The sequence below is a fragment of the Astatotilapia calliptera genome, unplaced genomic scaffold, assembly GCF_900246225.1.
Source record: "Astatotilapia calliptera unplaced genomic scaffold, fAstCal1.2 U_scaffold_12, whole genome shotgun sequence".
Lineage (NCBI taxonomy): Eukaryota > Metazoa > Chordata > Actinopteri > Cichliformes > Cichlidae > Astatotilapia > Astatotilapia calliptera.
Window position 1 is genome coordinate 229,582 of NW_020535641.1, and position 72,089 is coordinate 301,670.

A 72,089-nucleotide genomic window follows, 5' to 3' on the forward strand; every position below is an offset into this window, starting at 1 on the left:
TTCACCTCATAGCTGCTCACAGACTGTATTTACAAGTGACCAACTACAACATCTAACGCATAAGTACATCGAAAGTATGTATCAAATATTTTCTGTATTCAAATATATTCAGAGATATTTGAAAGCCTTTCCAGGTGAGTTGATCGAGGAGGGTCGGAAGCCAGTGTCAGACAGAGACTTTACAGTCAAGGAGTCAAGGAGGCCATTTACATGAAAGGGGAAAGACCATCTCTCATCGAGGAGGGGCCTAAGGGTACATCTGTCACCATCTTACATGCTGTGATTGCAGCCATTCCCCAACTCTCTGTGAATGGGACTCATGGACATTGGTCAGTGGGCTTTGATCAGTGGTTGTTGATCAATGGTCATTTGAATTTGCATATTATGATCAACAAACTGAACTCCCAGCCCATTGTTCCTTCAGTGATGTTGGTTTCAGTCATTATGCAAATGTTCTGTTGATAAGGTTAGGAAACCTGCAGTCAGCTGAGACTGAAGAAGTCGCTTGAATTAGTGGCTGCCTTCTGTCTGTGCTGGTGCCCCATCTATACTTTGTTCATTGTTTTATGTTGTTCCTCCGTATTATCGTGAAGCACTTGGGTTTTTAAATGAGCAAAATAAATAAAACTCTATTGTATTGTACTTGGATGAGTGATGAAACATTTCTCCCACTGAAAACACTATGTCCAGGTGATCAGAATCAACTTTTTCCCAGACTCTGATCACACTAACAGAACTATAGAGCAGCAGATTTCAGCTGCACACAGCTGATGTTAGGCAGGACAACTTTACACACTGACTTTAATGGAGAGACCGGAAATACAAACACACACAGTTTGTTGTGTGAAGAAATCAAACATGAGCTGAACAAACAGTAAAGTTCCTAAAGACAAATTGTTATGGTGATGAGTCTGCATACCGGCAGGAAGTTGAGCGGCTGGTACTCTGGTGCAGTCAGCACAATCTGGAGCTGAACACTCTTAAAACTGATGACGGTGGACTTCAGGAGGCATCCCTCAACTCTGCTCCCCCTCACCATATCAGACAGCCCTGTGTCGACTGTGAAGACCTTCAAGTTCCTGGGTACCACCATCTCCCAGGACCTGAAGTGGGAGACCAACATCAACTCCATCCTCAAAAAGACCCAGCAGAGGATGTACTTCCTGAGACAACTGGGGAAGTACAGTCTTCCACAGGAGCTGCTGATCCAGTTCTACACTGCGGTCATTGAGTCTGTCCTGTGCTCCTCCATCACAGTCTGGTATGGAGCAGCCACTAAACAGGACAGGAGCAGCCTGCAGCGGACTGTACGGACAGCAGAAAGGATCATCGGCGCCCCCCTGCCCTCCATCCAGGACCTGTACCTCTCAAGAACCAGGAAACGGGCAGGGAAAATCATCACAGACCCCTCACACCCTGCACACAGACTTTTTGATCTGCTGCCCTCTGGCAGACGGTACAGAAGCCTGCAGACCAGGACCACCCGACACAGGAACAGTTTCTTTCCCCTCGCCATCTCCCTTCTTAACAGTTGACCTGTCACACTGCTCCCACTGCCAGACTGCAGCTGCACCTTATGTACATTCTGTAGTATTCATTCCACCTCATTCATTTCTGTATTTATGTATATAAGTTTAGATTCGTTATTTATAGTTGGTTTACACAGCTTTGTGTATGTATGTGTAATGTGTATATATAGACACACTGTGTGTGTGTGTGTGTGTGTGTGTGTGTGTGTGTGTGTGTGTGTGTGTGTGTGTGATTTACATTGCTGTGCTTGAGAGCCACCATCTACCGGAACCAAATTCCCTGTATGTGTCTGCACATATACTTGGCCAATAAACACGATTCTGATTAAAGGAGGAAACAAAGCAAATTTACAGTTTCTTCACACACACACACACACACACACACACACACACACACACACACACACACACACACACACACACACACACACACAAACAACAAGTGCCCCTCAACACCTGGACACTAAACACGGACACACAGGTGAGTTGCTTCCTGGAAGGAGGCGGGACTCTACCTGAAGCAGGACAGGTGGGAGGGGCAGTGAAGTTCATTTAACTCTACACTGGAAAATTTCTCGCCTTTCTTTCCTATTTCATTGCATAGAATTTGCATTTGATTTCTCTGCGTGTGTTTCTGTGTTCAGATGTAACAAACATCAACCAATTGATTAATTTTTTAATTCATAATCAGACTTCCTCCAATGACACCAATTTTATCAAAAGATAAACAAGAAAAAACTTTAATAAAGACAAATCAAATTAGTCCATCATTTTTTAATGGATCCTGATCATTTTACTGTCTTTGTGCTTGTTCTTTACTGTTTATCTAACTGCAGCTTCCTTCATTCCATCACTGTGTATATTTGCCTTCAAACTGGTCAGACTGGTCATAGTTCACTGTTGAAATGAAACCTTGTTGTAGCTGCCAGTGTGAACACACTGATCCCTGCTCAGCTCTCACACTCACTGTTTGCTTTCTTTGGAATATGACCGATGCAAATATTGAAAGCCAGGGAGTTTCTCTGTTTACAGTCTAGTCTAGTCTAGATCCTGTTCAACTTCCTATGTTCACCACATCCACAAAGTCATTTATGTATCGGGGATATTTTTCCACTTCCCAAAACACTGGTAATGACAATAAACTTTCTCTATAATAAATATTCTCGTTTGGCTCTCGGCGAAGGCGGTCGCACTTTTTCTCCTCTCCTCTCCCTTATCTTCCCTGCTTAGCCGCTTATGTCCGTGTCTTGTGTTTTTACTTTTCCCTGGAACACTCTCTCACAGTCTGCTCTCTAAAACCTAAAAGAGGAATTATGGATTGGATCAACTGGTCCCTAAATGCAATTGACACCCTTTAACGAGAAGTTTGGGCTCGGGTGAGCCTGAGTGCTGAAGATATCGACCTATTCGGAACCATGGTAACAGCGTTTTGGCTGATCGGAGCTGGCTTGAAATTCATATGAGCTGTTCGCATTAAAGTAAAAAGCACCATCACTTCATGCGGATACCCCTTTGGCGCCAGCGGCGGTCTCGAGGCTGGAGCCGAACAACAACACCCTGATAACGGCTGTGTTTAGTCTGTTCCTTCCCATTCCCTGCAAGGCCACCTGGGTTGGCTGGAAGACTGTTTACTTAGCCTGGCAGGGCGAAGGACACTGTCTCAGCTGAACTATGGACACGCACACACACACACTTATATTGATAAGCACACACTCATCCCCCCTCGCTTTCCAAACGCCTTCGATGCTTGTTTCCTGCGGGGGAACACGGCGGGTCAAGGTTCAAGGGTCAAGGTTCAAGGTTCTTTATTTGTCACATGCATAGTTATACAAGTATAACACACAGTGAAATGTGGCCTTGCACGCTCCTCGACATGTGCAAAAATTGGGGGGGGGGGGGGGGGGTGTAGAGGAAGAACATTATATATATATATATATATATGTAGTATATACACTGGGTGAATGTGCAGTAGTAGCAGCAAGCAGGTGAATTCTGTACATTAATATGAATAGACCTCTGACTATTTTAGAGGATAGACAATATAAACATATTTAAAATTAAAGGAATTTGGAGTGTACATTGTGCCTTCGTTTAGAGTGTCTGGAAGAGAGTCCTGTCTCAGTCAATTATAGATGATGTGAGAGGGCGGGTGTGTGTGTTTAGGGCACGGATGGCTTGGGGATAGAAGCTCCTCTTGAGTCTCTCTGTCCTTGCCCGGATGATGCTGAACCTTCTACCAGATTGCAGAAGTTGGAACAGTTTGTTGCCAGGATGGGACGGGTCCTTCAGTATCTGCTGTTAAGTCTAATTGTTGAATGTTGCCATTGTGTTTCTTAAATTTGTACAGTCTTAGTTTAAGCAGTAGGATCAAAGCCATCCCTTTGATCCTGACCACCTCTCCAGCCACTCTGTGCTGGGGGAGGTTTTATTGTAGATACATCCTATCTGAAAGATCTGTTTCTTTTGATGTAAGCTTCCTGGGTTTATGACCCTTTTGGTCAGCAGGAGGTCTCAAACACACACACACACACACACACACACACACACACACACACACACACACACACACACACACATATACATTTACATACAGTGCCGTGTCTTTGTAACCAAAGGGGGTTGCAAGGGGAGGTGTTTTGTAAACGATTGTTTGAAGTTTGTCAATAAAAGGCAGCGAGAGGAGGCCACCATTGTGGTCATTTCGACGTGCTGGTCACAGATGAAGGGCCTCCCTTGCGCAAGAAATCGATCGAACACTGTTGCCTTGCTTTTCTTTCATGGGAATAAGTCCTGGATACAGCGGGGTCTGAGTTTAGACCCAACATCTGTGCTGCTCTAGTCCGGCATCTCCTGGTGTAGGTGTCCTGAAGCGGGGGGAGAGCAATCCTGCAGCAGCGTTCTGCTGTACGGATCACTCTCTGGAGAGCTTTTTGGTCCTTCACACAGCTGTTCCCAAACCACGATGTCATGTTCTGTGTGAGGATGCTCTCCACAGCGCCTGTATAGAAAGTCCTGAGGATCTTTGGAGAGACCCTGAACTTCCTCAGTTGTCGTAGGTGATACAGGCACTGCCTAGCCTTTTTGGTCTGGACCTGAATGTGGGCAGCCCATGTCAGGTCTGAGGAGATGTGGACACCAAGATATTTGAAGGACTGCACCCTCTCCACTGGAGCTCCATTGATGATAATGGGCTTGTAGTCTCTGTGCTGACCCCTTCTGAAGTCCACCACCAGCTCCTTGGTCTTGCTGACATTCAGCTGGAGGTGGTTGTCCTGGCACCACGATGCCAGATTCTTCACTTCATCCATGTAGGCCGCCTCATCGTTGTTGGAGATGGCACCCAACACCACTGTGTCGTCAGCAAACTTCACAATGGTGTTGGAGCCATGTGTGGCCACACAGTCTGAAGTGTAGAGGGAGTAGAGCAGTGGCGAGAGGACACATCCCTGAGGTGCTCCTGTGTTGATGGTGATGCTGTTGGAGAAGCACCTGCCCACCCTCACCACCTGAGTTCTGCCAGTGAGGAAGTCCAACACCCATGCACACAGACGGCTGTTAAGTCCCAGATCCCTCAGCTTTGTGAACAGTCTGCAGGGCACTATTGTGTTAAACGCTGAACTGTAATCAACAAACAGCATTCGCACATAGTTACCCTGTTTCTTGTCCACGTGGCTGAGAGTGGTGTGTAGGACGTGGGCGATGGCATCCTCTGTGGATCTGTTGGATCTGTAGGCGAACTGCAGCGGATCTGTGGTGTCTGGGATGGAGGAGGAGATGATGTTCTTCAGCAGCCTCTCAAACACCTTCATTACTACTGAGGTCAGTGCAACTGGCCGGTAATCGTTCAGGGATGAGGGTTTGCTGTTCTTGGGCAAAGGGATGATGGTGGATCTTTTGAAGCATGTGTGGACCACAGACTTCGCCAGGGACTCGTTGAAGATGTAAGTGAACACACCTGCTAGCTGGTCAGCACAGCAGCGCAGCAGACGGCCGGTGATGCCGTCTGGCCCCGCCGCTTTCCTTGTGTTCACTCTCCTCAGTGCCGCTCGGACGTCATGCTCCGCGATGCTGGTCACCGGTCTCTCGCTGATGACGTCACTGTCCTCGGTAGTCAGGCGGTAGATAGCATTAGCCGCCTGGCTAACCTCGAAACGGGCGTAGAACCGATTAAGCTCGTTGGTGAATGCAGAGTCGGCGTTGATCGGCGCAGTGTCCCTGGCTTTGTAGTCCGTAATGGTGCGTAGTCCGTGCCACATACTCCGTGTGTCGCCCTGGTGGAAGCGGGACTCCACACGTTCCCGGTACCTGCGTTTGGCATCTCTCACCGCGCGCCGCACGCCGTATGAGGCCGCTTTGTAGGCGCTCATATCGCCAGTGGCGAGACCCGCGTTGTAGGAGGCGGTCCTGGCTTTTACTGCAGTGCGGATCGATCTGTCCATCCACGGTTTCTGGTTTGGGAATGTGGTGACTCTCGCAGTGGGGATAATCTCCTCCGCTAGCATATTGACGAAGCATACTGCTACTTCCGTAAACTCGTTGATGTCGACTGCGCATGCTCTGAACATGTCCCAGTCGACGTCGTTGAGTGCGTCCTGAGTGCGTTGAGTGGGTCTGAGCCCGCGCTGGAATGGTAGCGCTGTGCAGGGCAGCTGCTGTGTTCGCTTCGCATTACTCCTCCCCCCCACCCAATCCTGTGGCTTGTCATGTCTTTCAAAGTTGTGCTGTGGACATTATGTGCTTTTTGTGCAGAGGAGTTTCTTTGTTTCCTGTTCTCATGCTGTCCTACCATGGAAGCACAGCATGAGTAGAGGTCTCTTTTTTCCTCTTGTACTTTCCCATTGTAGTGTATATTTCAGTGTTTTTCTGTAACGCTACCGATCTGCGACTTGTATCCCCATGTGATGTCTGTGTTGTGTGTGTGTAAGGTCGGGGGGGGGGGGGGGGTGTCCCATTTCACTGCAGGGCAACCTGCATGTGGCGAATAAGGCTTTGATTGATTGATTGAACGGTCAAACAAAACTAAGTTTCAACCCATTAAGTTAATCCAGGGGGTGTTTCATAATCTTCTCATCTTCTGCAACAGAAAATTATTCCTATGAGTGACACCAGTCCAGAAACCATGCAACGGCAAATTATTTGATAATCTGCTGTTTCATTCAATTCAGTTCAGTTTTATTTCGATGGCATGAAATCACATCAACATTTGTGTCGAGGAGATCCTACAATAATAAGATGACCCCTTATTAGCAAGTATTTGGGCAACAGGGGGGGGGAAGAAATTCATTTCTAACAGGAAGAAACCTCCAGCTTAGTTGTGCTTCCGCTGTGGCGTTCAGGTTTATTTGTGTCAACTGTGTTCCCCAGGTGTTCTCATTTCCCTCATTACCCTCCACCCTTTATTTAGTGTCAGGTCGTCTGTTTATCTTGCCACATATCTGGATTTCTCATATCTTCCCGCCCCTGCTCACGTTTAGGTTCATGTATTTGTCATAGTTTGCATGTTTAGCTCTAGCTTTTCCCAGTTTAGTTTAGCTGTTGGTCTTTTCCTTAGTTTGACATCCTTAGTTTGACATCTGGCCTGGCCCCCACCAAGGTGTGGGGCCACCTTATCATAAGGTGGGGCCAGGTTTGACAATGAACTCACCCGAAACTCTGGCTGATTGGGACCCACACCCAGTTTCACACCTTGGCTCAGGAGATTAGAGGATCATCAAGGGGTTCTTTTGTCCCTCTGTGGGGGGTCACTCCCACTAGGTTTATATCTGGGACTCCCCACCATTTGACCTTAGAACTGAAGAAGCTTCTTGGATGAGAGGTGAAACATCTTCAAGTAACTAAAAGAAGTCCAGACGCTTTTCTTTGTAAGCTCCTTTGACATATAGGCAATCCAGACTTCTTTCTCTGTTTGGAACAAACCTTTTTATACTACAAATATTCACATGAGCTTCTGTTTCGAGTCTACAGATCCAGCCACACTTTCTGTCTTCACTTGTACATGAAGAAGGATGAGCAGAAACCAGGTGTGCTGATGTAGGACGGGTCAGGTGATTGGAAACAGTGGGAACACACTGAGGCCACCTACAGGGCAGATGGGGAACAGCAGGGATCTGAAATCAAATGCAATCACTGAATGTTTCTTCAAAGCTCATTTCAACCTGTTGAAGTCATGACTGAAAGTGCAGACTGAGAGTGGATCACATGATGTCTAAGGTGTGTCATGTGACATGTTCAGTATTGTCACACATGTCTAGATTGTCCCTGATATCATAGCTGCTCAAACACTGATGATTAAATTTGAATAATTATTCCTGATGGCAGCAAAGTTTGAATGGAGCTCTCTGTCTGTGCTGATTTGTCGCCCTCTGGAGGTCAAAGCACAAACTGCATGATGTCACTGTAACCACCACAGTGACAGGAAGTGTTTTTAAATGATGAAACATGTCAGTGATGCTGATAGTGTGTTCATCACAGACGCTCAGGAATCAAAGTGAAAGCAGAGAAACTGGAATGAATCAGGTGATGTAGAAGATGGAGAAACAGGGTGGAGAGAGGATGCTGCTCCTTCTTTGAGATCAAACATGTCGTGTTGTTCACGTGCTGTCAGCGTGACGCAAAGAAACCATGGAAACAAAGTGTGAGTGAGATCAGTCCAAAGTAACAGAGTGAAGCGCCGCAGATGAAGCACTTAGGACACAAAAAGGAAGGAAAGAAGGAGACAAGGTCCATCTGTGTCCTTTCAAACAAGCATCAACGTCCAGGACTGAAACATGAGTCCACATATTTATACACATATTTATTTAATGAGAATAAAACCAGAATATTTATAACACATCAGCAATAATCAGGCCTGGGATCCTCCTGGTTACAAACAGGGTCCAGGACTGGGATCCTCAGGTGGATCCTGCAGGGTCTGGTTCAGGAAAAGAAGTCAGAGGTAAAGTCCACAAACAGCATTCTCACGTACGTGTTTCCTACTGTCCAGATGTGTGAGGGTTGTGTGAAGAGCTGTAATTATGGCGTCCTCTGTCCACCTGTTGGCCTTCTACAGACTGTAGCAGGTTGAAGTTGGTGGTGAAAACCTCTGCTAGTTGGTCTGCACATGCTTTAAGCTCTCCACCGGCTGCACCGTCAGCACCAGCTGCTTTCCTCGCATAGACTCTGCACAGTGTGGCTCTGACCTGATGCTGCTCCAGCTGGATGGGGGCGTCGTCCCTCTCTGTAACGCAGGATAGGTGTTGGTGTCACTGTTTTGTTGGTCATGAAGAACTGCTTTATGGTGTCAGGTGAGGTGATGTGCGGGGAGTTTGTTTGTGTGCGATTGTCCTGCGATTGTGTGCCACATGTTTCTGGAGTGGTTTGTGTTAAAGTGTTCCTCAATGCGCTGTTTGAATCTGCGTTTGGATTCTTTGATGCCTTTAGATTAGACGCCTCTTTGTAGGTTTGTTGGTCTCCTGATCTGAAGGCGCTGCTCTCAGTAGAGCTTGCACCTCACTGTTGAGCCATGGCTTCTGCTTTGGGAACACTTTCACAGTCTTTGTTGTTGCTACACTCTCAGTGCAGATGTATGAGGGTACAGATGTGTGGCCCTCCAAGTCTCCATCTCATTTATTTCCCTTTCCTTGTACAACTGTTAGTTCATGCTGGTTTAAATGAGTCCTAAACTTCATTGTATGTGACATTAAACATCTTAAATGTAACTTTCTGTAGCAAAGAAAGCTGCAGGAGCCCAGGTTTCATCTTCACACACATCAGGAGCAGCTGCTCCATCACAAACACCACAGAAGAAGAACAACACTGGATCAGATTTAATGTAACCGGCTGTTTTTATCTGGATTTATCTGACAGGGACAGAGTTCATGTTCATGGACATCAGGATAAAAACAGAAGATGGAAACCTGCAGATTTGAGCTGCTCATGTGTCGTCCCTGGGCAGGTCACATGACTCCATCCAACATACAAAGACACACAGACACACAAGAAAAGCCAGACAAACAAAGACAAATCCAAACAATCCATCATACTGAGTCAAAGTGATCACAGGTCTGCTTTGTTGGAGCCTTCAAATCTGTTCCTTTATTACTACCACTGAAGGCCACGCCCCTCTGGTCATGTGATCATGTGGTTTGTAGGAATGCTCCTCTTCCTCAGAGGATCCACCTGTGCTTCCTCTCCTCTCTCCTCCACCTGTTACAGTGAGGGAACGTCCTCCATGATGGAGGAGCTGCTGGAAAGTGCTGAGAGTTTCCTCCAGAGTGAGACCTCTGTCACAGTTCAGAGGATCTACGGCAGCAGAGACCTTCATGAGACTAAAAGTCTCAAACACACAACAACAACATCACACTGACTCCAGTCTGACATCACTGATCAATAATCAGACAGATCAAACTGATTGATAAGCTATCACAACCACGACAACTGTGAAAATAGTTGGATGGACGTTGCTGCTCAGTCACAGCTGCCTGGTCAATGTTTTTCATTAGCAATTTAGCAAAGTTGATGATGGTGATGAGTGTCTGTGTGAGTGAAAGAGACAGATTTTGTGTTATAACCAGAGATGGGCAGTAACGCGTTACTGTAATCCGATTACTTTTTTCAAGTAAAGAGTAAAGTAAGGGATTACTATCGCAAAAACGGTAATTAGATTACCGTTACTTTCCCGTAGGAACGCTGCGTTACTGTGTTACTAAAACCGTGATTTTTTGCGAGAATGTCTCATGACGTAAGCGAGTGCGACGTTCGTGACAACAGCTGTGTGCAGATCAACAGTGGATCATATATGGAGTGCAGAGAGAGTATGAGCGTGCAGCGTTTACAGCGTGGAAGTACTGACCTTACTTTGAGTTTGATTCCATAAAAAGTGACAAAAACATTAGTGTCCGCTGTGCGTGGGAAGAAAACTTCTTTTTACAGCGAAAAAAACCCCTAAACTTCCAAACAAGCACCGAGTAGCTACGACGTAATGGGAAACTCACAGAGAAACTCGTGGATTCTTCCACTGACCGCGGCACACCTGCACCAGGGTAAACCTCCGCCTACCCCGCTCCTGCTTTACAGGTGAAAATAGAGCAACAGGACCGCTGAGTCTTTGACTTTATTTATTTTCTGCTGTGTTTTACTTGCATCTATTTGAAAGACTGAGTGTAAACACAAAAAATATTTTATTTTATGTGCTGGAATGTGTAGAAAATAGGTTTAAATGTTAAACTAATTTCTTCCAGTCAGAGAATGTTGCAGATAATTAAATTTTTGCTTGATGCATAAAGTTAAAAGATTAAAACTAATAAAACAAGTTAAAAAGAGACTTTTCCATTTGATTACATTTGTATGATGGATTATGTAGAAAAAGTAGAATTGGGCTGAAAGTTTAGTTACTGATTACTTTTTTCAAGTAACTTGACCAACACTGGTTATAACCTTCATGTTATGGACGCACAGTGTGAGCACTCAGGTCGCATCAGAGCATCGGGCCGTATAGTGTGAGAACCTGCATCGTGACCTACAAACTTCTAACCTATGAACTTCTAACGAGATTCAGTCGTACAGTTTGAGACAGCTCAGACCTGCTCTGCACAATAACAATGTTTTATTTATGTAGTGATATTTGTTATATGCTGTTACATAAGTACAGGTATCTTTGTGAAATACAGGTATATTAATAAAGAAAAAGCAATAACTCAAAGGGTTTTTTTTATAAATGAGAATTTATATTTTTTAATAACTGGATAAAATATGAAAGTATACTTGATATTCCCTCATGTCCACAACAACAACCACATGGTGTACATCTGAACATGTAGCATGAAGCAGTATCAGGAAAAAAAAAAGCAATCTACACAGCTGCCTGATGCTTCTTTACATGTTTCACTTATACCAGAGGGAGGGTCTCCCAATGTTTTTGCTAGCTGATGTTGTTTGACCAAGTTTGTACCTCTGTGCTTCTTTGGTTCCTCCATCCTCTCTCCTCATCTCCTCCAGTTTCTGGACCTTGTCCATGTCTCCTTCCTCCTTCATCTTCTCAATCAGGAAGTCCAAGTGGGCAACAGTGGATGCTGAATCAGCTTTCAGAGCGATTTCCTCCAGTCTGACAACATGCTGGTAGGAGTCACTTAGCCACTTTTCCTTTTCTGCTGTCAGCACTTTCATTTCCTTTTCAAGATTTTCCAAAAGACTCAATATTTTCTCAATTTCTATTTTATTTCTGTGATTTGTCTGCTTCAGAGCTTCTCGGATCTGTCTGATTTCTGTCTGTTTCAGGTCAGCCAGCTCGAATCTGTCTTCCAGGTTTTGGATGCAGGCTTTCAGTCTGATTCGTTCATTTAACACTTCGGCTGTTTTCATCAGTTTCTGAGGATTCGATTTTCCCAACAAGTCTGTCAAATGATCCATGTTTGTCTGTGTAAGTTCCCATGAATTTCTAAAAATTGTGTTTTCCTCCATTCGCTCTTCATGCTGGCAGTTATTAAACAGGAAGTGGACTGGCTGACTGTCCTCATTTTTGGCACATTTAATGTTTGCAGCTTCAAGAGCTTGAAGAGGGTTTTTAGGCCTGCTTCCATCTGAGTGTGTGATCAGAGCTATGATGTTTTTCTCCACATCTTTTCCAAACAGAGACATCACTGAATCAAAGACGTACCTCAATGGCTCACTCAGTCGATTCACACTCGCCTTCATCACCAGACCCACTGCATGAACTTCATGGACCCCATCCTCTGATTGAAACAGGTCCAATAATCTGTGACTGATGATGTCATCATGTTCGATCCCTCTGGTGTCTCCATATCCAGGAGTGTTGATGATGGTCAGAGAGTAGGGCAGAGTTTCATCTTCAAAACCAAAGATCTCGTACACCATCACATCTGATGTCTGACTTCTTCTCTCCTCCTCTGCGATCATAAACCAGACTTCATCCTCCCACTTCACTCCCATGGTGTAGTTGAGCAGAGCGTTGATCAGAGTAGATTTTCCTGCTCCTGTTTCTCCCACCAGTAAGATGGTTCTGTTTGTCTTGTTTGGACGTTTTTCTCCAACAGTCATTCTTGTCAGAGTTCCAGTCTTCTGTTTCTTTGCTCTCAGCTGGTAGACAGCAGGAGGTCCTGACCTGATGAGAAAACTGTCTGAGATGATGTCTTCATGTGGTGATGAGATCAAACTGATCCTGCACAGAAAAGCATAGAAAGTCTTCAGTACACATGCAAACATTATGAACAGGTTCCTATTGTTTAACATTGAAAACTGAGCTGAGGCTTTTCTGCTCAGAATCTAAGGTCACATAAAATTAAACCTTTTTTTATTTTGTCCAAATAGATTCTTTTTTTTTGTCTGCTCTACCAAAGCATTAGTGGTCACACTGCTACTTTTTAATTATACTTTTATTTTCCCTCAACCTTTGATTGGGTTGGCATGACATCATCTGGGTGAGCCACAGCTGTTGCTGCCCTGGATTCATACAGTTTTAATTTCATTTTTAGTTTTTATTGTAAGTATTAGAATATTGGGGTGATTTTCTATGCAGATTTAAACATCTGGCATCAAAGTAGAGAAAGTGAAACTTTATATTTATTTATTTTATTTTTATTTACCGTATTTTCTATACTATAAGGAGCAGTTAAAATCCTTTAATTTCTCAAAAATCATCAGTGCGCCTTATGTATGAATTCTGGTTGTGTTTACTGACCTTGAACCAATTTTATGTGGTACATGGCCCTCAAAAATCTGTCAAAAAGTGTTTAAGTACGACTTTGGTAAGGTACAAAGCTGCACTGCTTGATGGATTGTTGGAGCGTTACGGATACCGTTGTCAGGAGCGTCGCGGAGTAATCTGGGTCCTAAACTCCGTCTCTTCAGGTCTGAAAGTCAAACAAACACTGCAGCATCACTGAGAGTTAAAACTGTCTAAATTCTTTCATCTTTAATAAAATGATCAGCGTTGCTGCTTTACCAGGTGTAACAAATAAGTTTAACATCCAGGCATCCACGAAAACAGAATTTATTAAAGCTAACTGAGTTAGAAGCTAGCAAGAAGTTAGCTCACTAGTTTCCACCTAAACATGATATACGATGTTCTCACTGAGAGATTTCTGAAAACATTAAAACATAAAGCTCTGCTATTGTGACAGGTTGAAAGACTACTGAAAGTAAAAGGGTTATACAGTTAATACTAATTCATCTTAGTTGATATAAGGATAAAAATAATGTAAATACAGTAAAGAAATTGTTGACAAGTTTTTTCATGTTACACCAATGGTTCTCATTTTATTCAAGAGAGATGCCATCTGCACATCACTGATCGGCTAGTAAGCCTTTTCTGGGATTGATTGGTAGTGTCTCCATTCTGACAAGGGGGCTTTCGTGCGCTTTCCTCATTGCAATAAACAACTGCATGAGTGAAGCAAGTCTAAATGATCAAAAATCTCGTGATTCTTTTCCCCTTGTTTTCAGGTAAAAGTGTTTAAAAGTTGATAAATTTACAATCTGTACATTGTTAATATATTTAATAGGTAGCCCTTCTATGTCTTGTAAGCTTTAGAAGCATTATATTACAGTTGTTTTGTGCACATAGATACAAAACAACCTCAGTTGTTTGAGCCCCAGTGTTATACTGTATAATGTCCAATAAGCTAACGGCAGGAGAGGTAGAGTATTACTTCCTGTTCCTGTTCCAACACACAGTAGCTTATCTGCAGACAAGTTTAAATAAAAACTTTTAGATAAGTCTGTGAAGATTCTCAGTCATCCAGGTCATCATAGTCAAAGGAGTTTGCAAAGAAAAGCGTCTGGACTTCTTTAAGTTACTTGAAGACATTTCACCTCTCATCTGAGAAGCTTCTTCAGTTCTAAGGGTCAATGGTGAAGAGTCCCAGATTTAGAGAGTCCCAGTCCCTCCTGCACTTTCTTGCTCATTGTGTCAGATGTTTAGTTACTCCTCAGCCTCCTTTAGCAGTAATGATACCTGTAACAAATGTAGCATATTTGCAGCTCTGGAGGCCAGGATTACAGATATGGAGACTCGGCTTCGCACCCTTCATTCACCCGTAGCTAGCCAGGCCACTGTAGCTGGTGCAGCCGAAGATAGCGTAGGCCCCGCTAGCTGTTCCCAAGCAGCTGGGGAAAGAGGGCGGCTGGGTGACCGTGAGGAGGAAGCATAGTCCTAAACAGAAGCCCCAGGTACACCACCGTTCATGTGTCTAACCGTTTTTCCCCACTCGGCGACACACCCGCCGGGGGTCAAACTCTGGTAATTGGTGATTCTCTTCTCAGACATGTGATGCTAGAGACACCAGCAACCATAGTCAGTTGTCTTCCAGGGGCCAGAGCAGGTGACATTGAATGAAATTTAAAACTGCTGGCTAAGGGTAAACGTAAATTCAGTAAAATTATAATTCACGTCGGCAGTAATGACACCCGGTTACGTCAATTGGAGGTCACTAAAATCAATATTGAATCGGTGTGTAACCCAATCAGACCCAATCAGGAGTGACATGTTTAGCCGCATGTTCTCCTTAAATTGCTGGCTGTCTGAGTGGTGTCCCAGAAACGATGTGGGCTTCTTGTTAGGAGAGACGGCATCCATCCCACTTTGGATGGAGCAGCTCTCATTTCTAGAAATATCGACAGACTTATTAACCCCCCGAAAAAAAAAATGACTATGGAGAGTTGGGACCAGGAAGCAGAGTTGCAGTCTTACGGTGCATTCACACCGAACGCAATAGACGCGACAAACGCGAATTGGTCATACTTCAAAATGTCCTGTTACCTTATTTAGAGCCCCGCATTTTCCGACCGAGAGAAACCATACCATTGTTTTCGGCCGTGATGCACTGAGATCGGTGAGCACATGTTGTATGTCTAGTTAGTTCACGTCTGTTTCACATTTTATCGTTGAGAAACTGAATTAATGTCAATTGTTTGATTAATAATTGTCGCATATGCACTGACTTTACTTGGTTTAATGCATAGTTTGTGTAAGAGAGATGTTTTATTTTTGCAAATTTGAGTGTTTTAATTGCAAATTGATGTTGAATGTGATTTCAACAAAATCCTAAGTTGTGAATTATACCTAGAACAGCATACCGTACTTTCTGGACTATAAGCCGCTACTTTTTTCCTAGGTTTTGAGCCATGAGGCTTATACAAAGGTGCGGCTATTCTGTGGATTTTTCTTCCACCACTAGGGGGACTCTAACCAGAATTAGAATAAAAAACAAGATAGATGAAAAATCAATGCAAAGAAGAATACACTACTTTTTCTTTAGCAGACAGAACACGCACAACAAATTACCAACTGGTAATTATTTTCAATACCTCGCCCCTTCATCATGGAAACCACACGAAGAAGTTCGTATGATGCAAGTTTTAAGTTGAAGGCCATCGATCTTGCTATCCAGGAGGGAAACCGCGCTGCTGCACGCAAGCTTAGCGTCAATGAGTCTATGGTGAGATGTTGGAGGCGACAGCGGGAAGAGCTCATGCAATGCCAAAAGTCGAGAAAAGCTTTCAGAGGACATAAAAGCAGGTGGCCTGAACTTGAAAATGTCCTGGAGGAATGGGTGAACACACAGAGAGCGGGTGGCCGAGGTGTAGCCACTGTACAGATCCGACTGAAAGCCAAAACAATCGCCCGCGAAGTAAATATTAAAGATTTCAAAGGTGGGCCGTCATGGTGTTTCAGATTTATGAAACGTAAAAACCTGTCCATCGGACCACTCTCTGTCAGCAACTCCCCCCTGACTATCAGGAAAAAGTTGAAAACTTCCACAAATTCGTTGAAAAAAAGATACAAGAAAACTCCATCGGACCAGACGACATAATCAATATGGATGAAGTACCTTTAACATTTGATCTGCCTCTGACCAGGACCGTTAACAAGACAGGTGCATCATCCATGTTGTTGAAAACAACAGGCCATGAGAGGACGCACTTCACCTGCGTTCTGGCATCCACGGCATCTGGACAAAAACTTCCACCAATGGTGATTTTTAAGCGCATAACTATGCCGAAAGAACAACTCCCGAAAAGCATAGTGGTCAAAGTTAACACCAAAGGGTGGATGATAGAAGGTCTAATGAAGGAATGGTTAACGGAGTGCTATGGGAAGCGCCCGGGAGGATTTTTTCACTGGAAAAAAGCACTGCTTGTTTTGGATAGCATGAGGGCCCACATCACAGATTCTGTGAAAGCAGCGATCAAGAAAACAAACTCCATTCCAGCTGTGATTCCTGGAGGTACAACAAAGTTTTTGCAGCCACTTGACATCAGTGTAAATCGGGCATTTAAAGCTGCACTACGGGTTGAGTGGGAGACTTGGATGACAAGCGGTGAAAAGTCATTCACAAAAACTGGCCGCATGCGAAAAGCATCCTTTTCTGATGTCTGTCAGTGGATCCTAACAGCGTGGAGTGCTGTGAAAGAATCCACCATCACCAATGGGTTCCGAAAGGCTGGACTGCTGCGCGAACAGAGCGGCGCACCTTCAGAGCCAACTTCACCGGAGGATGACAGTGACACGGAGAGCGAGACTGATGGAGACAGATGTGATGAAGCGCTTCTGAGCCTGTTCAACTCCGACACTGAAGAAGACGACTTCATGGGTTTCAGCGAAGATGATTAAAGTGACTTGTGGTTTCAAATACAGGAAAAATGGAGGTAAATAAATAGCGGTTATTTTCTCTTGGTTCTGTTTTAATCAGCAAAGTTGCTGCCATGTTAAAAGGCATTGTTCGGAAAGAATCTGTTCAGGTACATACATGTACATTTGCAGTGCAAGATTGTTCTGTACATGCAGTAAATATCTATTTTTTAATCATAGATATCTGCGGCTTATAGCCGGGTGCGGCTTGTATATCTTTTTTTTTTTTAATTTTTAAAAATAGAGCTGATGCGGCTTACATACTGGTGCGCTCTATTGTCCAGAAAGTACGGTAATTAATATTTGAATTGCTCTTCTGACCCTGTCTGTTGACAGGTCAGGGTTTTTTTTGTATGCTGAATTGTTCCTGAGGTGGATTCCTCCGGTGAAATAGATGGCGAGCCTTCCCACCTGGACTTAGACAGACTGAGATTCGCTTCTTTTCCACTTGATGATCTGCTGCACCTTGCGGTGTGGTAGGACTGTATCACTCACACTTTCACACACAGCTGGTTATACATGAGACCACTGACTGACGTTCTCTCACCCCTATTTTCTTTCAAACCCTGGGAATTTTTTGGACTTTACCCCTTGGACATTTTTTATTTGGGACTTTAAATAATGAGCTGTTGTGTAGAACAATTCTCCACATGTGAAAAGAGTGTGAGATTTTCATTTGAATGTACATTGGATTTGTGTAATCTGTTTGTATAAGAGTTAAGGAGTCAGGTTACTAGGGTGCACCCAAGCATTGAAACCCATACATTGAAACCCGAACATTGAAACCCAACACTGAAAACCAAAAGTAACACTTGGCCAAGTCATTGCTTAGTAGTTTATGTGTTTTACTCTTCTTTTAATTTTTGTAAGTTTCCTTTCTACCATTGTAAAGTGTCTTTAACCTGTGCTTGTCAACCTTATGGTTTATTTCACTACAGTCGTCTGGTTCTTTTGAGTTAAAATCTTGTCTCTGTGTCTCATTTAAACACACCCCTGTGCTCCTATAGTCGAGCCTATTGGCCCATTGATGTATTCTTTTCAACAATTCCCCTTACTGTGTTACATTATTTTTTAGCTTTTCCTTCTACCACGTGCCATTAAGCAGTACAGAATGTGAAACATTTATGTTCATTTTGATTGCAATAAACGACTGCATGAGAGAAGCAAGTCAAAATCACTCCCTGTTTTCAGGGGTGTAACACTATCACTTCCAGCATAAATGAAGACAGAAAACTAAACACTTTCTGTGACATTTGTAGGGTTACTGAAGTTAGGCTAGCTGGTACATAAATTTATGTGCTACGTGATCGCTAGCGACACAGCTATGTTAGCATAACATTAGCACAGTGGCGCTGGAGGATGAACGCTAACTTTTTTCCACTCGATAAAGGTTAAGGGGATGCTGTAAACGGACCAAACTTCAGTCAGGAGAACAACTGAGATAATCCATCCACAATATGAGGTTAGTCATTAATACACTGCAACAACATGGGAATAGAGCAGCTGCCAGAGAATTCAACATTAATGAATCAATGGTACAGAAGTGGAGGAAGCAAGAAGAATGAGTTGAGGTAAGTTTGACTTATCTGACCGTTTTGTTTTGCTTAATGCACCTTATAATCTGGTGTGCCTTATGGTCCAAAAAATATGGTATTTATATTTTACATTTATGTTTATAATTGGACTCTATATAAAATTATTTTAAATATCTTTCCATTAACTAAAATAGTCCATGACTGAACAATAACCTCCAGCTGTAACCCTCTGTCTGTAGTGAAGGGGCTGGGATAAGAGCAGCACCTCCAAGTCTGAGGCCATGGTTCCCAGCTGGAAAAGTTTGAAGTGCCCATCAAAGTTTGGGGATGAGATGCTGGACTAAAGATTTTTTGCACATCATTGTAGTTTTACCTCAGTATAAGACGTTTTGTGTAATTCTCCATCCTTTAAACCAGATGTCAATTTCTCTATATTGTATTTGTTTTCATGTTCTCACACAAAACACTGATTGATTTCAGTTTCTTTATGATAAAAGACACATTTCCATAGCTAACATTCAAATCCAGCCATGAGAATCAGTTTTTTTTTCTCCTCCTCTTCATTGATTACAGAAATGTAGTTTATTATGACTGTGTCACGCTGAGCAGAGAAACTGTTTGAACACTAAGAGTGAAATAAACCCAGGATAAACTATCACTGATGTGTTTCAGCAGTGATATTGATCTGTACACTTTTCTCTGATAATTAAACACCTAGTTTATACTTAGTAATTATAAACTCCAGTCACTGTTCTGTGAGTGTCAGTTTGACATACCTTAGAGCTCCTCTAATTCCTTCATCCTCTCTCCTTCTCATCTCCTCCAGTTTCTGGACCTTCTCTGTGTCTCCTCTCTCCTTCATCTTCTCAATCAGGAAGTCCAAGTGGACAATAGTGGACGCTGAATCAGCTTTCAGAGCGATCTGCTCCAGTCTGACTACATGCTGGTAGGACTCATCCAGGAACTGGGACTTCTCTGCTGTCAGCAGTTTCATTTCCTTTTCAAAAACATCAACGTCCTTCTTTTTTGTTCGTGTTTTGTTCTTCTGACCGCTCCTTATCCTGGTCACATATCTCCACTTTTCTTTCACATGATCTGATGCAGGACACTTGTTGGTACATGACGTGCAGAGACCATCTCTAAAGACCTCACAGTGATTTAAGGGCACCAGGATGCATCCAGGATAGTGACAGTTCTCCTCACAGACTGTGCAGCTGACAGCTGCTTTCAAACCCGGCCCACACATCTCTGATCTGATAGGTTCTTTATGTTTAAAAACAACACATGGAGTGACCACTTCATTCTTCTGCAGAGCTTCCCGAGTCTGTTTCACCTCTCTCTGTTTAACTTCAGTGAATCTGATTCTTTCTTGCAGGTTTTGGATGCAGGCTGTCAGTCTGATTCTTTCCTTTAACACTTCAGGAGTTGCCTCTGGCTGCACAGGTGTACTTTCTTTCAGGAAGGCTGTGAACCCTCTCACTCCTCTCTCTGAGCTTTCAAAGTTTAGTTTCAGGTATTTTTCTGCCTCGTCTTCAAGCTGGCAGTTGTTAAACAAGAAGTAAACAGACTGATTCTTCTTATTTTTGGCACATTTAATTTTTGCATCTTCAAGAGCTTTAAAAGCATTTTTAGGTTTTCTTCCATCTGAGTGTGTGATCAGAGCTATGATGTTTTGCTCCACATCTTTTCCAAACAGAGACATCACTGAATCAAAGACGTACATCAGTCGATCACTCAGTCGATTCTCTGTTGCCTTCATCACCAGACCCACTGCATGAATTTCATGGACTCCATCCAGCAAGTTCAATAATCTGTGACTGAAGATGCCACCGTGTTCAATGTCTCCATATCCAGGAGTATCGATGATGGTCAGAGAGTAGGGCAGAGTTTCATCTTCAAACCCAAAGATCTCGTACACCATCACATCTGATGTCTGACTTTTCTTCTCCTCCTCTACAATCGTAAACCAGACTCTATCCTCCCACTTCACTCCCATGGTGTAGTTGAGCAGAGCGTTGATCAGAGTAGATTTTCCTGCTCCTGTTTCTCCCACAAGTAAGATGGTTCTGTCTGTCTTGTCTTGTCTTTTTTCTCCAACAGTCATTCTTGTTCCAAACTTCTGTTTCTTTGCTCTCAGCTGGTAGACAGCAGGAGGTCCTGAACTGATCAGATCACTTCTGGAGATGATGTCCTTGTATTTTGAGACGTTACTCGTCCTGCACCAAAGCAGAGTTTCAATCAGAGGGCAGAGTGAATGCAGAAGTCTTTATGAGTACTGCTGTCTGTGATTATCATGTTATCTGTACTGATGCAGCTGCTGTACAGCTCAGACTTTACTTTTACAAACACTATGACGTTTAAATGAGATAAAACCTGAAGACACAAACATGTATGGTGACAAAACTCAACATTTATGTGATCAAAATACAGAAATCAGATGAAGCCAGACGTCTTACTAAGTTTAATAATAATAATAATAATAATAATGTATATAATTCATGTGAGAAGGAATATAAATGAACAGGTATATCACAGGGAAGCTTCAATAATAAAATTGAATAAAATACGAAAACATGGTTGACCTTCAAATAAACAGATAAAAAAATAAATCAAAACTCCTCTGCGTCTGTTAGGAATCAATCAATAAATAATCAATTTAAGGTCACAGGAACTGAGTTAGAGATCAGTCATCTTCTACTCTCAAAAAGAAACTGATATTCAAATATGGATTTATCACCCGTAGATTGATTCTGTTCATCTGGACAGAAACGTTTCGTCACTCGTCCAAGTGACTTCTTCAGTCTCAGCTGACTGAAGCTTTCCCCAAATCTTATAAACAGTACATTTGCATAATGACTGAAACCAGCACTGCTGAAGAAACAATGGGCTGGGAGGTCAGTTTATGATTGCCATGACCATTGATTATTGTCCATGAGTACCATTCACAGAAAGTTGGGCAATTACAGCAGGTCTAACTCAGGCAAGCTGAAAGCCTGTGTAAAAATTATTTGAGAGTGACTTTGAGCGTGTGTGTGTGAATGAGATCAGGAGATCTCTGAATGTGCAACATTTAAAGTGTGTGATTTAGTAAAAAAGGGGCCTGTATTGAACGTATTGAGTTTTAAAGAGAAAAGTATTTGGATTAAAAGGACTCATGTTAATGTGCTAATGAAATGTGAGCTGAATAACCTTTGCCTTAGAGATGGAGAGGATAATAAGGACGGGCTAAAGGTCAGTAAATCTTATTTAAACACCTGATTGTTTGACTAGATATAAGAGAGAGGGAGGTGCGGGGAGTTGAAAGTTAAAAAGTAAATTGGGATGTCTGGAGGCATTCTGGGTCAGTCTCCAGTGTCCTGCGAGAAGGGCAGTTCAAAGGATTCCAGAAGTTCACTGTTGGAAATTTCAGCAGCAGCACCGGAAATCGTCCATGTTGGACTTGGATTTGACTCTATTCCTCCTCCTCATCATGATTTTAATTGATGTGTTGGATTATAATTCTGAGAAGGATTTGGACTTCCAAAAGCATCCTCGGGCAAGATGCTGAACCGCAGGTTGCTCTTCGATGTTACAATCAGAGTGAGCTCTTAGGTAGCAAAAACAACAAAGCTTAAATGGGTGAAAGAGGAACGTTGTATAAAGCACTTAGAGTGGTCAAGTAGTAAAGCGCTGTATAAGAACCAGTCCATAAACCTGACCACCCTCTGCACTATTTAATAACCAGCCAGCGGAGCTCCTTCTCTAACAGACAAACACAAGAATTCTCTACAGTCCCTTTATTATGTAATACCTCTTTATGGTGAAAGGACTGAAAGCACTTTTCTACTCTCCCGGAGTACTCAAAGTGCTCTATACAACATGCCACATTCACCCAATCACAGCCATTCTCACAAGCACTGTCTTAGAGCTTCCTACACATCTTACTCTGATGGATGCATCGGAGTGCAATTTGAGGTTTGTATCTTGCCCAAGGATACTAGACATGCAGACTAGAGGAGCCAGGGATTGAACCACTAACCTTCTGATCAGTAGATGACCTGCTTTACCTCCTGAGCTACAGCCACCCCATGTATAATACTTATAAAGTTTACTACTGATTTTTCAGATATGAGATAAACTATTCTTTATTTTTATGAAATAAACAAAAGTTCATGTACAAAAAGGGGTGTCGAGATGAAGGGACTGACTGATTTTGATTGAGTGACCTCACTGTGTTTCGAGGAGAACCCGTATCTGGATCAAGTCATCAAAACATTCAGATCATACCTCTGTTGTTTCCCACCTCTGAAGTTGATATTATAGAGCGTGCTGACTTCTTCTCTGACTTTTGTCTCCAGCTCGGCCAGGGTCTCCTGAATCATAAACTGGTCACTGGTTACAGTCACAGCAGACCAGTCCTGCAGCTGGGGCTTATTGTAGGTAAGAGGGAGGACGTTCTCCAGGAAGCTGAAGGGGTCTCTGATGAGCGAAGCTTCATGACACTGCAGCTTCTTCTTCTTCATGTGTGTAATCTCTGCCTGCAGCTCATCAATAAAGCTTTCTGCCTCTGTCTCATTTATTTCCTGCTTCGTCTCGATCGCCTCAGACAGTCTGGTGAACTCTGTCTTTATGTGCTGCACCAAAGCGGTCATCACCTTCCTGCTGTACGATAACGCCTCCTCAGCTTTACTTCTGCTGGTCTTCACTGACTGTTGAAGCTCCTGGATTTTCTGCTCACGCTCCTGGATCATCTGATCCATGCTGTTATTTTCTAATCTCAGCTGGGATTTCCTCATCTCAGCCTCGTCCTCCAGACTCACTGTTTCATGTGTTTTATGGTCACTGCATTTACAGGACCGACACAGAAACCTTTGATCCAGTCTGCAGATCAGCTCCAAAGGCTCACCGTGATCCCGACATATTCTGCTCTCCAGGTCCTGAACTGGATCGATCAGCTTGTGTTTCTTCAAAGCTGAAATCCTCTGATGAGGCTCCAGATGTGTTTGACAGTAGGACAGTAAGCACATTAAACAGGACTTCTGGGCGCTGACCTTGGACCCTGCACAGATGCTGCAGAAAACGTCTTCATGTCCTGCTTGTTCAGCTGAACTCAACAACATTTCTTGAGCAGATTTTTTAACCTTTTCTGCCATTTCAGCAATGACAGGGTTAACCCGAAGCAACGGCCTGGTGTAAAACGTCTCTTTGCACAGTGGACATTGGAGTACAGACAGGGTGCTCCAGTAGTCTGTGATACAGTTCATACAGAAGTTGTGTCCACAGGGAATCGACACAGGTTTAGTGAACACACTCAGACAGACGGGACAAAGAAGACTGTCCTCAGACACCAGAGCCAACGCCGCAGCCATGACTGCAACATACAAGCAGAGCTAATATTAGCACAGTGTAAAGTTACTATAATCCTCATTTATCATCATCAGAGTTCAATATACAAAAAAGCAAAAATGAAACTGAAAAGAAAATGCAACTGTACCTTCTCTATGAAGACTGAGCGGTGTAAATCAAAGAAACAGGCTCTTCTTCTTTTTAGTTTCTACTGACACACTGACCACCTCGTCTCCTCCCACTTCCTCATTTGAGTAGAACGAATGAACTCTTTAGAAAACAGACCATGAAGCCCCTCACAGGTTAAAAAGGTTCACTGGGAAGCTGATGAGCATGACAACTACAGCAGCTCAGAATGAACTCCTGGATTCAAACCTCCACCTTCAAGAAAAACAAAGTGGATAGAAGTTTGAACGTGCTCAGAGGAACGAGTTAAGACGAATGAACAATGGGGAGTTCTGACTCCGCCCACTGAGACTTGCAGTTTGTTCCTGCATCTGTGATCTTTATCTCTGGCTCTGGGCTCAGGAACAGAAGTGAGTACACTTCTGTACTGATATCAGCTACATGTCAAATCCTTCACAACATCACAGTAATTTCATCATCACTGAGTTCACAGCTTGAGGCTTTTTTTCTCATGAACATTCAAGAACAGCTTAACACGGCCTATATTGAAAAGAAAAGTAGAAACACAAAATGAAACTAAACTGGGTACTCCTGTGTTAGCCTGATATCATGAGCACAGTCCAAAATAAACACTAGACACTCATACTGAAATTCAGGGCTTTGTCTGCATTAGTGAGTCACATGAAAAAAAATTAAGAGAAAAATTAAAACGTCAGACTGTGACATGATGGAAAATCTGACCAAATAAAAGCAGCTGCATCAGAAATCAGAGTCGTGGTGATATTTTAACATGAATCCACACACAACAGGGATCCAGACCATCCAGGGGCTGTCAGTGAAAATGAACGTCCCTCAGAGTGAAGGACAGTGTCCACGAAATAAAAACGTTGTTTGCTCTTTAGGACAAAAATGCAGACTGAAACATTCCTAAAGAAGTCTGATGAATAACTGGAGCAAACTGGAGTCCAAATTTGATAGTCTTAGAAAAGTTCCAGCATAATAGCATAATAAAATTGAACCTGTCCGAGAGTGTCACATGCAGAATCCTGACGGAGAAGCAGGGTGTGATGATTTGGGACTGCATGAGTCTGAGAGATGGAACCATGCATTCGTGCAAAAAACCCAAAAAACATGTGACAGGGTGAATCTCAGCCTAAGGCTGCCTGGCAGAGGAGGAATATTCCAACTAAAGCTAAAAACTAAACTGGAAATCAGGAAACACTGCAACTGTTCAGTTTATATGACATGTTCTGTGATTAAGACCCTTTTTGAAAGTGGTCGGGGTGTTGAACTGCATAAGAAGGGTCTCTCACAGTGCGACATCTTTGCTGAGGTGGGACGCAGTAAGACGGTCATCTGAAATTTCTTAAATGATCCTGAGAGTTGTGGAACAAAAAAGCCAAGTGGAAAACCCAAGAAAAAAGTCACCAGCTCTGAGCTGGAGGATCCAGTTAGATCTCCATCAAGACACTGGACGATCCTTGACCCAACAACTTAAGGCCATTACTGTTGCTGACTGCAGCTCCATACCCATCAGACAGCACCTGAGACTGTATGTATGTATTGGTTTGAAAATGATCGTCACTAAATTGAAATTGAATTTTATATATTGAAAATCAATTCATTTTCTTTGAAACTGTATTTTATCCTCTACAAAAGGATTTTAACAACAATTTAGTTTCAGTTTTAGAATTCAACTTCTGTTCCAAAATTCAGCTTTTTGGGACTCACATCCGGTTCCGGTTCAAGAGTAATCGAGCGCAGATTAATAGAACTAGATTTTACTAGCAGACCAAAAGTGTTACTGACGGGACTCTACAGCATCCTGAGCTGGAGTTGGATTAAGACTTTAGAAGTCATTCGTCATGTCGAATGACCAGCGGATAAACTCTAATGTTGGTAATAAATGTATTACATGTATAAGAACATGAACTAGAAGCTAGCAAACAGAAGCATTCTAGCTTTTTAAATGGCGACCTACAACACATACATTAAACCTAACAATAACAGTCACAGTGATGCTAATAAAGCCTGAATGATGTCCTGCTAAAGGATGATTCACCTTCCCTCACTGCAAGTGCTGCAGAAGGTGAGCTCGGGTCTCCACGTCTCCTGCAGAGTGAACACAGAGGCCAGCAGAGCTGTAGCTGATGCTCAGGTCACTGAGAGACTCCTTGAGACAAGCCAGGCTCTGGATCATCACAGGATCCTTAAAAGATCACAACAAAGAACTTTAATGGACAAACAGAAATCTTCTTTCATTAAACCCAGTGTGAGAACAAAAGCAGGCAGAGTTCCTGATTCAGTCACTCAAATAACAAAAACAAAACTCCAAAACACAAACTTAACAATGTGGTGTTTGCTGTACAGTGCAGCGAGGAATGCCCAGACCTCTACATTGGAGAGACCAAACAGCCACTTCACAAGCGCACAACATAGAAGAGCCACCTCCACAGGACAAGACTCAGCAGTTCATCTCCATCTAAAGGTCAAATGTCACTCTTTGAGGATGCCAATGTTCACATTTTGGACAGAGAGAACAGATGTTTGGAAAGAGGAGTGAAAGAAGCATCTATGTCCACTGTGAGCGACCATCTTTGAACAGAGGCGGGGGTTTACGACACCAACTCTCTGCCATCTATAATCCAGTTTTGAGATCCCTTCCCAGACGCCTTAACGCCACACCTGTTTTCAGACCTTGGCTTGTGATTAGGTAGAGGATCATCAGGGGGTCCTTTGTCCCTCTTTGGGGGGAAACTCCCACAGAGCTTAAACCTGGGACTCCCCACCATTTGACCCTTAGAACTGAAGAAGCTCCACACCTGCTTCACGCCCTGGAGGACGGGGCTGTGGCCCCCCCACACCCTCTAGCAGATTATTACATGAAGGAACCTTTTAAAAAAACAAAAAACAAGCGCGTCCATGCTCACAGGTGTACACACGGGTGATCACGCCCACAAACTACACCCTTTTTGGCTCCTACCTCAAAGCACACTGTGTTCTGTTGATCTTATGTGCTGCACAATAATGTTTAACATTTAGTATTTACTGTCATATTATCATAGATCATTGTGATGTTGTTTATTCTATTACTCTTGTTCTCTTCTGCTTGCTTTCTTTTTTCTTTCTCAGCAGGTGACCCAGGTGATCCATAGATGCATTTTCTTTTTCTGCCCATTCTGTTGTTTTTTGCCCTTCTCCCCCGTCCCTCTTCTCAGCTGTTTCTCTTTCCCTCTTTCTTTCTCCCCTTCTTTCCCCCAGTCAAGTCTGTGCCGTATTCAGTAAGTGAAAATAAAATAAACAATAAAAGGTGAATCAAATGGACCATTACGGCAAGGCTGGGACGGTCAGTTTGGTAAAGTAAATCCGTTGGGCATCTTTCTTTGCCTTTAGACAACAATTCTGATGCAAAAGAGCCAAACAGGACAGGCCAAAAAAAAAAAAAAAAAAAAAAAAAGAACTGAAGAAGCTTCTGGGATGAGAGGTGAAACGTCTTCAAGCAACTTAAAGAAGTCCAGACACTTTTCTTTCCAAGCTCCTTTGACTACGATGACCTGGATGACTAAGAACCTTCACAGACACATGCTAACAAAGTTCTGCTTACTAGTTACTATTTGTGGACCAAGATGCGCCACTTTCAGATAACGTTCTGGTCTCTTTACAGTGTAAATGCATATTTACAATGACTCCACAGTTTTCAGTATTAGGAGTTTTGAATTCATTTGTTGTTTTCTCTGAAGTTGATGAGGAGCTCCTCCTGTGCTGATGTGTGCTTTGTGTCATGTAGGAGGTCGGGGAGCAGACCTGTGGAGCTGTGGAGGTGACGGCTGTCTGAGACGGAGCGTCTGCCTCTGCTGTGAGTCTCCTTCATGTTTCTCCACATGTATTATCTGTGTTTCCACTACTGGAGGGCGCTGTGGGTTATTGATGTGTGGGAACAGTAACCAATCACTGCAGTCTAAATGCTTCTCTTTGGTCATGTGACCATTTGATCTCTGATCAGTGGCTGTGTCCCAATTCAGGGTCTGCATGCTTGAAGTACGCGCACTACGCGTACTACGTACGGTGCGTACTATAAGTACGAGAAGTGCGGAAGTGAGAGGCTCGTGAAATGGGACGGTATACGCTTCGTCGCGCTGTTCAGGTTGCCTAGCAACCATGATACTAACCGCGAGACACGTTACATACAGCTTTGTGTGACAGAAATGAAGGAGAAAAATGTTTTGTTGGTCATTCATTTTTGTCATGACATCACTTTGATTAGTTGAGTATCTGAGGCTGAGACCACGGGACTGTAAACATGATTGTTGGGCTTCATGTCTGTGCTGAACAGTCATTTAAGATTAGTTAGTAAATAACAATTAATGTTGTTCATGAGACTAAAGTCATCTCACTGTGGTAATGTAAATATAGTATGGCCAATATTATATGTATTGTCAGATTATTATGATATATATATATCTATATATATATATCTATATATATATATATATATATATATATATATATCTAGATATATATATATATCTATATATATATAGATATATATATATATATAAAAACACCCAGCACGCCCCTGCGGGCGGTTTATCCTTCAAGCTCGGGTCCTCTACCAGAGGCCTGGGAGCTTGAGGGTCCTGCGCAGTATCTTAGCTGTTCCCAGGACTGCGCTCTTCTGGACAGAGATCTCCGATGTTGTTCCCGGGATCTGCTGGAGCCACTCGCCTAGCTTGGGAGTCACCGCACCTAGTGCTCCGATTACCACGGGGACCACCGTTACCTTCACCCTCCACATCCTCTCGAGCTCTTCTCTGAGCCCTTGGTATTTCTCCAGCTTCTCGTGTTCCTTCTTCCTGATATTGCTGTCATTCGGAACCGCTACATCGATCCCTACGGCCGTCTTCTTCTGTTTGTCTACCACCACTATGTCCGGTTGGTTAGCCACCACCATTTTGTCCGTCTGTATCTGGAAGTCCTACAGGATCTTAGCTCGGTCATTCTCCACCACCCTTGGGGGCATCTCCCATTTTGACCTCGGGACTTCCAGGTTATACTCGGCACAGATGTTCCTGTACACTGGGGATGACTGTGGTTCAGGGGGTTGGGAAGCGTATCTGTAATCGGAAGGTCGCCGGTTCAATCCCCGGGCTCTCTGTCCTGGTCGTTGTGTCCTTGGGCAAGACACTTTACCCTTCCGCCTACTGGTGTTGGCCAGAGCTTGTTCTTGTGCTGCCATGATTAGTGCCTCTGTGCTGTCTTTCAGTCCAGCTTTGTCCAGCCACTGGTAGGATTTCTGGATATCAGCCACCTCCTCTATCTGCCGGTGGTACATACCGTGCAGGGGCCTGTCCTTCCATGATGGTTCCTCATCTCCCTCCTCTTTCTTGGGTTTCTGCTGCCTGAGGTATTCACTGAGCACTCGGTCAGTTGGGGCCATCTTCCCAATGTATTCTTGGATGTTCGTTGTCTCATCCTGGACTGTGGTGCTGACACTCACCAGTCCCCAGCCCCCTTCCTTCCTTCTTGTAATCAATCCAGGCAGTGCACAGGTTGGTCAGTCTGGTCTTGCAGTCTCGGCTGACTGTTCTGTCTACCAGTAGCTGGTGTTTTGCGCCTCTGGTATTCTTGCCAATTCCTTTCTGTGTCCCGCTCATGTATTGACCCATGTGCCTGTTCATCTTAGCCGATATGATGCCTGACAGGAGCTTCCATGCGGTACTGAGGCAGGTTATTGGTCGGTAGTTGGAGGGGACCGGTCCCTTCTTAGGGTTCTTGGGGATCAGGACCGTTCGGCCTTCGATTAGCCATTCCGGGTGTCTGTCGTTAACTAGCAGCTGGTTCATTTGTGCTGCCAGACGCTCGTGGAGTGCAGTCAGTTTCTTTAGCCAGTAGGCGTGAACCATGTCGGGCCCTGGTGCTGTCCAACTCTTCATACTGGAGACCCTTTCTTGGATATCTGCCACTGTGATGGTTAATGGACCCTGTTCAGGGAGGTCGCTGTGGTCTGCCCTCAGATCCACTAGCCACTGAGCATTGCCGTTATGGGTTGCGTCCTTCTCCCATATGCTCTTCCAGTATTGCTCCGTCTCCAGCCTTGGTGGTGCTGTTCTCTTATTATTATTGTTCCCTTGCCACTGAGAGTACACCTTTGCTGGTTCTGTGGAGAACAGCTGGTTTATTTTCCTGCCTTCTATCTCTCTGGTGTACCTCCTCAAGCGGCTGGCCAAGGCTGTGAGTCTTTGCTTGGCAGTTTCCAAGGCCTCAGGTATGGACAGCTTGCTGTATTTCTTATGCACCTTCTTTGTCGCACCTTTCTGCAACTCCGTTAGTTGGCTAACCTCCCTCCGTGCTACTTTGATCTTGCCCTCTAGCCTCCTTCTCCATGGAGGGTACTGCCCCTTGTGGCTGTTCAACTTGTAGCCAAGCATCTCACTGATCACTGCTGCCGTATTGTAGATCAGCTTGTTAGTGTCGGTAATCGTGGTTGTAGGTATTGTCCGTAGTGCTGCATTAACATCATCTAGCAGACCTTCTGAGGGAACTTCACGTAATCTTGGTAACCGGCTGCGGGGGATCCAGGTTTCAAGCTTGGCCATGATCCTATTTTTCAGGTCAGTTCCTCTCGCACTCAACGATCCTTCTCCTATCGCACTTGGGGCTATGTACCCAATCTCGGGTGGGGGTGATGATATCTCCCCCCTGACCTGGCGTCCTGACTCCTCCTTGCCGTAGCATTTGTGTTGTACCTCGTCAATCTCTAGCTGTGAGAGCAGTCCCTTCTTTCGAATGTTGGAACACTGAGCTACTAGTTGTTTCGCCGTCATTGTGGATGTTGGGTATCGAAGAATCCATAGGTCCGTCATCCTATTCATGTAGCCCCTTCCGCCGGGGTTACTTGCGTAGTAGCATTCCAACAATGCCCTGTTTTCGTCTCTTGCCCACCAATGCCTTCTTGTTCCAGTAGCCCACTTTTCGTCAGGGTGCCCTGGTTCCTCAACACCTGACGCGGACCTTGTTCATCCGGGCGACGTCCGAGCCGGCATGCCTTCATATTTATCTGTCTCGCTCATGTCTGCGGTAGGCTTGCTTAGCATAGGGGGTCTAGCCTTAGGACCCAGTGATATATATATATATATATATATATATATATATTCCAAAAAATTCCAAAACTCAACCCCATCATTTAATTTGTTTTTGATTGAAATTGAATATTACTTAAACTCTCTTAAATTAACTTCCAATAAAAAAGGTTTATCATTGATTGAAGTTCATTCAGAAATGTTTAATGAATGAGCTGTCACAACTTTCAAGTACAAAGTTTTTATGAGGTCTTTCACATCTCCCCCCCCTTTTTTTTTCTTTTTTTATCCTTTATTTATTTATCCTTCTTATTTCATTGCACTGTATATTGTTACCCTTATTTGCCTTGTATGTCTACTGTACAAACTGAAGTGGAATGACTGACTGTTCGCTTTATAAGTTCAATAAAATTTGGGAAAAAAACCTCTTCGGCCGCTCCCTTCTGCCGTATTTTGCGGCAAAATTATCCACATCCACCGCCGCGCTATGAATTGTGGGATATATGGGACCACGAAGCGTGCACCGGACCACGCTTGATATTTGGGGAAATCGACGGCGCATTTGGAGTATGCATTTGAAGTATACTTCGAATTGGGACAGCCGTCATTGCGTGGCGGTGATGTAACCGCACTTGAAATGCGTACTTCAAGCGTGCAGACCCTGAATTGGGACACAGCCAGTGTGTTCTTCAGTTTCAGGCCTGTTTCTGCTGACTGCTGTAGGTGAGCTGATGTTCCTACACCTGTCTGTCCTCATCATGACCTCTGACCTTTAGTGATCCTCAGTGACTTCTGTACTGTTGCAGGTGTGTGTGTGCTGCTGCTGTCTGCACTGACTGTTCCTGCAGGTGAGTAGATGGAAGGTGGAGTCATGTTCTTCCCGTCTCTGTTTCCTGGTTTAAACCCCAGTTGGTTCCCCTCGTGTCCATGTGGGTTCTCCCGGGTTCTCCAGCTTCCTCTCACAGTCCACAGACCTGCATGTGTGTAGAATAAAGGAGAGAGGCTCAGTGGTTGGAGTTCAACATCACCTCTTACACACAATGTTGCTGCAGATGTTTCACAATAAGACCACTAAAAGCACGCAGCGCTTTTACTTTGAAAGAGATGCAGGAAGTGTGGAGTCTGTGTCACCTGTGTAACTTATGAAGTAACTATGGTTACTGGTTACGAGTGGACATACTTCCTTTGTGGAGGAAACACACAGCAGGCTTTCTCTCTTAAGCAGGCTTTCTCTGTTAAGCTGATCTTTGTGCTTGAGGTTCTGAGTGAGTGCTCATGTTAAAGGGCTGTTTCATGTTTCTTTCATCACAATATGACTGACTGAGCGCTGCCTTCTCCTCCAATCAGAGATCTGAAAATGAACATTTATAGCAGCCATGTAAAAGCTGTAGCTGCAAACATAGAGAGCAGTTTGACAGCTGCTGCTGTTCAGAATGTGGCAGCTGCACGTTTGAGTTCACAAACTGAATTTAAACACTGAAGTGTGTTTTAGCTGTTACACAGTGTCACAGTCTAATGAAGGACAAGTCTCTGCTACATCACCCGTGTTCCTCTGTTAGAATTGGGTTAGGGGGTTCTGACATAAACGGTAGTAACCAGACCGAAAAGCAGCGCACATTTCGGTGCTTTATTTCAGTGCTTTTCTTTTCCCTGAGCTGTGACACACTTTAGATTCCAGCCAATCAAGTGTGAAGGGATTTCAGTAGCAGGGTGGTCTATCTGGGCCGCAACAGCCACTCAGGTCCAAACCCAAATGAAGTGAATCGCACAGTGGTAAACATCACCTGCCATCCTGGCTTCAACTCGTCGACTCGTGAGAACGACATTTGTCTTCTGAAGCTGTCGGCTCCTGTCAATTTCACAGACTACATTCGGCCGATCTGCGTAGCCTCACAAAACAGCACCTTCAACAATGAGACCAGCAGCTGGGCCATCGGCTTTGATGGTAAATCATAAAATATTTATTGTATTTTACAGCATTGTGTTGGAGTCTTTAGAAAAGCCTGATGTTTAAATTCTCTCCAACTAGCAATAACCTGCAGGAGGCAAACGTACCAATAGTGGGAAACAGTGAGTGCAAAGCCAGATATCCAGGGGTCCCAGACAGCATCATCTGTACTGGAGGGTCATGTTTGGTGAGCACAAGTTTATTTCTTATAATCTGTTGTTGACAGTCACTGAGATAATCTCACCTTTAGTCACACTTTGGTTTACTTGTTTTGCTGTAATTGACCATAAATATTTATATTCGTGTTTATCAAAGGTTGTTTTTTCTAAAGCCTCTAATTTATTTGATGAAACTGATTCCTTTAAATGAGCTGCCTGAAACTTTCTGTCTGTGAAATCGTCACTTTCATTGCACCAAAGCAGCTGAAGTGGATTCACAGTGGTTCATGTTTCCTAAGTGGACAGACTGATATCCATGAAGTGTTACTGACTGTGTTATACTGGGACGATCAATTTATTTATTACTTAATTTATTTCAGCAGTTTGTAACAAAACTACCAACAAAGTTCAAACTTTAGTGGGTGACAAAGGTCGACCTCTAACAGTTACACATCTGTCCTGATAACTTTCATCACTGTCTTTCCACAGTTTAGTGTTGGGGCACCACTGAGGACTCAGAGTGGATCCGTCTGGCTGCAGAGTGGAGTTTTCATTTTTGTTGGATGCTCTGCACGTCCTACAACCTACACTCCTGTGTCCCAGTACCAGCAATGGATCAGCGACACAGTTACCTTCCCCTCCCCAGACAGTTCATTACAAACCACTGCTCCTCCCACTGCTTCTACCACCACTCCTTCCAGCGCTGCTCCCACTGCCCCTCCCACTGCCCCTCCCACCGCTCCTCCCACCGCTGCTCCCACCGCTCCTCCCACTGCTCCTCCCACTTCCCCGACATGTGTGGGTGTGTTTTGAAGTGGTGAAAACCTGATCCACTTCACTCACTTCACCTCACTGTGTGTTCTCGTTGTGTTGCTCCATGTGTTTGCTGCAACTGTTGGAAACTAGATAAACACATTTACTCAAGTTCAAGTACAAACATGAAGAACTTTACCTGACATGTTACTTTATAACTTTAGGAACCTTTGATTCCACCGTATTTATGGACATCAGGAGGGTTTTCTTATTAGCACAGTTATTATTTTTATGTGATTATTTTCTCTACACATCTGTCTGTATTTGCTTTACTGTCATTATGAAATGAAGCCTTCTTACATAATTCTGAGGAGTGAGATGTTGTTATCACACACTTACTTCTGTTGTTTGCTCAAATTCTTAAACTAATCTATTAAAATCTTTGAAATCTTCTTTTGTGGTGGAATGTTTTGTATATTTCCCATCTGTCCTCAGACTGTGGTTAAAGGTAACTACACTGCCTATACCACATGCAAAGAAGGCAGGAAGTAGCACTAGCAGGTCTAACAAGGCCACTACTTGTGCTACACCAGTACTACACGGACACTGAGGGAGTTCTCTCACACACAGGTAAGTGAACATGTCTCGTTCCTCGCCCACTTAGAATAAGACACTGCCGAGACAGAGAGTGTAGTGGTAAAGAGAACGGCAGAGAGACGCTGAATTTAATCCTTTAAATTGATTTCATTCCTTAAACACAGGTTTGCAGGGTCGGAGCAGATATACCTGAGAGGAGGATGGCTGAGCTGTTTGGAGAGATGATATGACTAACCTTTTTCTTTTAATTTCCTAAGCTTGGGTGAAGCATTTTGAGTTTGACACATGAGATGTGTCAAAGAGAGGGATTTAAGGTTTAATTTGAAATGGGTTTTAGGATTATTTTATAACTTTTGGGGTTTTTGATCATTTAGATATGGTAAAACTGAAGCAGAAATTGTTATTTTTATGTTAAGGTTAAAGGATTAAAGTGAACTGAATCCTGTTTAGAAGATAAAATGCTGGTGTTCATAAGAAGCTGTTTACAAAACCTAAAGGGAAACTGTGGGAATAAAAGATATGCTTTGGGGAAAACTAGTGAAGATTGTAGGAGTAGAAAATGTTTGAGTTCTTTTTGATTTCTAGAAGAAGTGGTTATAATGTAGGCTTACACATACAGATATTACATAGATTTATTTCTAGGGTAGAGGAGAGAGCTTGTTATGAGAATGTTACAAGTGTCGCTGACCCAAATGAATAACATTGAAGATTATATACGTAAAAATGATTTTGTATACACATTGCGATTGTGCTCATTTAGAGTTGTTGCTTGGTCTACAGAGGGTCTTAAGCTTTGTTTGGCGCAATGTCCAGACAATCTATTGTGTAAGAGACTTAGAGCATAGAAGTCCGCACATGCTTACAAACACATAGGATCTATAAACTTGCAAGGCCAAAGGCCTGACATTCATTTAGCTTATAACTGAATTTGAGCTGGTCTAGCAACAAGTGACAGGAAAGAGGAACTGAATAGGAGTTTCTTGCTTTAAAGAAGGACCTAAGGAAGGAAAGCATATATTTTGGTTAAGTCTGATAAAGTATAATGAAAAGGAGCAAAATGAAATAAAAATGCTATATCAAAAAAAGGGTTATGACACAGGAAATGTGAGTTTTAAAATGAAGTTAGTGTTAACACTGTCACAATCAGCAGGGCTGACTGTGTGTAGAGCGAAGGGTGGACCCAAATGCAGACGGAAACAAAATGTGAAACATGACTTGAATAACAGAAAACGAGCCGTTTATTGAGGCTGGCAAAATAACTGTAAACAAAAGGCAAAATGCAAGGCTAACAATAAACTAAACTGGGTGAGCCAAATTAACTTAAAAACCTACAGGAACATGGACTTGACATGAGGAGACTTGACATGAGGAGACTTGACATGAGGAGACTTGACATGAGGAGACTTGACATGAGGAGACTTGACATGAGGAGACTTGACGCAACTTCTTGGCTTGCAAACAAAGCAGACGATCTGACAATGACACACTGAAAACACAGGACTTAAATACACAGGAGGTGATTAGGGGAAGTGGGAGCACATGGAGGAACAGCTGACTGACATGAGCTTAATGACAGGACAGGGGAAGTGAAACTAAATACAATGAACAAAGAACACACGACTCCTTCAAAATAAAACAGGAAACACTGAAACTAGACATGACAACACAAGCTTAACAGACCTAACATGTGATGAACGATACAAGAACTCAAACATAGAAACCAAGGAAACAATAAATAATAACTGCCTTTCCTTAACTAAAGCTAAATAGGAATGACACAAACTAATCACATATCTAAAATGAGACAAATACAAAATGAACTCAGAGCGCTGGCCTGTGACAAACACACAGGAGTTGTTTTTAGGCAGCTTTTGGCTATGATAAAATTTACGCATGAGTAATTGCTTATATGTTTAAACTTAATTGATTAAAATGGTTGTTTTCTCTCTGATCTTTTAGTAGAATAGGCGCTTATAATGATTTTCTTGTGATTTTCTTGTGAAAGGTGACTTTAGGTCAGAGGCACTTGCAACAGCGACAGTTTTGTGTACAGGATGTTGATGATCAGATAAGGGAGAATAGATTGGGCAACAGGAAACATATGCAGGGATGTGAAAGCAGCGCTTTAAGATTCTTTGCTGCCACTGTGAATACGAATGTGGTCTTTGCCTAATTAAATAAAGGTTACACTGACTCACTGCTTCCTCTTCTGGTACAAAAATGGCATTACATGGAAGTACAGCCCAAAATCAGTTTACAACACTTTACAGCACATTTCATGCTGCAAACACGAGAAATTCACATTTTGAAATGTTCTCCTCCTGAAAGAGAAACTCTTACGAATACATGTCCCAGAAGGCCGGTCTCCACAATCCCCGTCCATGACTTTCAGTCCCAAATCCTGACAACAGCGCACACACACACACTGTGGTTGTGATGATGTCACAAACACACACCTGGGGAGTCCAGTGTGCTCTAAGCAGGAAGCAACAATGAGGTCATGGGACTTTGACCTCCTCATTAATACAAAACACATGAAGGAAGAAATTATCTGTAGAGACCAAACCAGTTTGAGTCTATGGGGACTGAGTCACTGCTGCCTCTGCTGGATGTCAGAAGAACTGCAGGGATCACCTTCATTGTTGTTTTTGTCTTCATCTGATCACTGAGCGCATTTGGACTTATTTCACTGTTCAGGACATTTTTGATGTGTCTTAATGTCACGCTAGGAGTGACAGGAAGTGACCTATACCCTGCTTGACAAAATAAAAGCTCTTTTTAATCAGAGTGCAGCATCAAGTCTGTGAAACTTCAGGACTATTGATCAGGTTCAGTTAATCAATCACAAGCTGTTTGTGGACAGAGTGGTGCTGGAGCAAAGATCACGGGTTCATTTAAAGGTCAAATGTGAGTCTCCTGTGTTAAAAGCCGCCTCACTGCCCAGTTAAACAGCAAAGATTAAAAATGAGTCAAAGGTTTCAGTCACAGACGAGAAGCTTGTGTTGTGTCTTTTCTCCCAGCTGTTCTTCATCTCACCTCAATTCTCCGATCCGTGTTTCCAGGTATTTCTGAGGCTGCTTTAAAGGCGGGAAAAGGTCTGGATCAGATCCACAAGAGAGAAAAGCAGGAACAGATACAGTCCAAGTCATTCATTTGATTCCAGTCAACACATTTATTGATCATTAGTAGCCACATTAAAAATTAAGCACTGATTCATCCACTAAGGCTCAAACTGCACAGACACATGAAAACATGATATTTATCTTATAAAACATGATGTTTATTATTCAAAGGTGTTTGGAAGCCTTTCCAGGTGAGTTTGATCCAGGAGGGTCTGAAGCCAGAGTCAGACAGAGACTGTGCAGAGACTGTAGAAGGACAGAGCAGCAGCAGAGCAGTCCAGATACACTGATGATCCTCTGTCAGATCCAGAGGGACACACAGGGCTGATGCTGGAGTCTACATTGTGTCTGACAGTGGAGCTGTTCTCAGAGCAGTTCACTCTGCAGCACTGACAGTCATCTGCACTTCATTCCTCTTTCAATCACTGCTGGATGAAGCTCTCCTCTCCTCCTCCCAGTAACATGGCCCAGTCAGAGCGTCTCTACACACAAGCTGCTGCTGCTGCTTCAACCTCTCTGGATCATCAGGACACAGCTGCTCCTCTCTCAGCAACACACCATCCTATTTACAACCAGCTCCACCTGCAGAGAGAAGGAAGAGCAGAGGAGATAAACGAGTGTTTCCAGAGACTCTTCATCAGCTGTCAGTGATGCAGCACATCCAGTATAAAGAGCAGCAGGGACGTCAGTGCTGCGACTGTACTAGGACTCATTGTTGCTTCACTTTTTCTAATCTTTGGATTTTTATTGAAGTTGATGAAAATGTTTTTGACTCCTAGTTTGAGTTTGGACTTTCATTCATTAGAAGAACCTTGGTGTTTCCACTCTGAGCTCTGTAGGAACCCCAACAATCCAGATGGACGGTTCCAGCTGTTAACTGGTGGAATACCAGCCAAACATCTGCTCTGCACAAAAGGCAGAAACAGGAAGTGTTTGTGTCCAATCCTGAAGGCTGTCACCATTCTCCTCCCACAGCTTCACTGAGAAGCTGCAGCTTTACAGGAAACACTGCATCTTTGTTTCATACTGACTGTGTTTAGTACAATACTGCTGACAGCACCACCCACTCACTCCATCACTCTACTGACCTCAGAGTCTCCAATCTGTAGTCTGGACTCTCCTTAAGATCACACAGCTGCTTCACGTCTGGATCCTTCAGGTTGTTTCCTCTCAGGTCCAGGTCTCTCAGATGGGAGGGGTTGGACTTTAGCGCTGCTGCCAGATAATCACAGCTTATCTTTGACAAACCACAGTTCCACAATCTGCATAAAGAATTAAAGAAAGTTTATTAGACAAAGTGCTTGGAATCATTCAGTGTTTCATAATCTGTTCAGAGCTGAAGAAGGTTCAGAATGTAGAAGTGTAATAAAATGGAAACTCCAAACAGCTGAAGCCAGCAGGAAACAGCTTCAAACAAGAAACTGTGCAGAGTTTTCAGACCATATGCCCCAATGCAGCCAGTTGGATTTTGGAGTTTTGAATCTCTGTTCTGTGACTAAGTCCTTGAATCATTTCTTCCAGTCGGTCCCACAAGACAGACTAAGTGTTGGACATGTGTTGTGGCTCCATCTTGGGAGCTTCTAAATGTGATGTGATGGCCGCTCTGGGTCTGTCAGATCACAGTACTGAAGAGAGCTCAAACTGGGCACACAGTGCTTCTAGACTTGACCCGAGATTGTCTGAAACTGACTGGGAGATTTTTACACATGTTCCACTCCTCCTTGGAACAACAGGAAGTCCTAATCATATGGAAACAAAGGTTAAGTGTCTTATGGCATTCAGTGATGATGGTGCTGTGGCCCCACCACCTCCACCTCTTTTGAAAGGAACTAACTGTAATCTGAAGCTTCAAATGGAACTAAGACTTCCTCCACTAGGTGGCAGTGTCTGGTGAGAAAGTGCTAGTGTAGCTGGTCTGTAGTCAAAAACAGGAAAATGCAGGATTTGGGCTGAAATGACAAAAAACAAACTAAAAACCAGCAACAAACAACTTAAACATAAACAATCACAAAGAAAGAACAATACAGTATCCACATCTGAACCAAAGAGTAAAACAGTGAAATGTGGATTATTAAATATTAGGTCTCTCTCCTCCAAGTCTCTGTTAGTACATGACTTAATAATTGATCAACAAATTGATTTACTCTGCCTTACAGAAACCTGGTTGCAGCAGGATGATTATGTTAGTTTAAATGAATCAACACCCCCGAGCCATTCTAACTACCAGAAATCCCGAAGCACAGGCCGAGGGGGCGGTGTGGCAGCAATTTTTCACACCAGCCTATTAATTAATGAAAGACCCAGACAGACTTTTAATTCATTCGAAAGCCTGATGCTTAACATTGTCCACCCCAGCTGTAAAACTCAGAAACCAGTCTTACTTGTTATCATCTATCGTCCACCTGGGCCTTACACAGAGTTTCTGTCTGATTTCTCAGACTTTATATCTAATTTAGTTCTGAGCTCAGATAAAATAATTATTGTGGGTGATTTTAACATCCATGTAGATGCTAAAAATGACAGCCTCAACATGGCATTTAATCTGTTATTAGACTCAATTGGTTTCTCTCAAAATGTAAAAGAACCCACCCACCACTTTAATCACACTCTAGATCTTGTTTTAACATATGGCATAGAAACTGAACATTTAACAGTGTTTCCTGAAAACCCTCTCCTGTCTGATCATTTCCTGATAACATTTACTTTTACAATAATTGATTACACAGCGGTGAAGAGTAGACTTTATCAAAGTAGATGTCTTTCTGAAAGCACTGTAACTAAGTTTAAGAATATAATCCACCCACTGTTATCATCTCCAATGCCCTGTACCAACACAGAGCAGAGCAGCTATCTGAACGCTACCCCAACAGAGGTCGATTTTCTTGTTAATAATTTCACCTCCTCACTACGTACGACTCTGGATACTGTAGCTCCTGTGAAAACTAAGGCCTCAAATCAGAAGTACCTGACTCCGTGGTATAATTCTCAAACACGTACCCTAAAGTAGATGACTCGTAATCTGGAGAGGAAATGGCGTGTCACAAATCTAGAGGATCATCATTTAGCCTGGAGAAATAGTTTGCTGCTTTATAAGAAAGCCCTCCGCAAAGCCAGAACATCTTACTATTCATCACTGATTGAAGAAAATAAGAACAACCCCAGGTTTCTCTTCAGCACTGTAGCCAGGCTGACAAAAAGTCAGAGCTCTTTTGAGCCAACCATCCCTTTAACGTTAACTAGTAATGACTTCATGAACTTCTTCACAAATAAAATTTTTATCATTAGAGAAAAAATGACCAATAATCATCCCACAGATGTAATATTATCTACAGTTACTCTTAGTACCATTGATGTTAAGTTAGACTCTTTTTCTCCAATTGATCTTTCTGAGTTAACTTCAATAATTACTTCCTCCAAACCATCAACGTGTCTTTTAGACCCCATTCCTACAAAACTGCTCAAAGAAGTCCTGCCATTAATTAATTCTTCGATCTTAAATATGATCAACCTATCTCTAATAATCGGCTATGTACCACAGGCCTTCAAGCTGGCTGTAGTTAAACCTTTACTCAAAAAGCATCTCTAGACCCAGCAGTCTTAGCTAATTATAGGCCAATCTCCAACCTTCCTTTCATATCAAACATCCTTGAAAGAGTAGTTGTCAAACAGCTAACAGATCATCTGCAGAGGTTTATTTGAAGAGTTTCAGTCAGGTTTCAGAGCTCAGCACAGCACAGAAACAGCTTTAGTGAAGGTTACAAATGATCTTCTTATGGCCTCTGACAGTGGACTCATCTCTGTGCTTGTCCTGCTAGACCTCAGTGCAGCGTTCGATACTGTTGATCATAATATCCTATTAGAGCGATTAGAACATGCTGTAGGTATTACAGGTACTGTGCTGCAGTGGTTTGTATCATATCTATCTAATAGACTCCAGTTTGTGCATGTAAATGGAGAGTCCTCTTCACACACTGAGGTTAATTATGGAGTTCCACAGGGTTCAGTGCTAGGACCAATTCTGTTTACATTATACATGCTTCCCTTAGGCAGCATCATTAGAAGACATAGCATACATTTTCACTGCTATGCAGATGACACCCAGCTCTATCTGTCCATGAAGCCAGATAACACACACCAATTAGTTAAACTGCAGGAATGTCTTAAAGACATAAAGACCTGGATGGCCGCTAACTTTCTGCTTCTTAATTCAGATAAAACTGAGGTTATTGTACTCGGCCCTGAAAATCTTAGAAATATGGTATCTAACCAGATTCTTACTCTGGATGGCATTACCTTGGCCTCCAGTAACGCGGTGAGGAACCTTGGAGTCATTTTTGACCAGGACATGTCCTTCAACGCACATATTAAACAAATATGTAAGACTGCTTTCTTCCATTTGCGCAACATCTCTAAAATTAGAAATATCCTGTCTCAGAGTGACGCTGAAAAACTAGTTCATGCATTTATTACTTCCAGGCTGGACTACTGTAATTCATTATTATCAGGATGTCCAAAAAACTCCCTGAAAAGCCTTCAGCTAATCCAAAATGCTGCAGCAAGAGTCCTGACAGGGACTAGAAAGAGAGAGCATATTTCTCCTGTTTTGGCTTCCCTTCATTGGCTTCCTGTTAAATCCAGAATTGAATTCAAAATCCTGCTCCTCACATACAAGGTCTTAAATAATCAGGCCCCATCTTATCTTAATGACCTTGTAGTACCATATCACCCTTTTAGAGCGCTCCGCTCTTGCTCTGCAGGCCTACTTGTTGTTCCTAGAGTATTTAAAAGTAGAATGGGAGGGAGAGCCTTCAGTTTTCAGGCCCCTCTTCTGTGGAACCAGCTTCCAGTTTGGATTCAGGAGACAGACACTATCTCTACTTTCAAGATTAGGCTTCAAACTTTCCTTTTTTCTAAAGCATATAGTTAGGGCTGGACCAGGTGACCCTGAATCCTCCCTTAGTTATGCTGCAATAGATGTAGTCTGCCGGGGATTCCCATGATGCATTGAGTTTTTCCTTTCCAGTCACCTTTCTCACTCACTATGTATTAATAGACCTCTCTGCATTGACTCATATCTGTTATTAACCTCTGTCTCTCTTCCACAGCATGTCTTTATCCTGTCTTCCTTCTCTCACCCCAACTGGTCGCAGCAGATGGCTGCCCCTCCCTGAGCCTGGTTCTGCCGGAGGTTTCTTCCTGTTAAAAGGGAGTTTTTCCTTCCCACTGTCGCCAAAGTGCTTGCTCATAGGGGGTCATATGATTGTTGGGTTTTTCTCTGTATCTATGAAGCACCTTGAGGCGACTTTTGTTGTGATTTGGCGCTATATAAATAAAATTGAATTGAATTGAAATGGCGAAAAGTGGCAGAGCAAGAAGGTTGTAGGTTGAAGCTTGTTGGCCTTTCTTTGGAGGTTGGATGTTTCCCGTCAGTCCAATGAAACGCTGCTTAGGTTCATTGGTGCTTCTACATTGGCTGTAGGTGTGGATGTGAGAGAGTGCTTCTCTGTCTCTCTCTGTTTGCCCTGTGATGGACTGCTCCCCTGCGTAGGTGGACCACGCATCTTGCCCGATGACAGCTAGAGCACAGGCTCTAGGCAGCACGGTGGCACGGTGGTTAGCACTGTTGCTGCACAGCAAGAAGGTCCTGAGTTCAATTCTACCATCAGGCCGGGGTCTTTCTGTGTGCAGTTTGCATGTTCTCCCCATGTTTGCGTGGGTTCTCTCCGGGTACTCCGGCTTCCTCCCACCGTCCAAAGACATGCAGCTTGTGGGGATAGGTTAATTGGATAATCCACATTGCCACTAGGTGTGAATGTGCGAGTGAATGTGAGTGCGAATGGTTGTCTGTCCCTGTGTTTTGGCCCTGCGACAGACTGGCGACCTGTCCAGGGTGTACCCCGCCTCTCGCCCTGTAACAGCTGGGATAGGCTCCAGCGCCCCCCGCAACCCTGAAAAGGATAAGCGGAAGCGAATGGATGGATGGATGGATTTGTGGCCTGAAATTCCCCAGTTAGCAGTTTGGTAGATAACTATGACATGGTAATCACATCCAGCAGCTGTATTCTAACTGTAAGCTGAGCCGTGCTAAGCCAAAGCACTGGCACTTTTTAATATACAAATTACAACATTTAATAGAAACTTATTGGTCAGCATATTATTAGCCTGCTGTTAACTTCATTCCACAGAAAACTGAGAGAATATAACAGAGTTGATAAAGAATAAAGAGAAATGTGCTGATTTAAAGCCTTTGAAGTGCTTAAGATGATCTCTGTCCACTTATGTCCACTCATTCATTAAGTTATGTAAGCTATCTAATGCAGCTTTGATCGTCACAGTCTGCCTTATGAAACTCATTCTAACCCTGAATGTCAGAGTGCTCCTCCTTCTCTTTTCCCATCATTCATGCTGGCATTGGAGGAGATTTGGATTTTGGATTGTGTTTTGGATGATGTGTGTATGTTTGTGTTGGACTGCTGTTTGTAAAGCAAATTGCCATTTTGGTTTGGATTTCAGTGTCACTCAGACTTTAAGGTGGAATGAAGAGTTTTAGAGTTTCGCAGTGAATTATCCAGTGGAGGATTTTTCTTGTTCTCAGAAGGTTTGAAATGTGAACATTGTTCTGCTGCAGTCAATGGACTAAACCAGAGAAGAAGAAGACAGACTTTACCATGAAGATCCTCAGTGTGGATCAGTATCAGCCTTATGTCTGCAGTTTAGTGTCAGCACAACTTTCACATCATATTCATCTCAGCACAAGTAAAACATGGTGAATGACCTCAGAGTTTCAAGTCCACATCCTGGTCTCTCCAGAAAACCACACAGCTGCTTCACTCCTATATCCTGCAGCTTGTTGTTCTCACTCAGGTCCAGCTCTCTTAGATTAGAGGGGTTGGACTTCAGCGCTGCTGCCAGACAATCACAGCTGATGTCTGACAAACCACAGCTCATCAATCTGTACAAAGAAGGAAAGATTTACGTTTTTTAGACAAAGTGTGTGCTTGAAGCCATTCAGTGTTTCATAATCTGTTCAGAGCTGAAGAAGGTTCAGATGTAGAAGTTTAGAAAAAGGAAACTCCAAACAATTTAAGTCAACTGTAAGCAGCTTCAAACAAACACAAGAGAAAAAAAAATCGGAATTTTTCACATTAAAGTTGTACATTTATCATAAAAACATGAAGAGTGATTAAGCTTTAATGCATGAAATTAAAAAACAAACAGAGTACAAAACAAAGAAAACAAATTCAGGAGGTCGACTATGAGATGCCGTAAGGGACGTTATTACTGAAACGCTCTCACACACATTACTGAGAAACCAAGGCATTTCAGTTGAACAGAAAGGCATTTCAGTTGAACAGGAAGTTGTTTCTTGACAAGGAAACTGAAGGAAAAAGTGGTAGATTTCAAACAAACCACTACACAGATGTCTACTCAGCAACCTGCTAGGAGCCTAAGTGAAGCAGCTGCATTACTTAACAATATATAAGCCTCAGCATAAGTCAAAATTTAGAATAGCAGATGGAATTATTCTTGTTTTTTTTGGGATATGTGCTTTTTGTCTTTTTTAGCAAAGAAAGAAAATATCTTAAAATCATTATTAAAACCAGGAAGAGAAGGCTTAGCGTTCCTCCATTTAGCACAATGGATGTGATATTTACTCAATGTAACCATACTGTTGTAACTATGACATATTTTGTCTTTGAAGAAACTACTAATAAATCTATTATTGCATTTTCATCACACAGCTGACATTTCCCTGGCAATAAATTTGGGAGCGCTGATGAGAAATTATTGTATATCATAACATTTTTAATCAAATGAAGCAGAGGCAGTGGGACCAGTTCACAAAATTTGTTATATTCTCTTTGAGAACAGTTTAGACAATATTTTTCCGAAAAGTATGTCTAACTCAGAATGACACCGTTATCATCAACAAATCTGTTATGAATATTGTCATGGTTCGGCTGTGTGCAGGCAGGCAGAGAGGAAGGACCCAGAATAACCAGCTTTATTGCAGGGGTGACTGAACAGAAAACTAACTATACTGGAAAATAACTAAACTGGCATGCAGGCAAACAGAACACACGGGAAGGTAAGAGGGTGAACAGACGTTAACAACGCGACACTGACACAAAGACACACTGGGCTTAAATACACTGAGGCAGTAATCAAGGGATGAGAGACAGGAGGGGAACACACCTAGGGGAAATCACAACTGATGAGGCAGGGGGAAACGTAAATTGAACACACTCACATAAGACAAGGACCTTCAGAATAAAACAGGAAACTAACAGACATAGAGGACCAGACGAGACACCATGGACAGACAGAGGGACATACGGGCAGAGGAGGCTAAGTACAGGAAAAACCTAAACTAAACATGAGGGCAAGATAACAAAACCTAAACCAGAAATAATAATAATAATAATAATAATAATAATAATAATAATAATAATAATCATCATTATCATCAGATAGCTAAAGAATCAGAACATAATTATAATCAAAACAGTATCGCCAGAGAATAAGAAATAATCCATAATGCAAAAATAAACCAAAACATAAGAAACTCAAAATGCTGGGTCGAACCAACCCAGGACCACGACAAATATAATCTTTTTGTTTAAACCAGTCGCTCTTGAAAATTGATTTTTGATTGAGTGTAATTACCCTATGATTCCATAAGGTTTAATTATGGGGAGAAGTTGTGGGTATATCTCATTATCTCAGATTTTAACCATTTAATTCTAAGGGTGCCAACCATAAATTCGAATTCTGGAGTTTTGAACCACCTTTATTGTATTCCTTCACAAGCTGAGATGTTTCAACGTAATGGGTTTTATTCCTCCACAAAAATTCAAAAAAGGCTACTTATGTTTATTTGTATCAGGACAAGCAGGGAAGCCATGGACATCTGGACAGTCTATCAGGCTGCCTGAGTCCCCTCACCCATATCAGCCCAGAACTCTGCATTAACTACTGAGTAAGACTTAGAGGATCAGAGATAAAAAGTCTACAAAGAATGGATCAAGACTTCCTGTATAAGGCTCTGTGGACCTATGATCGGCAGTGTCGGGACAACTTTCACATCATATTCATCGCAGCACAACTAAAGCATGGTGACTGACCTCAGAGTTCCAAATCGGCATCGCGGATTCTCCAGAAGAACACACAGCTGCTTCACTCCTATATCCCGCAGCTTGTTGAAGCTCAGGTCCAGGAGTCTCATAAGGTAGGGGTTGTACTTTAGCGCTGCTGCCAGATAATCACAGCTGATGTCTGACAACCCACAGCTCCCCAATCTGTATAAAGAATGAAAGATGTAATTTTATTAGAGAAAGTGTGTTCTTGAAATCATTCAGTGTTTCACAAACCACTAAGAGCTGAAGAAGGTTCAGAATGTAGAAGTTTAGAAAATGGAAACTTAAAACAGCTGAAGCCAACAGGAAGCAGCTTCAAACAAACACAACAAGAGAAAAAACTCCGAATGTTTGACATTAAAGTTGTACTTTTATCATACAAATATGAAAAAGACTTGAAAAAATTTGTTTTACATTCCAGAAGCCTCATAGATTCACTTTTAAAGGTGAAGTTGGAAAGGAATAGACATATTCGAAGTCCAACCACACCTTTTTCCAGTCACATTATTAAAACAGACAAACTACAAGCTCATTGTCAGTCCAACGAGTCATTTTCTGACCTAGACTAACAACACTGGTCGTCATGTGCAGCTGGCTGTGAGACCAGTGCTCAGGGACCGTCTACAGAGTGCTACACTGAAAGAACATCACATACAAATTTGCTTCCCGCACTTTCACACAAACATCTATTGTCATTATTTTTACCAAACTCTGTGGAGTCCTTTATTGGAAATTCAAATGGGATTCAAATGGTCAGACAAAAGAGGGTGATGAGGAAATTTGATTAAATGTTGTCATTTTCCTTATATACCAAAGATAATGATTGACAAATGTGTTTTTACAAACTCAGTGATGGACTTTGATCAACAGGATAACCCTGATTGTTAAGGGCATTTTAAGATAAGATAAGATAAGATAAGATAAGATAAGATAAGATAAGATAAGATAAGATGAACTGTATTTATGCCAAGGGAAATTCTTTTGTCACAAACACTCCTCTTTCAATGGAGCAGCAGCAGTTCATCTGCATCTTAAGGATAAAGGTCACTCTTTCGAGGATGCCAATGTTCACATTTTGGACAGAGAGGACAGATGGTTTGAAAGAGTGAAAGAAGCCATTTATGTCCTCTGTGATCGACCACCTTTGAACAGAGGCGGTGGCTTATGACACCAACTCTCTGCCATCTATAATCCAGTTTTGAGATCCCTTCCCAGACGCCTTAACGCCCACTCAAATCCTGGGCCATCTGACCTCAGGAAATCGCATGATAGGGTGGGGCCAGGTTTCACAATGTGCTCACCCGAAACCCTGACTGATTGTGACCCACACCCGTTTTCACACCTTGGCTCATGTGATTAGGTAGAGGATCTTCAGGGGGTCCTTTTGTCCCTCTTTGGGGGGTTACTCCCGCTGGGTTTAAATCTAGCCCCCACCGCCATTTGACCTTAGAAGTGAAGAAGCTTCTCGGATGAGAGGTGAAACGTCTTCAAGCAACTTAAAGAAGTCCAGAAGCCTTTCTTTCAAGGCTCCTTAGACTACGATGACCTGGATGACTGAGAACCTTCACAAACATACTCACTTGCAAATTCCAGAAAGGTGGTTGTTTATAGAATAATATTATTCGGACTTTAAATGATCAGCAGTGGGAACGTTTGGATGCTGACCTGAGAGTTTCTAGTATACAATGTGGACTCCGCAGTGCAGCAGACAGAAGCTTCATGCCTGAATCCTGCAGGTTGTTGTTACTCAGGTCCAGATCTTTCAGATAGGAGTGTGAGTTGAGAACTGAGGACAGAGCATCACAGCTTCTCTCTGAGAGGTAACAGTGACTCAGTCTGAAAAACAAATGAATTGATTAAATCAGTCAAATGAAACATTTTTTTAAAACCCAGCAATACAATTAATGGTTATCTAAATAGCTTCATGAAAACACAACTATCCCTCTATATCAGCATTTACTCTTTGTAAGCTCCACCTGCTCCACCTTCTGTTTCAGAAGACATGAAAACACACTGTAAATGTAGTAGAAACATTATTGATGGGAAATGTAATCTTCTCAGAGCCATTTGTACATTTTAGAGCCTGATATTGAAATGTAAGTGTGGACAGCAGGGACATTCACAGCAGAAAAGATATAAGAAGATGCCTGTGTTCAGTAAATATTACTATCGTGCCATCAAGAAATACCAAAGGTAGGTAAAACTCTGGTTGTTGCAGCCATCCAGCCATCCATACTTTGTACTACTGTGCTGCAGGTTGTGGCTACATCCACACTATCCTGGATAGATTTGAGAATGGTGTTTTCGTTCACTTATTCACTTTCTGGCTCTTTTAAAATGTCGTGGTTGAGGAAATGTCAAGGAAAAGCACTACGTTTTTTAAATGGACTAACAATGAGTGAATGAAAAAGTACAAAGTTGCAAAAGCGAGTGAGAGTTAAAGAATTTTAAGAAAAGCTATCTGGAGCATCTATAGACTGATATTTATCTTTAATAGGGTTGTCAGAATTGAGAGGAAACAAAAAGACTGCTGTATAATGCCCTCCACTATCTTAGTTTAATTGGTCACATGACTGCATCATATGACTAACATGCGTCATCATTTTAGAAAGTCTCCCTTTTCGCTGTCCACACTGACGCGAAAGCACAGTTTTCAAATGTATCCATTTTTGAAATGCCCATTTCCCTTCTTTTCCTATGTCTTGTGCTTTTATTTCAGTGAACTGAGGATCTGCCGGCGGCCGTGGGACCTCAGATGGTGGGTCGTTTTCAACACTTCCTTTGTTGTAAAGCACCGGGTGAATAGACTGTAGTGGGGGGTCTTTTGTGTGGTTTTCTTTTTGGTCCCTTCTGCTGGTAAGGCCCAGTTGTCTGTTTATTTTAATTTTAATTTGGGACACAGTTTTAGATGACACTGCATTCAGTGCTCTGTCATTGTTGATTTTTCATCTTATTTTATATTAATAAATAAAATTGTGTTAATATTTGAGCGGACCTCAGTGTGCATTTCTGAACCTGTGCAAATGTTGTTGTTTTTTAAATTACATTTCATTTCTAAACGATTTTGTATTTCCTAGAGTGGCGTGGTCATTTTATTACTATGTTTATAACCCCGCCAACCACTTGGGGCGATCGTGGCTCAAGAGATGGGAGTTCGCCTTGTAATTGGAAGGTTGCTGGTTCGAGCCCCAGCTTGGACAGTCTCGGTCGTTGTGTCCTTTGGGCAAGACACTTCACCCGTTGCCTACTGGTGGTGGTCAGAGGGCCCGGTGGCGCCAGTGTCCGGCAGCCTCGCCTCTGTCAGTGCGCCCCAGGGTGGCTGTGGCTACAATGTAGCTGCCATCACCAGTGTGTGAATGGGTGGATGACTGAATGTAGTGTAAAGTGCTTTGGGGTCCTTAGGGACTAGAAAAGCGCTATACAAATACAGACCATTTACCATTGGTCACATAAGGATATTTCTATGGCTGCAATGAATCCCTGAGTAATTCAAATGCTTTGTTTAATGAAATCCACCACGCATGTAAAAGCAAGAGTTTCCCTAACATTTACGACTAAAAATAGACCTGCAGTAGAAATATATCTAGGAGCATGTATGTGAATATAAAGTATTGTAACATTAGGCACGTACAGCCCTGGTGTTTAAACAAAGACTGATAACACAACAGCAGCAGTGATGATCACAGTTTATGTAGGATTCAACGTCTTGAGCACACTGATGAGTTCTTGAGCCATCAAAGAGGTTTCAGTTGTATTGGAAAAAATTTCAAGACTTTAGGATATGAATTCATAGAAAGATAGAAAGAATTACTAAATTTATTTCACCAATAAATTAAACACAAGAGTGCAAATGTACTTACAGAGCCTTGTTGGGGGCTTTGACAACTGGCAGCAGCCTCAGAAGAGCCTCCTCTGAAGCAGAGTATTTCTTCAGGTCAAACACATCCAGATCTTTTTCTGATGACATTAAGATGAAGACCAGAGCTGACCACTGAGCAGGAGACAGTTTATCTGTTGAGAGACTTCCTGATCTCAGGGACTGTTGGATCTCCTCCACTAGAGAATGATCATTCAGTTCATTCAGACAGTGGAACAGATTGATGCTTTTCTCTGCAGACAGATTCTCACTGAGCTTCTTCTTGATGTACTGGACTGTTTCCTGATTGGTCTGTGAGTTACTTCCTGTCTGTGTCAGCAGGCCTTGTAGGAGAGTCTGATTGGTCTGCAGTGAAAGACCCAGGAGGAAGCGGAGGAACAAGTCCAGGTGTCCATTTGGACTCTGTAAGGCCTTGTTCACAGCACTCTGGTGGAGAGATGGTTTAAACCACCAGGAGGTTGTTTGTTGTTCTTCCAGCAGATTGAGTCCAGAGTTGATGAAGGTCAGATGGGCATGAAGAGCAGCCAGAAACTCCTGAACACTCAGATGGATGAAGCAGAACACCTTGTCCTGGTACAGTCCTCTCTCCTCTTTAAAGATCTGTGTGAACACTCCTGAGTACACTGAGGCTGCTCTGATATCGATGCCACACTCTGTCAGGTCTGATTCATAGAAGATTGGGTTTCCTTTCTGCAGCTGATGAAAAGCCAGTTTTCCCAGAGACTCCATCATCTTCCTGCTCTCTGGACTCCAGTGTGGATCTGTCTCAGCTCCTCCATCATACTTGACCTTCTTCACTTTGGCCTGAACCACCAGGAAGTGGATGTACATCTCAGTCAGGGTCTTGGGCAGCTGTCCTCCCTCTCTGGTTTCCAGCACATCCTCCAGAACTGTAGCAGTGATCCAGCAGAAGACTGGGATGTGACACATGATGTGGAGGCTTCGTGATGTCTTGATGTGAGAGATGATCCTGCTGGCCTGCTTCTCGTCGCTCACTTTCTTCTTGAAGTACTCCTCCTTCTGTGGGTCAGTGAAGCCTCGGACCTCTGTCACCATGCCAACACAGTCAGAAGGGATCTGATTGGCTGCTGCAGGTCGTGTGGTTATCCAGAGGCGAGCAGAGGGAAGCAGGTTCCCCCTGATGAGGTTTATCAGCAGCGCATCCAATGAGGTGGACTTTCTAGGGTCAGTTAGGATTGTAGTTTTGTGGAAGTCCAGAGGAGGTCGACACTCATCCAGACCATCAAAGATGAACACAACCTGGAAGTCTTCAAAGCTGCAGATTCCTGCTTCTTTGGTTTCAGTAAAGAAGTGATGAACAAGTCCCACCAAGCTGAACTTTTCCTCTTTCAGCACATTCAGCTCTCTGAAAGTGAATGGAAATATGAACTGGATGTCCTGGTTGGCTTTGTCTTCAGCCCAGTCCAGGGTGTATTTCTGTGTTAAGACTGTTTTCCCAATGCCAGCCACTCCCTTTGTCAGCACTGTTCTGATTGGTTCATCCATTCCAGGTGAGCCTTTAAAGATGTCTTCTTGTCTGATGGTTGTTTCTGGTCTGTGTGGTTTCCTGGAGGCTGTTTCAATCTGTCTGACCTCATGTTCATCATTGACCTCTGCAGTCCCTCCCTCTGTGATGTAGAGCTCTGTGTAGATCTGATTCAGAAGGGTTGGGTTTCCTGCTTTAGCGATGCCCTCAAACACACACTGGAACTTCTTCTTCAGCCTATATTTAAGGCTACGATGATGAGCGGCAGCAGAAAGTCCTAAATGGAAAAAAAAAGTTTGTGTTTTACACAATACGCATGATAAGAAATTACTTAACACATGGAGACATTAGTAAATATTATCCATCATATTACATATTTTTAGAAATCGTTTTACTGTCAGCCATCTCTTCCTGCTTCATTCTCCCCAGGAAGTCCACTGTGATCTTCACAAATGCCTCTCTGCTGCTCCTCTTCTCCTCATCATCATCCCTGTGACTCTCTAAGCATTCTGGGTAATCTGGACTCAGAACCTTCTGGATCTTCTTCAGCTCGTCCTTCACAAAAGTGATGATGTTGTCCTCCAGCAGCTGGAACAGAATACTTTATGAGCGACCCAATCAGACTGAAATCATGGAGCCAAACATCAGATCCATCTTGGACACACTGACAATCCACTGGTCTACAAAGAGCAGCATGGAGATGAATGTGAATAGATGTAACAGTAGTTGTTGTACATGTACAGACCATAAATATGGAGTTCAGGTCTGTTTGATGCTGCTGGGCAGACTGACCACTGGGAACCTCTGAGCTCTGCTGGTCCACTCTGTGGAGAAATGATGAAGAATTTCTGGAATTTTAAAAAAAAAATGTGAATTTTTTTTTTTTTTTTAGTTCAAATTTTAGTTGTTAGTTTTTCATGGACTGTGGGGGCAGACTTTTTAATCCCATGTATCATATCATTTTAGTATAGCAAGATACTTCTGACACCAATTGTATGCATGCATGTCGAATGTTATCACAAGTAGGCCCCAGGTTTTATTGCACCTTCACAGAGAGTACATTATAGACTTGAAGATCTCCAGACACCCTACTCTTAGGGAGGTGATGGATGGTCGTAACTTTAACCTACTCTGCTTGTTGGGTTTGGCGTAACTCACCTGCCTGCCTCCCTGCCAGGTTCTTTACAGTGAGAGAACTTGGTCTGGTTTAGCCTCACGTGGACCTTACTTCCCCCCATGCCTTGCTTCCACCTGTAAAATTAAGATTAATGCCTCTTGCTTCCCCCTTTCTTCCTTTGGACTCTGCTGCCACACTCCTAGTGTGACTCAGGTTTTCATGTTATGTGACTTTTACTGAAATTGTTGTAGTCGAGATTAGTGCTTCACAGTTCTGCTTTTGTTCACAGCATACTACAGTAATACTCTGGTATAGTATCTAGTAATTTTGAAGTTTTTGCCCGTCATAGTGGGTTAATTTAATTTCTTAGCCCCTGAGCGTGGTGCATTGTGTTAGTGTTTTAGTTGGAGCCAACTCCAGAGTTTAGGTGTATTTCCACTCACCTTCAGTTCATGTTTAGCATGTGTGTTCTGGTTTTGGTCGAGTGAATGCTCGTGCGAGTTGCTCCCACTATTCATCGCTAACCATGTCGCTACTTTTATTGCTATTGGTGCTCTTTACTCCTGCTACTTGTACCTTGTTACCTGCTACTTGCCCCCTTGGTTTTGCTACCCTTTTCTCCTGTTACTGTTATCACCACTCACTGCTATCCTCTCCCGGCATCCCAGCTACTCCCTCCAATGGATTCCTGTTCTATTCGTGTCCATACGGCCCATCTGTGTCTCTGCTCCTGTTCATGATGTGGCCTCCCAGGATTTATGCACTGTCTGTGTGGGCCTGGATCCTTGTGTCATCGATCCTTCAACCCTGTACTGAAATCCATCAGTACACAGCTGATGAGCTCCTTCGACTCTGCTTTTCCCTGGCTGCTCCACCGCCTGCTGTTCTTCACCTCCATGCGGATATTGTTTTCCTCTCTTGCCGAAGTTACATCCATGGTATTTTAATCAAGATAATTCTAAGCAACTACAATCTCTCTGGTCCACCTCTTGCCACCCTTCACAGAACCCTGGCAGGGCTGTTGACCACAATGTTTTGGCTAACCTGACCAGGTCGCCTAGCACTCTCACACAGTCTGACAGTACTTGCGTCAACTTCGGCCTGCTTAACATCCGTTCGCTCACGAACAAAGGTCATCTTGTCCAGGATCTCCTAAAAGACCGTCAGTTTTACTTTTTCTATTTGCCGGAGATGTGGCAACAGCCCAACGACTTTTCACATCTGGAGGACCAAAGGTGGGAAAACAGCTGTCTATTGCCTATTGTTACTGTAAGAGGTATTTAACTGAGGGCCACGCTAGGCTCAGTGAGGGATTTCGCCGATCATCTGCCCTGCGATGGCTTTTCTCTGCGCATCAAGCTTGGGTTTCGGGGTTTTCTTTTTTTATTAAAGGATCTTAGCTACCACTCACAATAAAGTACGCTTTCTTCTTCTTCTTCTTCTTCTTCACTGTTTGTCTGCAGGCTTTATTTAGATGGAAAACTCCCACAACAGGACTTACTCCTTCCAACTGCACAGCTGACAAACTACCATTCTCTGATCACCTGCTTCTTTCTTTTAATGTCCAAATGACTTTTTCCATAATCAAGAACGCTCACACTATTTCTTTTCAGAATATCAAGAAAATAAATCTTGATATTCTTTCCTCTGCTTTTTCTAGCTGATGTCTCTCAACAACCTGTCTATTCAAGATGAGCACCTCTGTTCTTTAAAGACAAACATGAACCCACTCAGGTCACACTTTCCCCACAGATATGATCATCGCTGTCCTCAAACAGCAAATGACCAAGTCGAACATTTGGATCTTTTCTCTTTCATTGTTTTCTTTGTGAAAATCTCGGGATGTTTCAGGTCATGTTTATGCAGGAAAACAAAAACATGTAAAGGAGTCATCACAGTTCTCTGACCTCGTTGGTCCAGGTTCAGCACTGAAGTATGGAGGTTGCTATCTTTGGACCGGTCACTCCTCACAGAGGGACAACTGGATCCTGCAGACTCTGCTCTGTCCTCCTCTTCCTTCATCATCATCTTCTTGTGGACTTCAGTCGGTCTGAGAGGTAAACCACAAACACTCAGTGAGTTGACATTAACAGGAGTAACTGAGTTACAGTCAGTGACCTCTGACCTGTCATGTAACCTAGAAACCAGGTCAACATGTCTGTAGGTTCTCAGTCATCCAGGTCATGGTTATCTAAGGAGCTTGAAACGAAAAGAGACTTCTTTAAGTTTCTTGAAGATGTTTCATCTGAGAAGCTTCTGCAGTTCTAAAACCAAATGGTGGAGAGTCCCAGATATTTAAACCCTCAAGGGAAAGAGAGGGGCGCTGACCCACTTGTGATGAGGCACATGATCAATAGTGGGTTTTACTGACTCTCACTAGCTCTGCTTTGACAGTGAAAACCATCACTGAGCAGCATATGAAAGACAATTGTGCAAAATAACTGTATGTTGTGGGTCAATGTTTGTTCATGTTAGATGTATTTCCTCTTGGTTGTAATCGGTGTTGGTCATTGCTCAAAAAGTAATTAGCCTGACTGCTCATCACTTTGTGACCTGTTCAATTTCAGTAGCCTTTCAGTTTATCATGGTGCTGGTCTGGTGTCAGCATTTACTCAGCTTTAACCCTCTGGGGTCCAGGGTATAACTGTCAATTTTTACCTACTTTTGATTTGACCTCTATATTTCACCTTTAAAAACTGTTTGCTTTGCCTTGTTTAGTATCTTTTTTTTTTCAGCACAACATAAAGTGTTTGAATTTACAGTTAGTTTTTCATTTTGACTAACTGTACTGGCACAACTGATATAAAATCAGACAAAAAAACATAAAATCCGATTAGGCAAAATGTGATATTTTTTACTGTACAAACCCCAAACATGTTTAAGAGCATTATGAAGTCATTGAAAGAGTAGTTCAAAAATGAAGATTCACAGGGCTTTTACTTTGAAATCCAAAATAAGATGGCGTTGATAATGACAGGGCACAATTAGGGTACAAGGCTGTGTCATATAGATCTAACATTAGAGTTTGTAAAAAAAAAAGAAGCCTAAATTATATGTTATTATGTTCTTAACATATCTGTTAATTCACTCGAAGTTGGCTTTTATTTTGAAATCCGGTTTCCACATCCATTCCCGTAATACTTTGAATACACAGGGAACGTAAAGAAAAAACTGGAGGCTGGCTTGACTGCAAGTCTCGAATTGGAGGCTGGCTTGACACAAGTACACAGCTAATGTTAGCCAGGAAAACATCCCACACTGACTTTAATACAAACAATACAAACTTCTTTCTCAGGAGACTGAAAAGATTCGGCATGAGCCCCCGCATCCTCAGGACCTTCTATCACTGTGCCATTGAGAGCATCCTCACTGGATGCATGACCACCTGGTATGGCAACAGCACCACCTACAACTGCAAAGCTCTCCAGCGAGTAGTGCGGTGCTCTGAACGGATAATTGGAGGTGAGCTTCCCTCCCTCCAAGACATCTACAGGAAGCGGTGCCTGAGGAAAGCGGGGAGGATCATCAAGGACTCCAGTCACCCCAGCCATAAACTGTTCAGACTGCTTCCATCAGGAAGGAGGTTCTGCAGCATCTGGTCCCGTACCAGCAGACTGAGAGACAGCTTCTTCCACCAGGCCATCAGACTGCTGAACACTTCATAGACACCTCAGCTTCACTACTGGAACTTCAACATTATGCACTCCATACTGTACAGTAATGCCACTGTTTTGCACATGTCTCACTCTGTATATTTTATATAATTATTATTGTTTACTCTATTTAATTTGTAAAAATGTGTATATACACACACACACACACACACACACACACACACACGTAGGAAAACATTTAGTATACACATCCAGAAATGCATATACTATTATATATTGTACATATATTTATTAGTTTCAGATGTAGCCATTCTTGTATTTTGCTTGTTTACGTTATTGTATTTTGCACAACTCTGTTGCTTGTGAAGCTCGCACACAAGAATTTCACTCACATGTGCTGTACCAATGTACCTGCACATGTGATGTGACAATAAAAGTGATTTGATTTGATTTGAAACACACACAGTTTGTTGTGTGAATAAATCCAACATGAGCTGAACAAACAGTAAAGTTCCTAAAGACAAACTGTTAGAGGAGGAAACGAAGCAAACTTACAGTTTCTTCACACCAACAACAAGCTCCACTCCACGAAGTTCAGGAAGTGAAAGTAAACTTTGAGCCTAATGCGGCGTTTGCGGACAGTCGGAAGCATCGAAACGCTGTGCTGCGTTCAGATAAACCTCGGAAATTCCTAAACCTCTTGCAGGTCGTGATTTAGTTTTCCCGTTTAAAACACAAACATATGTCATCACTTTGTTGTTCTTCTTCCTGCAGCATTTGAATGTTTCAGCACTAAACTGATGTTTCTTCAAAGCTCATTTCAACCTGTTGAAGTAATGAATAAAAAGGGCAGACTGAGTGTGAGAGCCAAAGTGAATCTTTTGTGTCTTTGTAGTGGTAGCGTAGGTGTTTAGATTTCCCTGCACCTCAGGTGATTGCATGAGGGCGTGGTCCTATTCTCAAATGATATAAGTTCATAGATGCTGTGACAGAGTTACACCGTCCCGAGCCGCCGACAGCTGATCTGGGCGCATACATGCACCACCACCATTAGTTTTTACAATTACCGTGGCTGCGGCGACCGGGCAGATAAACAAAAAGGGGTGAGAGGTATATTTTGAGCAGCGCAGAGGGTGGCCAGCATATTTTCCCACTTACCTTCAATAAAGCCGGTAGCGGAGACTCGCTGTGATCGCCGATTATACGGGGGTTATGCAAGCCGATGGTATGGTGTTCCGCTTGAAGGGTCACGTGAACTGCATTATTCTTTTGGTTTGTTTGGTGTTATTGTGAAACACTGTAGGCTGCCTGGAAGTGGCCATAAATGTCTGTATATACATATATGTATTGTAGGAATACAGCGGGAAATAAGCTGAGGGGGAAAGACGGTTTGATAAAAGAAATAATAAAGAGATGACTATTACGCCTAGTGGGAGGGGCTATGGGGTATAAGAGAAGGCGGTCAGGGCCCACCTGTTGTCTTTTTTCCAGTGAGCTGTTACAGAGAGGGTAACATGCAGACTGTGTTTTGTATATAGATGTTTGTTGTGCTGACTTAAGTCAGTTCTATTTTCTTTGTAAATAACTTTTTGTGCACCTGGGAGGCCGGCAGAATAAATAAATTATCCACACTGAATGCTTTCCGATAGTGATGGCCAAATGAAGCTTTCCGAAGCACTGAAGCTTGTATTGAAAAACGGTTCATTACTCGAAGCTTTTCAACACAGTCCTCTCCGGTGACATCTGGTGGCGAATATTTAGAAGAGCAGCTTGAATCTGCAAAATAAAACGGACTGCTCAATCATCGCTGCTCACTCAAGAGTGGAGTTCTCTCTGATATTGGGCCACCGTTCCGTTGCTTTGAACATGTAATTGGTTTTGTTTCACGATTGGGGGGCTGAAAAAATGTAATGCGTATCTGCGTAATACATTTTGATCAATAAAGTTTCCCTATTTAAACATGCACTATGGTGTGGCCTTTCTCTGCTCATAACTCCTTTATGTTGGTAAATACAATAAGTGAGCAATATATATAATATACATATGATAACGCACAGCACATTATGGAGTATGCCCCTGCTGTGGAGTCCTGCCTCCATCTACTTGTCATTTAATCACAGCTGGACAGGTTCATACAAAATATTAGATGAGGCCAATTGTCCTATACATATTTTTGACCTAGGGGTGGGATTGATTGTGAACTGGAAAGGGAAAATGCTTAGGAAGCTGAGTACGGCTGCATCGTTACTGATTTGTAGAATCATTTTGATTCGATACAGGATTCAATTTGATTGGAATCTGGAAAGTTTTGCCTCAGTCAGAAATATTACAATTCTGATCATCTAACAGTATATATCTATAATTTCGTATCTATTAAAAGAAAGCTGACACATGTGAGACTTAATTAGAGATGTAAACAGAGAGTTATGAAATTTAGCATGGATTGTAATCAGAAAAGCGATAATCAAAACCCACCTCTAATCAAGAACTTGCAAAGTAAAAACATGATCTATGTCAGGTAGCCCTTTTGTTATTTACAGTTAAAAAGAGGATTAGTGTTACTGTGCGCTGGCTGAGTCTGTTTCTTTTCTTAGAAATAGTTTCTCCTGCCCTGGAGAAAATCCACTTGCATGGAACAGAAGAGGCTGTGGAGTGCAGGAACTACACTGCAAGTTGGTAGATATGCAGGTATTCCTGGGTCCTGCAGACTATCACCTAAAAACAATAAACAAAATGATTTTCTAAACTGTAGCAATGTCATGTACGTATAGTGTCAAATACATTTTTGTAGTCTTCATCAGCTTTAATGCACATGGAAGTGTTCCTAAAGTCATATGCTGTAATGATATTTACATTATGAAAACATGATTTTGGACATTTCAAGTTTTTCACTTCGGCAGATAAAATGAATTGAGCAAAATCAACTCAAAATATTCCCACACGCCAGAACGTCCTCTCTTCCTCGCTGGCTCCATATCTGTCAGTGGAATGATCACCTCTTCGCTCTCTGTCACCATCAGCACACTCCACGAATCCCGTGGATGATTCACTTCCTTATATCCGTTTGAATCAGGTACCGAAGCAGTTACGTGCGTAATGAAGCTTCGGACGTCACTGGTCACGTGACCTTTGCCAAACGAAGCAAGCCTCGACACAGTGCTTCTGAACCAGTGTGTTGTTTTTTTCGACACACGCTCCGGAGCGCCAGCTTCAAGCGGGCCATCACTACTTTCCGACTACGCCTGTATTTGTTCGGGAGAAGTTTAGGAGAGGACCAGATGTGCTTTTTGGTTTGAATGAAAGTGAAAAGTTTACTTGTGTTTTGAAATAAACACACAAACACAAGTAGGCTCAGTTTGGCTTATTGGGGACGAGTCACAGCTCAAACCAACTCAGCCGGCAGCATCTTTATTTGTGGATGGAAATCACAACACTGAGAGTGGATCCCATGGTGTTTAAGGTGTGACATGTTCAGTATTCAATTCAATTTTATTTGGATATTGCCAAATCACAGCAGCAGTCGCTTCAAGGCGCTTTATATTTTACAGTAGATACAGAGAAAAACCCAACAATCATATGCCCCCTATGAGCAGCACTCTGGCGACAGTGGGAAGGGAAAACTCCCTTTAAACCGGACCACCCGAGGGATAAATAAAGTTCACCTAATATAATCTAAATCTATCTAATGATGGAGACCATGTGTTTGGTATCTGAGCTGTAAGCAGCTCCATCTGCTGCCTTCTCTTCCACTGACCCAGAGGAATTCCTTTATCCTATAAAACATGTGGGACATTTATACTGGTGCTGCTCCCAGTAGGACCATCAATATTCCTGCACACTGTGAATGACTGGACTAGTTTGGAGTTTTCTTTGGGATGATATTTGAAATCTTCATCAGCTTCTGTGGCTGCAGCAAATGAAAAGCACGTTTTCTAACAGGATCTGTGGAAGCCCTGCTGGACCTGGTCTGCAGATGGTCCCGTTCATTTTAAAGTCCAGCCTGCGTCTGCTGCAGAGCGCTGAGCTGTTAGCAACATGAACTCTTTAGAAACTGCAAACACGTCGTCCCCTCAATCCCAGTGAAACTGTCTCTTTAAAACAAGCCTTTGGTTTGGAACCAGCTGAAAATCCACTTCAGCAAACAGGAAGTGAAAAACATTTGATTCTAACATGAATTAAAGCAGAAAGCGACTGAAATCCAACAAACAAAGTGACTCAGAATAGAAACAAAGTGTTGCTTTGTACCGAAACAGCAGTGAATGAAAATCATTCAATCAGGCGTGTGTCGTCCTGCAGAGGTCACGTGTGTGTAAATGTTGTTGTGTGTTTGTGAATCAATCCTCCCTCGTGTTTAATGTCAGCAGTGTTTCACACACACGTTCATATGTGAAGCGGTGTGTGTTGGAGTGTTTCCACAAACACAGCAGTCAGAGTGGATGTTGTAGGACACAGGTGTGGAACTCCAGGCCTCGAGGGCCGGTGTCCTGCAGGTTTTAGATGTGTCCTTGATCCAACACAGCTGATTTAAAGGCTAAATTACACCCTCAACATGTGATGAAGTTCTCCAGAGGCCTGTCAATGAACTGATCATTTGATTCAGGTGTGTTGACCCAGGATGTTATCTAAAACCTGCAGGACACCGGCCTGGAGGCCTGGAGTTTGACACCCCTGTTGTAGGAGGTGTTTGTATAGTGAAGAGTGTGTGCAGGACTCCAGCTGCTCCAGCAGGCGTCTCCTTTGTGCTTCAAACACAGGCTGCATTTGAACCTCGTGTCTTCTATCAGTAACCTCTTCAGTGAATCTTCTTTCAGCACATGTTGTCCCCCTGCTGATCTCTGCAGCTCATTCAAAGGAGAGCAGCCTGGGAAACATCAGCTTTGAGTTAGAAACATTCAGGGTCAGATTTACTGACATCTGCAGCAGCACAAAGACTTCTTTAGATGGTAAAAAGCTTCTGGATTTACTGACGCGGCTCTTTCTCAATATTCAGTTACACTAGTCTGTACTTCAAAGGTTCACACAAAACAATGGTCACATGTGTAAGCAGTTTGTGCTTCACCTGACTGTAACAGGCCCAAATAAACTCCTCAGCTCTGCGTTGTGTTGCATTTTTAAAGAAGAGATAAGATAAGACTTTATTGATCCCACGACGGGGAAAGAACACAAGGAATCTGTGCAGATTTATTTCCTGAGTGGAAATATAACAGTGTGGGCTCAGTACAAATGGCTTCACCACTCCACATAGCACACTCTGGTGTAGCTTCAGCAGACTGACAGTCATTTCTGCAGCCAGCCTCGACTAACCGGCCACACCAACAGGGGGCGCTGTTTCCCCCAGTGCACTGACATTTGTGGCAGTAATAGCACAGAAAGCCTGTTCCACATGTATGCCTGAATACAAACAAACAGATGTTAGAAGGCTTTGATTTTTATTTGAGTGGACAATCAAACTGGCAATAGACAGCAGGGGTTTGGAAGAGAACTGAACATCTAATCTGATCATTGTTAGAGCAGCATTCAGGATCTCCACGTATTAACACACTGTTTCTGCTGAAAATGGTTCCTCTTAAATGCAGATATTTTATTGTCAGATTTAATTTAGAGTGTTAAATATCAACACTTCACAGAGTTCTTCTGATCCTTCAGCCGATGGAAGACAAAACACTGCTCAGTCGACCCTTTCACACTTTATTCTCTCACAAAGTTACTTCTGGAAGGGAGATGCGTCCTGCATGGTGACACACCCCTAACAGTCTTTATTCCCAGCTCATTCTAGTCTAAACAACAGTGTCTCAGTAACTTTCCATTAGAAGATGCTCCCTGTTATCTACTTTCTCCCAGGCAAGCGAGAGTCTACAGCCTTCTAGCCCCCAAGGACACGTAGCCTGATGCCTTTATTTTCAGGGCCGTGTCCACTTAATACTACAATATATGGTTACGTGGCATTTTAGTTCATATAAAGCAGAGAATTGAAGCACTTCAAATAATTTCATCTCAACAAGAGTCAGCTGTTTAAAGAAGAACAGATGATGAAAGGACTAGACAGGGTTCAGGACGCACGCTGAAGTCATGTGCCCACCAGCTGCCGGGGTGTTCACCAACATCTTCAATCTGTCTCTGCAGCAGGCTGTAGTCCCAACATGCCTCACATCAACTACCATCATTCCTGTGCCCAAAAGACAGTCAGTAAAATGTCTGAATGACTGTCGCCCGGTCGCTCTGACACCAATGACCATGAAGTGTTTGAGAGACTCGTTCTTCCACACACCAACATCCCTGCTGACCTGGACAGCCTACAGTTTACTGCAGGAACAGATCAACAGAGGATGCAGTCTCAATCACACTTCACACCAGCCTGACTCATCTGGAGCATCCCAATACATATGTTAGGATGCTATTTGTAGACTTCAGCTCGCCATTTAACACCACCATGGGTGGCTGTAGCTCAGGTGGTAGGTCATCTACTGATTGGAAGGTTGGTGGTTCGATTCCCGGCTTCCCCTAGTCTGCATGCCAAATATCCTTGGGCAAGATACTAACCCGAAATAGCTCTCCGATGCATTCATCGGAGTATGAATGTGTATGAATGTCAGTTGTGCTTGTGCGAATGGGTGAATGCACAAGTTGTGTAAAGCGCTTTGAGTGCTCAGAAGAGTGGAAAAGCGCTATATAAGAACCAGTCCATTTACCATTACCATTTACCATTGTGCCACACAAACTTGTAAACGAGCTGAATGACCTGGGACTAACCACCACACTCTGCTCATGGATCTTGGATTTCCTCACAAACAGGCCACAGAAGGTCAGGGTGGGCAGCCTTACATCATCTGCTATCACCATGAACACAGGAGTACCAGAGGGCTGCGTTCTCAGTCCAGCTCTTTTCACTCTATTCAAACCCATCCACTCCTCTTCTAACACCACAGTGAAGTTTGCTGATGACACTACAATAGTGGGAAGGATATCAGACAACAGCGAGTCTCACTGCAGAGAGGACGTCCAACATCTAATCAGAGGGTGTGGAAACAACGAGCTGGTTCTGAACACTGCCGAAACAAAGGAGATGGTTGTAGAGAGAGAACAGCCAAGAAAACAACACGACCACCCCTCCACATACATGGTGAGGAAGTTGAGGATGAATGGCATTAAATTCCTGGGCCTACACATAACAAAAGATCTCACATGGACTATTAACACATCCCAATCAGTGAAGAAAGCACAGCAGAGACTTTTACTCCTAAGGAAACTTAAAAAAACAAATGTGCCAACCAGGCTCTCAGTAAACTTTTACAGGAGCACAGCAGAGAGCATCCTCTGTCACTGCATCACAGTGTGGTGCTTCAGCTGCACTGCAGGAAACCGTCAAACTCTGACCCGGACCGTCAAACTGCCCAGGAGATCATTGGAACCAAACTCCCAAATCTCCACATCAGGGGTGCCCAATCCCGGTCCTCGAGAGCTACCGTCCTGCAGCTTTTAGATGCATCCTTGTTCCCACACACCTGAATCAAATGAATGGCTTGTTATCAGGCCTTTGCCAAACATGATGGCATGCTGAAGAGATCAAACCATTTGATTCAGCTGTGTTGGAGTAGGGATGCATCTAAAAGCTGCAGGACGGTAGCTCTCGAGGACCTGGATTGGGCACCCCTGCTCCACACGGTCTATGCTAGCTGTTTGCAGAAGCCAGCTAGCTGCATCATCAAGGGCCCAACCCATCCAGGTCACAGACTTTTTGTACCCCTCCCATCAGGGAAGAGATACAGGCCAATCAGAACCCACACAAACAGACTAAAGAGCAGCTTTTTCCCAGAGCTGCAGCCTGTGTCACCCCTCCCCCAACACACCATAGCTAACTCTCCCTCTCTCTCCTTTACCCCATGTCATTAGTGATGGGATTTCCGGCTCTTTTTAGGGAACCGGCTCTTTCGGCTCCGTACCAGCTTTAATTTACTTATTATTAACAATAATATAAAATTATGCACAAAAGGAATTACTAATGTAAAAAATGTGGTTTTATTTATATGTTTATATATAAATATATGCGGTGGCCCCCAGAGACAAAGCACGTACAAACTCCAAAACACATTTCTAGCGTTAACTGAACTTCCAAAACAGAGCTACCTAGATCACTTAAATTACACAGTTGAAAGCATGTGTGTATTGTTTGTGTATTTATACATAGGCACTCATATATATTCAAATAATTTTAAAAAAATGTTCATTTACCTGCTACTACCACACACCAAATCCGGTCGTTGGTACTTCCTGGATTGTTTAGCCACTAAGTAACAAAAGCTCAACACTGCCCCCTAGCATCCTGGAGCACTTCTGTTGTGTTTTGTACGTGTTTTGGAGTTTGTACATACTTTGTCTGTGGGGGCCACCGTAAATATATTTTTATTTATTCACTCCACATAAAATGTAATAAATAAATCATATATTACAATAACCAACTATTCACAGTTCAGCTTTTAACTATTGAAATTTTCAGCCTTTTCCTTTTAAACAAATTTAAAGTGAAACAACACAAAACACTGCAATCTACAACACAATTAAATATAAATTACAATATTTGAAGTTTACACAGCTACATTCTCACCTGTAAATATCTTAAAAGTTGATTTTGTGACCCAGGAAGAGTAATATTTAAAAGTTTTTAGCTCCACCATTGACGCGTCTGAGTTTTGGACAAAATGCATTCTGGGATATTTAGCATGCTCGATAAAAAAGGATTAGCGAGACCACATCCGGGAATTTTGAGCGTACTTGGCTTGATGGTTGAACTGGAGCAGTACTTGGTCTGTAAGTGATGATGTATCACGAGTCCACGAGAACACAAGTCCACATATTGAGAAACAGCCTCAGAGTCAGTTTGTGCCAGTATTCATTTGTTTTGGTTGTCAGTGATTTATCAACTAGTAAAAAGCTGCCGCACCAGACAAACCAGTGTTCCATGTTAACTGGTTTTTATTCATGTTTTTCACTCTCTGTGTTCCAGATGTTGGCTCTGCAGATTCCTCATTTTTATTGAACGTTTGTCTCTGTTTGTCAGTGTTTCTGATATTTGATTAAAGACCTTGGCAAAAAAAGCTTTCCAGTTTGTGCCAGTGCAAATGCAGACAGACATCATTATGTTCTTCAGACCACAATGATTTTAATTAACTCAGATTAACTGGTGATGGTCGCAGACAGTTGATGGGTATTCTGAAAAATAAATCATCTTAAATAATCAATCTCAGGTAATATCAAACGTCACCACTGTGTATTTGTAATGTTTTATTAATTCTGGGAATGAGAGTCATTTAGCAATTCACTACAGAGACCTCAAACAATAAATACACTTATCAGCTCTACCTTCATTTTAGTCCAATGATTGTCTCAAAGAAACCTACTAGCGCACATCTCACACTGATCAATAAAGCACGTAGCATTAGATGAGTCAGATTGGATACAAGTTTAAGGAACCTGGATGAAATCATGTGTTTCTTGTAGGCTGACAGGTGAGCAGAGTGTATGCAGGTAAAATGAGGGTCTGTTGAGCTGATCGTTGGTGTCAGGAGGAAAATGTCAGCTTGTTATTAAGTTCTGGATTATGTTACAGAGACACAGGACCAGGCAGAATTTTAATGAAAGTCGTTTCTTGAAAGGGGGGATTTAGACACAGACATAGTGAAACACTGAGGACAAGACAGACCATGTAATATACTACCAACACACTCATAACTAAGAATACATAGAATAACCTAAACTAGACTGAAAGGCAACCTGTTAATAATACTAAAACTTAACATCCTTTAAATATACCTAAGAAATCACAAATACAACAATAAACGCTTAATGCTGGGTCACATGACCCAGGACGGTGACAAACATCTGGAGCCACATGTTGTATTTGGTACAGACTTGATGTCAGATGCATAAAACTGCTCTTCCTGACACAAACACTGAGGCACTGTCACTTCTCCTTAACATGAAAACATTATGAAGCTCTCTCTGACTAGAGATGTCAGTGCTGATCAGTAATCAATAAATAACTGGTGTTTATTAATAGTAGTGTGCCATCTGTTAGAAAGAACAAACAAACATGTGGTGTGCATCTGAACATGTAGCATAGAGAGTATCGGGGAAAAGCATCTACACTGCTGCCTGATGCTTCTTTACTTGTTTGACAGCAGGGGAAGGATCTCCCAATGTTTCTGACAGCTGATGGAGTTTGCTGAAGCTCGTACCAACATGTGCTTTGGCTCCTTCGTCCACTCATCTTCTCATCTCCTCCAGTTTCTGGACCTTCTCTGTGTCTCCTTTCTGCTTCATCTTTTTTATCAGGAAGTCCAAGTGGACCATAGTGGACGCTGAATCCGCTTTCAGAGCGATCTGCTCCAGTCTGACAGCATGTTGGTAGGACTCGTCCAGGAACCGCGACTTCTCGGCTGTCAGCTGTTTCATTTCATTTTCAAGATTTTCTGAAAGACTCAATATTTTCTTAACACTAGGAGTCCCAGGCTTCTACCTTTCTACCTTTAAAACCCGGAGAGCAGCCAAATGGCTGGTAGGCTTTTAGCTAAGCTTTAAGGACAGAGAGGACAGAGAGGACAGATGGTTTGAAATAGGAGTGAAAGAAGCACCTATGTCCACTGTGAGCGGCCATCTTTGAACAGAGGCGGGGTTTACAACACCAACTGTCTGCCATCTATAATCCAGTTCTGAGATCCCTTCCCAGACGCCTTAACGCCCACTCACATCCTGGGCCATCTGATCTCAGGAATTCGCATGATAAGGTGGGGCCAGGTTTCACAATGAACCCACCCAAAACTCTGGCTCATTGGGTCCCACACCCAGTTTCACACCTTGGCTCAGGTGATTAGAGGATCATCAGGGGGTCCTTTTGTCCCTCTGTGGGGGGAAACTCCCACTAGGTTTATATCTGGGACTCTCCACCATTTGACCTTAGAACTGAAGAAGCTTCTCGGATGAGAGGTGAAACGTCTTCAAGTAACTTAAAGAAGTCCAGACGCTTTTCTTTGCAAGCTCCTTTGACCAAAGACTGATAAGTTCACTGCAATTTCCAGTGTGTGGGGATCACTGGTCACCAACTGCATCACGTGCTACAACCCTGGTCTACATATCACCGTTGATGAACAGCTTTTCCCTGTTATGGCCCTGTCCATAATCTGTTTTGGTGGCTGTTGTTGTCTGTGCCTTTAAGTCTTTGCAGGTCCCGGAGTGGATGAGCTGACGGCTGCTGATTGGTCCCCTGGCCATGTGATCTTCTTCAAATCCCTCACCAGCAGTTGTCCCGGGGCAGCCACTGACAGCAGCAGCAGACCTGACCCTGGCCTCCAAAACCTGAGACTTTTGTGCCTATGACTTTGTGCGACTTTTTTGGAGTTTTGTATATAGTGTGTACATTAGTTTTCATTGTAAATAGCACCTTGTAATTAGCACTGCAACAGAAGGGGTGAGCTGCCTTATTGTTTTTCCTTGCACTGTTTTCTCCTGTTTATTTCAGTTAGGGAGTTAGGTGTAGCGCTTGTCTTTTGTTTGATGTTTGATTTCACATAGGGTTTTAGATAGCACCTCCTCCTGACTTAGCTTGTTTTGTTTGTTATTTTGGCCTTGGTTCACCCTGGAGCTTCATTTTTGCAGTGTAGATAATAAAACACGATTCACTAAGGAATTGGTTTCCCTTTGTGTATGGTTTTGGGGACCAGGGTGGGGCAGTCTTTTCAAACTTATGTTGCGTTCCTGTACCCCTAGACTGGGGCGTAACATAAAGTGGGGGCTCGTCCTTTTTTTTTTCTTTTGCCATTCTTTTTGCTCATTGTATTTTGTGGGTTGTCTGCAGTTTTTGGTTGGCAGTTTTCTTGTAGTGTTGGGGGTGAGTCACAATGACTTTTGATGTGGATGATTTTGCACTACAACCCACCGTGGATAAGTTGGATCGATGCACAAAGGCGGATTTGTTGTTGGTGGCAGATTTGTTTAATGTTAGTGTGCCTTTACATGCTAAAAAGGCAGAAATTAAGCAGTGCCTGACAGCTCAGCTGGTGGATAAGGGGGTTTTTGCGGAGTCGAAACCTCGGCCGGTTGAGGCGACTGGAGGTTTGGTGGTGGATGCGGGAGCAGAAGCGGCTGCAACCATCCCACAAGCTGCCAGTGGACGGGTGTCGCCAGGGGCGGAGGCTCCTGCTGCCATTCGGCTCCCAAACGCTAGCCCAGCCGGACAATCAACAGGATTGGTTACGGAGGATCTTGGGCTCGCCCTTCGCCTGAAAGAGGTGGAGCTTGCGACTAAGTCCAAAGAAGTTGAGCTTATGCATCTCCGCATAAGGGCTATGGAGCTGGATCCTTCCCGGCAGCGCAATGTTACCTCTACCCCAGTGAGTAAAGTTGTGAGTAAATCTTCTGATTCACTCTCCTCTGACCAATTTGATGCTAGCAGGCAAATTGCTTTAGTGCCACCTTTCAGAGAAAGTGAGGTTGACTCTTACTTTAATGCCTTTGAACGCATCGCAACCACTTTGAAATGGCCCAAGGATGTGTGGAGTTTGTTGCTGCAGTGTAAATTGGTGGGGAAAGCACAGGAAGTGTGTGCGAGCTTGTCTATTGATGACAGCCTGGATTATGAAATTGTGAAATCCACTATTTTAAGGGCTTATGAGCTAGTTCCAGAGGCATATCGCCAGAGGTTTCGGTCGTGTGAAAAATCTGCCAACCAAACACATGTAGAGTTTGCCAGGGAGAAGACTCTCTTGTTTGATAAGTGGTTAGCTGCAAGTAAAGTGAAGGACTTTGCTCAGCTAAGAGAATTGGTCCTGCTGGAGGAATTCAAGACGTGTCTTCCAGAGAATGTTGTTGTATATATCAATGAGCAAAAGGTGGATTCGTTGTCTAAAGCTGCTGTTCTCGCAGATGAGTTTGTGTTGACCCATCGCGTTACGTTTTCAGCTGTGCGCCATGATTGTGCGCCGTTGTCTAAACCTGCGAGGAGTTTGAGGGTTTCTCCTAAGCGTCAAACGCGCCCTGATCAGGTCCCCATGACTGTCCGGGAATGCTTTTATTGCCATGATACTGGCCATCTCATTGCCAATTGTCCGTCGCTCCGTCGCAAAGAGCAAACTCACACATGGAAAAAGCCAAAAAGCATTGGTTTTGTTCAGTCGGTTCCTACTCCTAATCCCGTCAGTGATGAACCAGGAAATGACAGTCTTGACAGCAGTTACTGACCATTCATTTCACAAGGGTTCGCCTCACTGACTGGAATAGAGGAGGATCGCGTGCCGATTGTAATTTTGCGCGACACTGGGGCTGCCCAGTCTCTCATTTTGGAAAGTGCGTTGCCTTTCTCAAGTAACTCGTTTTGTGGTGCTGATGCTCTCGTGTGGGGAGTGAAAATGAGTGTGTTACGAGCTCCGCTGCACAGAGTCTTCCTACAGTCGCCTCTCGTTTCGGGACCGGTAACAGTTGGGGTGCGCGCTCGCTTGCCCGTGCAGGGGGTTACTATGATTCTGGGGAATGATCTAGCCAATGGGAAAGTTTTCCCGATCCCTGAAGTAATTGAAAACCCCGTCGATGATTTTGATTTTGTTTCCGAGTCTGCTGCTGACAGTCTGCCCTCTGTTTTTCCTGCCTGTGTTGTCACACGCGCCCACAAGCGTAAATATGGTGATGTTGACTTGTCTGACTCTTTTCTATGTTCTGAAGCTGTTCCTGAGAAAGCTGAAAAACGTGTGTCTGATAAACTGCTACCCGCTACACCTGACCTGTCTTTTGAGGTAAACAAAACAGATTTTATTCATGCGCAACAGAATGACCCGACTTTGGCCAAATGTTTACTTGCCGCAAATTCAAGCGATCAGAATCCCCGTGTCTACAGCATTGAACATGATGTGTTAATGCGCAAATGGCATCCTCCCTCCTCTAGTGATCTTGGCTGGAACGTATTTCAACAAGCAGTTGTACCGCAAAATTTCCGACACCAAGTACTCAGCCTAGCACATGACAGTTTCTCTGGACATTTAGGAATTAGGAAGACCTACCTTCGTATTCTGCGTCACTTTTTCTGGCCAGGTTTGAAGACTGATGTGACCAAATATTGCCGCTCTTGCCACGTTTGCCAGGTCAGCGGAAAACCCAACCAGGTTATTCCTCCTGCTCCATTGCACCCAATCCCAGCCTTAGGCGAACCATTTGAGCACATAATCATCGACTGTGTAGGTCCGCTTCCAAAAACCAAGTCAGGACATCAGTACCTCTTGACTTTAATGTGCGCCGCCACACGCTTCCCCGAGGCTATTCCGTTACGCACTATCAAAGTCAAAGCCATTGTCAGAGCATTAGTAAACTTTTTCTCCCTTTTCGGTTTGCCCAAATCAGTTCAAACAGACCAAGGGTCTAACTTCATGTTCAAGATATTCGCTCAGGTCTTAAAATCGCTATCCATCAAGCATCAAAAATCCAGTGCATATCACCCCGAATCACAGGGTGCGCTTGAGCGTTTCCACCAGACTTTAAAAGTCATGATGAGGAAGTTCTGCCTTGAGTCAGGAAGAGAGTGGGACGAAGGTCTGCCACTTCTCCTTCTAGCGGTGAGGGAGAGTGTGCAGGAGCCCACGGGTTTCAGTCCCGCAGAGCTGGTGTTTGGACACACAGTGCGTGGTCCCCTGCGGCTGCTTAAAGAGAGATATCTGTCCGACACAGCTACCCCCGAGCAGAACGTATTAGATTACGTAAGTTGTTTTAGGGAGCGTCTGCATAAAGCATGCGAAATTGCACGCGAGGCTCTTTCCGCGTCTCAGGAAAAAATGAAAAGGAATTTTGATAAAAAGTCCGTGCAGAGAAAATTTGAAGTGGGTGACAAAGTGTTGACTCTCCTATCCGTTCCTGGATCCTCTCTCCAGGCAAAGTTCTGTGGGCCCTATACTGTCCAAGAGAAACTGAGTGACACAGATTATGTTATAGGTACCCCAGACCGTAGGAGAAAGCGTCGTGTGTGTCATGTTAATCTGATGAAGCCTTATTTTGTTCGTGATGCAGGTGTAAACTCCTCCTCATCCCC

General features: G+C 43.1%; 1 protein-coding gene and 2 long non-coding RNA genes across 3 annotated transcripts; 1 reads left to right on the forward strand and 2 right to left on the reverse strand.

Annotated features, from left to right (window-relative positions):
* Window positions 1–32,911: 32,911 nt before the first annotated feature.
* LOC113017405 (chymotrypsin-like protease CTRL-1) lies at window positions 32,912–34,138 on the forward strand (the record flags this gene model as incomplete). Its single annotated transcript, XM_026160551.1, has 3 exons — window positions 32,912–33,171; window positions 33,249–33,354; window positions 33,815–34,138. Coding segments are annotated over 3 exons (690 nt in total), but the record flags the coding sequence as incomplete, so codon positions are not given.
* A 4,004-nt stretch (window positions 34,139–38,142) lies between these two features.
* Window positions 38,143–44,604, reverse strand: LOC113017419 (uncharacterized). The gene is made up of 3 exons (XR_003271477.1): window positions 44,573–44,604; window positions 38,886–39,059; window positions 38,143–38,379 (listed from the first exon to the last, which is right to left on the reverse strand). It is a non-coding gene; the product is annotated as an uncharacterized LOC113017419 (long non-coding RNA).
* Window positions 44,605–52,868: 8,264 nt separating this feature from the next.
* On the reverse strand, window positions 52,869–55,596 carry LOC113017420 (uncharacterized). Its single transcript, XR_003271478.1, has 3 exons — window positions 55,322–55,596; window positions 53,043–53,121; window positions 52,869–52,885 (listed from the first exon to the last, which is right to left on the reverse strand). It is a non-coding gene; the product is annotated as an uncharacterized LOC113017420 (long non-coding RNA).
* Window positions 55,597–72,089: the final 16,493 nt, after the last annotated feature.